The sequence below is a fragment of the Apium graveolens genome, unplaced genomic scaffold (assembly GCF_009905375.1).
Source record: "Apium graveolens cultivar Ventura unplaced genomic scaffold, ASM990537v1 ctg6337, whole genome shotgun sequence".
Lineage (NCBI taxonomy): Eukaryota > Viridiplantae > Streptophyta > Magnoliopsida > Apiales > Apiaceae > Apium > Apium graveolens.
In genome coordinates this window covers 47,639-119,727 of record NW_027419391.1, presented here as the reverse complement: position 1 = coordinate 119,727, position 72,089 = coordinate 47,639, and the positions used below count along the sequence as shown (strand labels likewise).

Genomic DNA, 72,089 nt, shown 5'->3' with positions numbered 1-72,089 from the left:
GATCGAGCTGTTTCTTCAAAATTTCTTCCTTTTTCAAGGACTCAGTTAATTCCTCCTTGGCAATCTTACACTCAATTTTTAGTTTCTCAAACTCAACAAACTGAGACTCAAGCACATTATTCCTCTCACTTAAAAACAAGTTGTTTTCTTTGATTTTAGCATTTTCTTTAGTGAGAGACTTAAGTGTAACACGCAAATGATTTAATTCTGTAGACATGTCATTTATGGCATCATTACACTCAGCTTTAGATAAATGAGCAAGGTTTGTAGTGATTACCTGATTGCTTGAGAAACTTGTCTCTGTTTCATCAGACTTGGCCATTAGGGCTAGATTGACATAGCTGACATCTTCATCTTCATCCAAACCATCAGCTACCCAGTCATTCTCTTGTGTAATAAAAGCCCTTTCCTTTTGTTTGAGTAGATCAAAGTATTTTTGCTTGTAATCTACAGACTCAAACCTTTTCTTACTGGAATCTGACTTTCTACACTCATTTGCAAAATGCCCTGCCAAGCCACATTTGAAACATTTGAATATTGACTTATCCACCATGTTTCTATTTGGCTTGGCTGCTCCAAAGTTCTTTTTGAACTTGAGCTTGGCAAATCTTCTTGAAAGGAATGCTAGGTGCTCATCAATGTCCTCCATGTCATCTTGGCTCAATGATTCTTCACTTTCTGCAGCTAGCCCCTTACCCTTGCTTTCACAGACCTTTGAAGTTGATTCCACAGCTTCCATCTTCACTTTTTTCTCCTTTTCCAGATCAGCAACTAGTGCAATGGATCCTCCTTTATTCTTTCCTCTCTCCATTCTTTCATCCTGCTCTATCTCAAGCTCATAGGTTTTCAGAATGCCATACAGTCTCTCTAAAGTAAACTCCTTATAATCTTGTGAGTTTCTCAATGAGACTGTCATTGGTTTCCATTCCTTTGGAAGAGATCTGAGAAATTTCAGATTGGAGTCTTTAGTCTGATAGACTCTTCCATGCAACTTAAGAGCATTTAGTAGTTTTTGGAATCTACTAAAAATGTCAGTGAGTGACTCACTTTCTTCATTGTGAAAATGCTCATATTGCTGAATTAGGAGCTGTATTTTATTTTCTCTTACTTGCTCAGTACCATCACATATTATCTGTATTGTGTCCCAAACTTCCTTGGCAGTCTTGCAGTTGATGATGTTATCAAACATGTCTGCATCAACACCATTGAACAGAATGTTCATGGCTTTTTTATCTTTCCTGACTTGTTCAATGTCAGGATCAGACCATTCATGCCTTGGCTTTGGAACAGATGGCTCATTTCCTGTTACAGCTCTCATTGGAACATGAGGGCCTCTTTCTATGCAGTCCACATAGGCCTCATCTTGAGAAAGCATATGAAGATGCATCTTTACCTTCCAATGATGGTAATTATCTTTATCAAGAAAAGGAATCTTGACTCCAACATCTTTCTTGTTCATCTCGCTGAATTGTTTTTATCTTTAAACTCTTTGTAGATTAAGAGCTTGCTCTGATACCAATTGTTAGTCCCTTAACAATGTAGCAAGAATTACAGAAGGGGGGTTGAATGGAATTCTTGAACCTTTTTCTTGAAATAAAAATGTTCAACTCGATTATTGATATATTTGTTTTGATTAGCACAATGCGGAATATAAACTTAAATGAATCAAAACACAAATAATTAAAAACAAGAGTCTTTAAAAACTTTCTGGTGGATTTAAACAATTCCACCAGAGATATATAATATATCGAGAGAACTCTGTGTGCAGAAATGCCCACAGCTGCTTACAAATGGAACTGCTAAGAATACAGGAAATGCTAAAGATTATGCTTACAAAGATTTCTCTGTTTTTGTGTTTCTCAGCTATCTCAGTCATTTTTCTATTTGCTACTCTCTTGGTTTATATAATACCAAGGTTACAAAGTCAAAAAGACTGAACAAATATAAAATCTAACAGTCTTAATCTTTGCTGCTTTTCATCCTCTATTACCCAGTTAATGGGCTTCCACAATGTGTTTGTATACAACTCGACGGCTGTGTGTCAGCTTTCACTATTCAACTGATGTTTGAATTCTTGATATGATCATCCGTCGACTTTCAGATCATCCGTCGATGACTTAATTGATCATCCGTCGATTGTTATGTTAAGCATCCGTTGATAGTCATTTGATCATCCGTCGAAGGCTTTGTTAATCATCCGTCGGTAACTATTTTGGCACTTGACTTCATTTCACTTATACAGAATTATAAGACATTACTTATGTACAATTAATCAACCTATTTTGCATATCTAGTTAAAATCAACATGACTTATATGCTACTACAGATTCTATACAAAGGTGCATACATCACTGTGCTACAAACTTATTATTACATAAGCTACTCACTCGATGGATAATAAGTTAATCATCCGCCAGGACTATAATGAGTTATCCGTCGGGACTATAATTCTTATCCGTCGAGTGCTACATTATTTCACTAAGTAAAATCTACTTAGATGTTTTGTTTAGGTAATCATCAAGTACACAACATATTCACAACAACAACACTCGAGGATCATTCGACCTAGCAGCTCTCAAGAACATCAGTATTTCTTGAGAGGATTTTGTAACAGTTTTTATCAGATATATAAAAAGCTGTTATATTTTATTACTTGTTCGAAACATTTATACAATTGTATCCAACCCCCCTTAAACAATTATATCTTTACTGGTCAACAACAAAAAAAGACATATTATATAAATTAAGCGATCTCTATTGGAAATAAATATATTTATTGTTGTGCCCAAATTCATCTTATTTAAAAGTCATATATGTCAATTTCTTCTTTTCATTTTCTTATATATATTCTCCATATATATTTCTCGAAAATTTACTCATGCTATAAAGTAATAAATATTGAATTTTACATGATTCAGGTTAACAATTAGTTTCATGCTTACATTCAGGGACGACCCTAAAAATTTGGGTGCCCTAAACGAGATTCGAAAATGGTATCCCGTGTTCTTTTACTTTAATTTTCTTATAGATTTATGATTAAACTTGTTATACAACTTGTATATTCAACAACAAATTAGAAATATCTTATATTTTATTTCTTGAATTTTAATTTACTAAACATTATAAGTTCGTGAAAATGCATCATGTAGGACAATTCATTACATCACCATTCATTATTCACAGCTGAAATCTATCCATTATTGTACATAACAGTAGATCATTATAAGAAATTAGATATGCGCATAAAGTCAGCTAGTACTTATCTTTTTCCTTCTCTGTGTTTTATATTCACACAATCTTGGTTACTTCCATTATACACACATATATTTTATAGATCAAATCACTTCGAGTAAGTGTGGCACCACAATGCCAACGGTAACAAATTACTTTGAAATTTTGGTCATCATTATAATTATAACATGCTTCCTTCACTTTATTATCCGAGAAAACTTTCTGAGAATGAACTTGGAATATGTTTTTATTATCCAAGTTAGAATCTGTTATGCACTAATAGTTCTAATGCTCTAACTACAAAAGAAAACTTATGAAGATGAAAATTTTCTCCATCTCTAATTTGCTTTATTTGTCACGGCAATGTTATAATAATAAATCGTCATATAAATTTTTGAACAATTGATTTGAAATGCATCAAGTTATAATACTGGATTATTGTAGTTTTGCCTTATTTTCCTATTCAAGTTAGTTTTGTTGTAAAATGTGGGTATTGAGCCCCACATTTTCAAGTCATTTTGAGCCGTTCTTGAGTGGATGACGCTTAAAGTATTATCTCCTCCGTGAGAGCTTTCCGAGGCACTTTGAAACACTCAAAATGGTTAAGGGATGAATGAGATGTGATCATCTAAAGTTGGTCCCTTGAAGGTGGAAATGTTGTAAATAAACTTGTATCCCACATTGAAATGGAAAAGGGGTTTCCATTGCTTTATATAGCATAACACTTTAGTAGTGTCTAAAAGTGTTACTAAGGTGTTGCTCCATCTCCTACGTGCGCGCGCATTGGGGGTGCAAATTGTGGGATTTCGAGGGATATATTTTCGTTATAGGGTTTAGGGTTAACTCACTCAAAATATACAGTCGCCCTCCTAAACACAAACCTTACATCTCTCTCTCTCTCTCTCTCTCTCTCTCTCTTTGTCGGTGATAGTTTCATGCCCGTTCAAGCTCGCTGAAGGTGCTCGTTATCCGTAACGCCGCCGCTACCTCATTTTATCCTAGGAGGCTATCGACTCGCACATACGGTGAGAGGCGAAATAGCTTTAAGGAGACAGTTTCAACTGGACTCGAGGATCTCTCTTATGTTTATATCCTTTCTCTGTTTGATTTCATTTACTCATGCACACACTTGTTTGATTTATATGTATTAATTATAGATTGTATTCAAAATCTTAAAACTATTTTATTTTATACATCTGTGACTGATATATCTGTATCTGCTTGTTTTGTTGAGTAACAGATCGATGGAGAACCAAACTGTGATTAACGCTGGAAATGTGATGGTTGATCCCAACACACAGATCGTTGGATCTGATGGGGTTCACCAGCAGGCGATTAACCCTAACGCACAGATCGTAGGATCTGATGGGGGTCAAACACCTGTTGGACATGTGCCTTCGGGACATGTGCCTATGGGATACACTGTCATTGGACAGTTTAGTGCTCCTCTTGGACATATATCGGCAGGATTCACTCCTCCGATTATACCTGCGGTGCCTACTGGTGTGCATACACCTGTAGTATAGACGCACATACCATCTGTCCCACGTGCGGTGCCCGCTGCACCTGTTATGCCAACTATGCCTGCTACACACGCTGAAAAACCTGAGAAGTTCAACGGAACGAACTTCAAATATTGGCAACAAAAGATGCACTTTTATCTGACCACGTTGCATATAGATTGCTTCCTTAAGGAAGAACCACTGTTGCTCACTGCTGAGAGTAACGTGCAGACTGTGTATGCTGTTGATGCTTGGAAGCACTCCGACTACATCTGTCAGAACTATGTGCTAAATTGTTTGTCTGACTCGTTGTATAACGTGTATAGCATGAAGCCAACAACTAAGGCCTTATGGGAGTCACTTGACCATAAGTATAAAACCGAGGATGTTGGGGCAAAGAAGTGGATTGTTGGCCGCTTTCTTGATTATAAGATGGCAGACTCTAAGACTGTGGTCAGTCAGGTGCAGGAACTGCAGGTGATCATTCATGACATTCATACTGAGGGAATGGTCATAAGCGAGTCTTTCCAAGTCGCTGTTGTTATTGAAAAGTTTCCACCTTGATGGAAAGATTTCAAGAACTACCTTAAGCACAAGCGAAAGGAGATGTCTTTGGAGGATCTTATTGTTAGACTTCGTATTGAAGAAGACAATAGAGGGTCCGAGAAGAAATTTAATGTTGCCACTGAGAAGGCAAACATGGTGGAGCATGCTCAAAGCTCCAAGCCCAAGAAGACTAGTTCTGGTAAAGGGGCAAAGCTGGCACCCAATGGAGGGATTTCGAAGTCGAAATTTCAAGGAAAGTGCTACAATTGTGATAAGGTTGGTCATAGGTCTTCTGACTGCAAGAGGCCCAAGAAGCCCAACAAGAAGAAAGAAGCAAACATGGTTGATAATATCTCCAAGGAGATGGGTGATATAGACCTCTGTGCTACGGTCTCTGAAGTGAACCTGGTCGGTTCTAATCCATGTGAATGGTGGATTGATACTGGTGCTACTAGGCATGTTTGCTCAGACAAGGCAATTTTCTCTAGCCTCAAAGCTTTCGATGCTGGTGAGAAGCTCTACATGGGGAATTCAGCAACTTCTACCATTGAGGGTGAAGGCACGGTGATCCTGAAGATGACCTCTGGGAAGAATATGACATTGAAGAATGTACTTTATGTGCTTGATATTCACAAGAACCTTGTGTCTGGTTCTCTGTTGAATAAGCATGGCTTTCGCGTTGTAAAAGAGTCAAATAAAGTTATCTTGTCTAAGAGTGGTATGTTTGTAGGCAAGGGTTATTTAACCGATGAACTTTTTAAGATCAATGTGATGTCTGTTAAGGACGATAATGAAATGAAGAATTCTTCTGCTTACTTGCTTGAGTCTCCTAATTTATGGCATGCTAGATTAGGACATGTAAATTATGACACTTTACGACGTTTAAGTGCAAAAGAATACATAACAAAACTCACTATTGATTCAAAACATAAGTGTGAGACTTGTGTTGAGGCAAAATTAACGAGATCATCATTTAAACGTGTGGAAAGGAACACCAAAGTGCTAGACCTAATACATAGCGATATATGTGATTTAAAATTCGCTCCTACGAGAGGAGGAAACAAGTATTTTATTACATTCATTGATGATTGTACAAAATACTGCTATGTATATTTGTTGAAAAGCAAAGACGAAGCTATAGATAAATTTAAAATCTGTAAAGAAGAAGTTGAGACACAATAAACTGAGAAAATCAAAATGATACGAAGTGATCGTGGAGGTGAATATGTTGAACCGTTTGGGGAATTATGTTCACAATATGGTATAATCCATGAGGTCACTGCACCTACTCCCCTCAGTCAAATGGTGTGGCTGAGAGGAAGAATCAAACTTTAAAAGAGATGATGAATGCGATGTTGTTAAGCTCTGGGCTTCCACAATCGATGTGGGGAGAAGCCATCTTAAGCACAAATAATATTTTAAATATTACGATGCGCAAGAATAAGGATATAAGTCCTTATGAAATGTGAATAAAAAAGAAACCAAGTTACCAACACCAGAAAGTGTGGGGGTGCCTTGCAAAGGTACTGATCCTTACACCGAAGAAGGTGAAGATAGGTCCTAAGACTGTGGATTGTATCTTCATCAGATATCCTCCATATAGTACTGCATATCGGTTTCTTGTTCATGAATTCAAGATTCCTGATATTCAAAAGAATACCATTATGGAATCAAGAATGCCTCATTCTTTGAGACGATGTTTCCCTGTAATCCAGCATACCAACAACCGACGACGTCTAAACGATCTCATGAGTCTGTAGATGATGATAATGAGAGTGACAAAAGTGAAGACGAAAATGTGGGGGGTAGTGAGAAGGAGCAAAAGACAATGAACAGAGAAATCCTATGGGTTTGATTTTATGACATATTTGCTCGAAGAAGGTGACCCAAAAACTATAAGGAGGCGGTTATCTCACCTGATGGGCCTATGTGGAAAGAGGCCATCAAAAATGAAGTTGATTCAATTATGCAGAATCATACTTGGGAATTTGTAGACTTGCCAACTGGTTGCAAACCATTAGGTAGCAAGTGGGTTTTCAAGAAGAAGTTGAAAACTGATAGCACTATCGATAAGTATAAGGCTAGACTTATAATTAAAGGATACAAGCAACAAAAAGGCCTTGATTATTTTGATACATATTCTCCTGTAACGAGAATAACGTCCATAAGGATGATGTTTGCTATCGCTGCAATACGTAATCTAACTGTACATCAAATGGAAGTGAAAATAACTTTCTTAAATGGAGACATAGATGAGGAAATCCATATGAAACAACATGAAGGGTTTGTCATCCCTCGAAAAGAAAGGAAAGTCTGTAGATTGGTGAAATCATTGTATGGTTTGAAGCAAGCTCCTATGAAATGGCATGAAAAATTTGACGAGGTCGTGTTGGCCAATGGTTTCAAAATCAATGAATGTGATAGCTGTGCCTACTATAAGGATAACGAGAACAACTATGTCAAGGATAATGACAATGGTTATGTCATGATGACATTATACGTAGATGATCTACTTTTTGCCGAAAGCAATGATAAAGTGATCAAATCTACAAAGGACATGTTGAAATTAAGATTCGACATGAAAGACGTGGGACTAGAAAATGTAATTCTAGGAATTCAAATTTCTAGAAAAATTGAGGGTCTCGCATTAAGTCAACCATATTATGTTGACAAGATCTTTGAGAAGTTTCTTAAGGATGACTTTGAGAAAGCTAGGATACCTGTGAATATGACTTTGCACCTATCCAAGAACAAAGGTGTAGCTGTTTCTTAATTAGAATACTCGAGGATAATTGGCAGTCTGATGTACCTCATGAGTTGTACAAGACCAGACATTGCATACTCAATTAGCAAGTTGAGTAGGTTTACGAGTAATCCGGGAGCTGATCATTGGAAAGCGATCATAAGGAACTAAGGTACTTGAGGGGAACTCGAGACTATGGACTGCACTATGGTAGATACCCAGCAGTATTAGAAGGATATACTGACGCAAACTGGATATCTAGCAAGAAAGCACTTAAGTTTACGAGTGGCTATGTGTTTACATTAGTTGGAGCGGCAATATCATGGAAATCCTCGAAACAAACGGTGATAACTCATTCCACGATGCAAGCTGAGTTTGTGGCACTAGATAAATGCGCCGAAGAGGCTGAATATCTATGTCAGTTTCTGGAGGATATTCCAAGATGACCAAAGCCTGTAACTGCAATAGGGATTCACTGTGATAGTCAATCCGCTATTGGCAGAGTACAGAGCACGATGTATAATGGAAAGTCTCGTCATATACGATGACATAGTTCCATTAGACAATTGATCTCAACTGGAATTATCATTATTGACTATATACCGTTAAAAGATAATATCGCGGATCAATTAACCAAAGGGTTATCAAGAGAAGTGGTTGAGAAATCATTGAGAGGGATGGGCCTTAAGCCTATTTTTTAACGGCATCATGGTGGACACCCAACCATTGCTGACTGGAGATCCCGAGAACTTGGTTCAATGGGACAACTAAATCATGATGACCAAATCACTGTGGGGATAACCCCTGGCATGTTCATATGATGAGGAAACAGTGAGACCCGTAAGGTACGAGGTTAAGCTTTGAGCTTTTAATGATCTTTGATGAATACATGGAGTTCAGGAGTGAACACATGGAATTCAGTTGAGTAAATGCAAGTTACTCTATAAGATAAAGATCACCTATGTGGGAGAGAAGTGGGGCCGCTTCAAAGGAGAATTGTAAGGCATAATTCTTTAGAAACTCCTCCAGAACCAAGAAGATGTTCCATGGCCAAAATGGACATACTCATGAGAGCTGAATGAGTCAGAAATGATATAGTGATAAGTATATCATCGTTTACATAAACGGTCGAACATTTTAAGGACAAGCACGTCTGCTGTCTACCAATAAAGTCGGTATGCTTATTCAAGCGAAGGTTCAAGGAGCATTCTCTACCTATCGTATGCTATATCTGATCGAAGAAACTATCACCAAGTCAAACTCCGTGTTTGTCTGTCTGGTGTGTACTACTGAAATATCAATCTCATCCATGTGGGGGATTGTTGGAAAATGTGGGTATTGAGCCCCACATTATCAAGTCATTTTGAGCCGTTCTTAAGTGGGTGACGCTTGGAGTATGTTCTCCTCCGTGAGAGCTTTCCGAGGCACTTTAAAACACTCAAAATGGTTAAGGGATGAATGAGATGTGATCATCTAAAGTTGGTCCCTTGAAGGTGGAAATGTTGTAAATAAACTTGTATCCCACATTGAAATAGAAAAGGGGTTTTCATTGCTTTATATAGCATAACACTTTAGTAGTGTCTAAAAGTGTTACTAAGGTGTTGCTCCATCTCCTACGTGCGCGCGCAAGGGGGTGCAAATTGTGGGATTTCGAGGGATAATCCGAGGCTTGCGAAGTCTTCGGGCTTGCCCGCGTGTGCGACGTGCGGATACGAATGTAGCAGAAAATTGGCTCGAATAATCACGGATTAATTTTGCTAATTTCCACTGGGCTTGGGCTCTTAAATAAATATTCATTATTCGGTATTTATTTTTATAAATACGAATATGAATTGATTTGACAGTTACAATTCGATTCAATTACGAATAATAATTGACTCTCGAATTAAATTTAATTAACGCGTTTAATTAAATAAGAGAAGTAGTGCACACATTTCTCTAAGCCTATATATTTTCGTTATAGGGTTTAGGGTTAACTCACTCAAAATATACAGTCGTCCTCCTAAACACAAATCCTACCTCTCTCTCTCTCTCTCTCTCTCTCTCTCTCTCTCTCTCTCTCTCTCTCTGTGTCGGTGATAGTTTCGTGCCCGTTCAAGCTAGCTGAAGGTGCTCGTTATCCGTAACGCCGCCGCTACCTGGTTTTATCCTGGGAGGCTATCGACTCGCACATACGGTGAGAGGCGAAATAGCTTTAAGGAGACAGTTTCAACTGGACTCGAGGATCTCTCTTATGTTTATATCCTTTCTTTCTCTGTTTGATTTTGTTTACTCACGCACACACTTGTTTGATTTATATGTATTAATCGCAGATTGTATTCACAAGTTTTTAGTTTTAAAATTAGTTCCCCAATATATAATTTAATATATTTGAATTATATGGGTTCCTGGAATATATTTAAATATTAATATATTTCTAATTTATTTTTTATCTTAAATATAAAAATTACACATATATAAATACATACGTTAGCAGTAAATTTTGGTGTACCTCTCTGAGGTGGTGCCCTAGGCAGTCGCCTTGGTCGTCTTACTCAAGGACCGACCCTACTTACATTTATCATAAATGAATAAATCTATATAATGCAAAAGTGTATTAGATTAATATAACAAAATAATCATGACTTTTCTTATATTTAATTTTGACTGATTTTCAGGTTGTTATAGACTACTTTGTAGAGCAGAATGATCCTGATGCGAAACTTTACGAGGATTCCTCATATAGATTCCTACTTGATAATAATTCCTTCAAAAAAAAACTTATTGTTGTAAATTCAAGTTTGAAAGAAATAATTTTTGTTAATGTTTTTATATATCATAACCAACCTTATTTTTTTACAGGTAATGCCGAGGTGCTTCCCGTGATGGACTAAGGTGTTTACTGTATTCTTTTCTTGGCTTTTCTCGAATGTACATTATTTTACTTCGACTATTCTTTTTCAATTGTCATACACCTGGACACCGTACATGACACTTATTTCGTATCAAATCCTTTGACTAACCTAAATACCACATTCGAGTCAATTTAATGATTATAAATAAATGTATAAGAAGAAAAAAGAAACAAGAGTGAGATAAATGTAGAAAAGACACCTAATTGTAAATTTATTTACAAATTGATGTTAAATATAAGAAATTTTATTTTTTTGTTTAGGTGTCTTAATTACAACGCATGTTTATTAATATAGTGTGTTCTCGTACCCATGTCCAATATACAACGTCTCATTGTCCCAAAATTTTAGATTTCCAAGTTGAATAGTTGAGTATTTGGATATGTGTCATGTCCGAAATTTCATACCCAATGCAAGCAACAAATAATTTACATGAATGAAATTATATTTTCTTTTATTAATTATGTAAATGTTAACTATGATTGTACCATGTTGTATTTTCTAAAAATTCACTGTTATCTTATTATACTAGCTTATAGCCGGCGCGACAATTTTTTAAAATTTACTTTTTTTTAATTGTTAAAAATATTGTTATTTCCTATGTTGTGATTTTATTTTGATAGTTTGTTGCAATATTGTTACAATAAATAGAAAATATTAAAAAATTTAAGGATGTTGATTTGAATTACTATTTTGACGATGTATATTATTTAGCTACATATAGTAGAATATTTAATCAAATTCATTCTAAAGTTGTAACATTGTATCACATGTTGGTCTTTGAATATTACTAAAACAATATAATCGTTTCACATTTATCATTTGTTAAACATGTGATCTTAATCTATCTAAGATTGTATTAGGAGATAAGACATTGTATCAAATTTCGGTGTTTGAATAGTAGTACAATAATGTAATCGTTTTCTATTTATGATTGTCTAAATAATTTTTTCAATTGATTTTGGACATCTTTTTTTTCCTAATAAAATCAATGGCTGAGATTGTTTTGGCGGTACATGACCAAAATTTTGGAAAAGAACCCCCTTACTCTTATTATATATAAGGATATGATGTATGTTGGCGGTGGGAGATATGTTGCGGTCTCACGAGATTTCGAGTATATATTTTTTAAAGTACTACATAGACATACCATATTACTTCATGAGTGATGGTTATAATCAGATCCGTTCTTGAAGTTTTGGATGCCCTGTACAAAAGAAAGAAATATGAAGTGATAATCACAATATAAACACAAATAAAATGAGTGAAAACAATTTTAAATAAGATTTAAAAATATTATTCATTTAATAATTTTGCGATATTTTTATCTAAGATATTATACAAATAATTTTAATTTAATAAGTGTATTTTTTTACATGAATTGATAGAATGCATAACAAATATATTATATTTATAAGTGAAAAAACGGTAATGTTTAAAACCTCATTATTTTCTAAATTAAAATAAAATTAATATAATATTTAAAAATAAAATGTATCATCTGTTTTAAGTAAGCATGTCAAATGGATAATTAGGATACATATATGGCCATGTATTCTTAAAATTTGGAGCATTTATCAAGAGTCGGAGTATTATTCATACAAGAAAATAGTATATCTTGAGATTTTAAAAGAAATATTAGAAGAGTATCCCAAGGTGTTAATTGAGTTTGAGAATGGCAACGTGCAGCAAAAGATGTCATAATTCCTTTTATTTTTTACTCGATTGATCAATGAGTCCGCAGGGAGAATAAAACTACATGGGGTTTGAAATAGACGCAAGGCGGCCCTGTTTCTGTGTTGGCGACCACTTTAGCTATGGCTTATCTGGTTTTTCGCTCCCGCCGTCGCACTCCCGGAGGTGCAGGTGATGGTGGAATGGGCGATTGAGGTAGATCAGGGGGAGAAGTATGTTCGAGGTTTTAGATTTATTGCATATTTAAAAGTATTTATGATGATAATATTATAAAGAATCTTTGTATGAGTGTTTATGATGATAATATGTTTGAATAATTCTTGTATTAGTGTTAATGACTGTTATGGTACTAATATTTACTATTATATGTTTATGAATCTTTTTATTTAAGTTATGAATGGGATAATATGTAAGCACCCACAAGATCTGGTAAAAATAAAAATATTTATATGTGACAAACAAGTTAGCATTTGATAGAACTATAGGTTAAATAAAAATTTATAAAATACAATAGTATATCTAAAATAATATATGATTCGTGCCTTTTGACAAGCTATCATGCTAATTTTGTGGATACAATGACACATGTTCATGAAGTATCGAGGTGTACACCATGTGAACCAATAATTGATGACCTCAATATTTGTTTAGTTCGCAATTTTCTCTACATTCATTACTTTTATTCTACTTTTGTTTGCACAAGTTATCATGCTAGCTTTGTTGATAAAAGGATACATGTTTATTACATCTCTTCTATATATAATAGTCCAGCATGACTACAATTTTAATGAGACGTTTTATTCTCGTGAAATGACAGATATGTCAATCTGTTTAATATCATTTAAAAAAATGTTGTTATTGGGAATCGAACAGGAGTATACTTATTCACCAATATATGTTTAAATCACTACACCAAATTATTACTTATATTCTTCACCATACATATAAATTTATATGTTAATATTTTTTAATACTGAAATATTTTATTTAACTTTAAACATAAATTTTATATTATCTGTGAAGTTAATTTTAATAAATTAAATTAAAATATAAGTTCAAACAGAATACATTAACAAATTATTACCTTATTAATAATTTTTATGTTTAAGAATATGTTATAAACCTTTTTTATATAAATTAAAATCTACAAATCCCTATATTTTTTTAAAATTTACTGAAAATAGACACAAATACACATCACGACTATAAAAAGTTGGTGTACTTCAGTTGAATTCGAAATTGTAATTTGACCCAATTTTTTTGAAAAAAAAATATGAAATACTTCAACTTCATTTGAATTCGGAATTTGGCCCTTTTTTGAAAAGTCTTCGTCATTTGCCTATGTGAACCGATTCACTACGTAAAATTTAGCCAATTTAAATTGTGAGTCTGACGAGGACATCTGATCAATAAGGTAGAATATTTTATATCAATAAAATGTGTTTATTTTTTTACAAGATCAATTCAATAACTAATATGTATCAAATTTACTAACTTGAACAAAGATTAGTTATTTTATGGACTTGACATACATGAAATTTGACATGAGATGTCACAAAATCTGCTGACCACCCAAATTCTAAGATGTGTGGTAGCCGGTAAAAGTTATTAACCCAATTGATTTTGATGTAGTCTCTAACCTATCATATCAGATAAAAGGTTCGAGGATTAAAAATAAATAAATAACAATATATTAATCTTTATACTAGAAAATAATCCATGTATGACCTATATCAACACAGCCAACACTGTAATATATTCTAAAATATACACATCTCATTTGCCATACCTATATTGTTAACTATACGCCGGTACCATGAATATAACAACCTGTTAGATATATTTGATAATGTCATGACTAATATGGTTTATGTTTAGTTTTCAGATCTTACTTAAACAAGATAAATCAGTACTTAACTGAAATCTACACTTATACTGAAGTCAGAACTTAAGTGATCAATACTTAAGGTTCAGGAGATATTTATCAGGAGATAATATCAGAACTTAAAGGAAACTTTCAGATAAGGAAGGCGGCTGATTGAAAGGAAAGAAGATCAAGACAAACGTAAAAAGAGATATGCATGAAGAAGGAATTCTATGAAGAATGGAATACTTGGAAAAAAAGATATCTGATTGATATATTTTAGGAAGCAGAATTATATTCCATATCAATTAGCGATTATCTTGTAACTGTGTGATATATAAACACAGACATAGGGTTTACACTATAAGTGTTATCATTATCGAGAATATTATTCATTGTAACCCTAGCAGCTCTCGTGATATTTGTTCATTACTGAAAGAGGACAGTTCCATATTGTAACAGAGTTTATTGCATTGAATAAAGTCTGTAATCTGTTACTTGTGTTATTTGAATTCGATTTGATTGTGCTATACACTGTATTCAACCCCCTTCTACAGTGTGTGTGACCTAACAAGTGGTATCAGAGCCTATCTGTTAACACACAAACAGTTTAAGATCCAAAAACAATCATGTCTGAAGCAGAAACTCCAACCAAGGCCACCAAAACTGAAGAACCAACAAAGACTCAAATACATAGTCGATATGAGGCTATTAGAGTTCCCATACTGAAGCCATCTGAATATCCCATATGGAAGGTGAGGATGACTATATTTTTGGAAGCTACTGATCAAGAATTTCTTAACAGAATCTATAAAGGACCTCACAAGCCAACAAAACTCGCTGTTGTAGTTGCAGGTGAAGCAGCAAAGTCTGGACCAAAGGAGAAGAGTGATTACATTGCTGAAGATATTGCTTCAATTGCTAAGGATGCTGAGGTACGACACTTGCTGCATAGTGCCATTGATATTATAATGTCAAACAGGGTAATTAACCGCAAGACTGCAAAGGAGATATGGGATGCCTTGGATACAAGGTGCCAGGGAACTGATTCGATTAAGAAGAACAGGAAGACAATACCCACTCAAGAGTATGAACACTTTGACTCAAAGCCTAATGAGTCATTGATTGATTTATATGGCAGATTTGTCAAACTCTTGAATGATTTGTCTTTAGTTGATAAGGAGTATGAAATTGAAGATTTAAACCTTAAATTCATGTTAGCTCTTCCTGAAAGTTGGGATTTGAAGGCAACAATTATAAGAGACAACTATAATCTTGAAGAAACAACTCTTGATGAAATTTATGGGATGCTCAAGACTCATGAACTCGAGATGGAACAAAGAAGCAAGAGGAAAGGAGGAAAGTCAAGGATAGTTGCTCTTAAGGGTGAAGAAGAATCCCCCAAGGCAGCTACCTCAAGGAAAGGCAAGGGAAAAGCGGTCATCACAAAGTCTGATACTGAGTCATCAAGTTCTGATAGTGATGATGACTCAGAAACTGAAAGCTTGCCTAAGATGGATGCTGATGAAGAGATGATGAAGCTGTGTGCTCTTATGGTGAAAGGAATCACAAGGATTGCATACAGGGAGTTCAAGAAGGGAAAGAGGTTTTCCAGGAAAGATGCAAGTTCTGATAAGAAGAATTTCAGAAAATCTGAAGGCAAAGGAGGGAAGTCTGACAGAGGAGATTACACAAATGTCAAATGCTACAATTGTGGTGAGAAAGGCCGCATATCTCCTAATTGCAAGAAAGTGAAGAGTGACAAAGGCAATGCTCTTGTCACAAAGAAGAAAAGCTGGACAGACACTTCAGATTCTGAAAGTGAGGAGAACTATGCCTTGATGGCAAATGCTGACAGCAGTCCTGAAGTTGCTGAGTTAAAGGTACCTCAAACTACTTATGTCTTTCATACTGATGATATTAATGAGTTGAGAAGATATCTTAAAACCATGTTCATTAGGTATAGAGATCAAACTTTAACATGTGAAAGATTAACTTTTGAAAATATTGCTTGTAAAAAGAGGAATGATTATTTAGAAAAAGAGTTAGTTATGTTCCATCAAACTCAGAAAGATAGAGATGATGCTTTCTATGTTAGGGTTGAAGTACTTAAAATGAATGAATCTCTAAAAACTGAGTTAGGAAAGGAAAGAGAAATTATCAGGACTTGGCCTAACTCTGGCAGAACAACTCAGAATTTGTTAAGTAGTGGAAACTAGAAAGAGGGCTTAGGTTATGGAGATGATAAAAATGATAAAGGAACTGTAGATATTAAGCCTATAGTTGTTAAACAAAAGCCAAAGTTAAAATCTGTTAAGTTTATAGCTGTAAAGTCTGAAACTGAGAAATCAGAAGTTAAAGAGGAATTAACTTCTGACAAACTAAAATAGGAAAAGACAACTGAAGTAAATGTAGGCTTAATGACAAAGAAGCAGCTTAAGCATAAGCTGAAAGATGTAAAGAATATAAACAAGGTAAAGTCTCCTAGGAAAAATAGGAATGGAAATGAAGGTATAAATAAAAGCAATGATTATAAGCCTGTTCCTAATGCTCTTAGAAAAACATGTCATAATTGTGGAAGTTCTAACCATCTGGCTTCTTTTTGCAGGAAGAATAAGAACATAAACTCCTTACCTTCAAAGTCAGGAGTTAAGAGTCAGTCTGTTAGATATAGGCCACATAATCCTTGTTTTCATTGTGGTAGTTTATGGCATTCCATTTATACTTGTAAGGAATATCATAGTTTGTACTCTGATTATTATCAAATAAAACCTTCTTTAAAGAAAGTTAGCATTGTTCCTTCAAGTGTAAGTTCTGATACAAAGTCTGATAGTATAAATGCTGATAAGAAAAATGTTAACATAAACTCTGATGCTAAATCCGCTGTAAATGTTAACAAACTTAATAAGGCCACAGTATTCAAGCAAGTCTGAGTCCTTAAAACTAATCATTAGTGGTCTTTGTGATTGCAAGACAACAGGAAAAACATCCTAGTTCTGGACAGTGGATGTTCAGGACATATGACTGGAAATAAAGCCCTGCTATCAGACTTTGTAAAGAAGGCTGACCCAAGTGTTTCTTATGGAGATGACAACATTGGAAAAACATTGGGATATGGCAATATCAATCTTGGGAATGTCATCATCAAAGAAGTAGCTCTAGTCTCAGGACTTAAACACAATCTGTTGAGTGTTAGTCAAATCTGTGACAGAGGTTATCATGTGGATTTCTTTGAAGAACACTGTGAAATTGTAAGCAAATCTACAGGCAAAGTTATTCTGAAAGGATACATGCATGGTAACATTTATGAAGCCAAGCTTTTAACAAGTACTGATGGGTCTGCAATCTGTCTGGTGAGTAGAGCATCAATTGAAGAAAGCTGGAATTGGCATAAGAAACTCTCTCATTTAAATTTCAACAATATAAATGAACTGTTCAAGAAAGATCTTGTGAGAGGACTGCCAAAGTCAGTATTTGCTCCTGATGGCCTTTGTTATTCTTGTCAGAAGGCTAAACAAAGAAAATCTTCATTCAAGAGCAAGACTGAATCATCAATTCTTGAGCCTTATCACCAACTACATGTTGATCTATTTGGTCCAGTGAATGTCATGTCTATTGCAAAGAAGAAATATGATATGGTCATAGTGGATGAGTTCACCAGATACACATGGGTGTATTTCTTGCACACAAAAAGTGAAACTGTATCTATCTTGATTGATCATGTCAAGCAACTGGATAAATTGGTCAAAGATTCTGTGAAGATAATAAGAAGTGATAATGGCACTGAGTTCAAGAATTTGACAATGGAAGAGTTCTGCAAAGACCATGGAATCAAGCAGGAATTTTTTGCTCCTGGAACTCCACAGCAAAATGGAGTTGTTGAGAGAAAGAATAGAACTCTTATTGAAGCTGCACGAACTATGCTTGATGAAGCAAAGCTACCAACCTATTTTTGGGCTGAAGCTGTGCAGACTGCTTGTTTTACTCAGAATGCAACACTCATTAACAAGCATAGAAAGACACCATATGAAATGGTGAAGAAAAAGAAGCCAAATCTGAAGTATTTTCATGTATTTGGATGCAATTGGTTTGTTCTTAAGACTCTCCCTGAACAGCTATCCAAATTTGATTTAAAAGCTGATGAAAGAATTTTTGTTGGATATCCACTTTCCACAAAAGCCTTCAGAGTCTATAATTTAAGAACACGGGTTATCATGAAATCTATCAATGTCTCCTTTGATGATAAGAAGATTACTGGACTTGAAGATTTCAATGATCATGATCAGCTGAGATTCCAAAATGAAGACTTAAATTATGATACTGAAAATCCTGACAGTCTAAATCCTGATACTGCAAACTCTGATGGATTAAACTCTGATGTTATTGAAACTGTGGTGACTACGTCAAAGGAAGATGCACCTGTGCAGGGGGAGCATACTGAAAATATAACCACATCTCAAGAAACTTCAGAACATACAACTGGCTCTTCAAGTTCTGATTCATCAAGTTGTGATAAGCCAAGTTCTGATAATTCTGAAAACTTAAATTCTGAAGGATCCAACTCAGAGAGCATAGTTTCAGGGGGAGCATCAGAAAATGTTGATGAAGATAGCATGAATCATGGGGGAACATCCAGTTCTAGAGAAAATCTTCCATCTGCAAGGAAGTGGACTAAATCACATACACCTGACTTAATTATTGGAAATCCTGATGCAGGTGTCAGAACTAGAACATCTACTTCAAGTGAATGTCTCTATAATTTTTTTCTTTCTCAGACTGAACCAAAGAAAGTAGAAGAAGCTCTTCAAGATGCTGATTGGGTGCAAGCAATGCAGGAAGGGTTAAATAAATTTGAAAGAAACAAAGTCTGGACCCTAGTGCCAAGACCAAAGAACAGATCTGTTATTGGTACAAAGTGGGTGTTCAAAAACAAAACTGATAGTGATTGCATAATTACAAGGAATAAATCAAGGTTGGTTGCAAAAGGATATTATCAACAGGAGGGAATTGATTATGATGAAACATTTGCACCAGTTGCTAGATTGGAAGCCATAAGGATATTTTTGGCTTATGCTGCTCACAAAAAGTTTACTGTCTTTCAAATGGATGTGAAAAGTGCTTTTCTCAATGGATAATTGGAAGAGGAAGTATATATTGAACAACCTCCATGCTTTGTAGATCCCAAATATCCTAATCATGTCTACATGCTTGATAAAGCACTTTATGGCCTTAAGCAAGCTCCAAGAGCATGGTATGAGACTTTAGCTCAGTTTCTTCTGGAAAGTGGATTTAACAGAGGAACTATAGACAAAACACTGTTCTACCTCAACCATGGAAAGGACTTACTTTTGGTTCAGATATATGTTGATGATATCATCTTTTGTTCTACAAATGACAGACTTTGTAAGAAGTTTGCCAAACCAATGCAGTCAAGATATCAAATGAGTATGATGGGGAACCTTAGCTATTTTCTGGGCCTTCAAGTCAAGCAAAATGAAGAAGGCACTTTTATTTGTCAAATCAAGTACACCAGAAATTTGCTGAAGAAATTTGGAATGCAAGATTGTTCAAGTGCATCCACTCCCATGACCACTGCAACAAAATTGGATAAGGATACTGGTAAATCAGTAGATATTACTAATTACAGAGGTATGATTGGCTCTCTACTCTATCTAACTGCTAGTAGACCTGATATTACGTATGCTACCTGTCTTTGTGCAAGATTTCAAGCAGATCCAAGAGAACCTCACTTAACACCTGTGAAAAGAATTTTCAAGTATCTTAAGGGAACAGCTGATCTGGGATTATGGTATCCTAGAGAATCAGACTTTAAACTAATAGGTTAGTCAGATGCAGATTTTGCAGGTTGCAAAATTGACAGTAAAAGCACAAGTGGAAGCTGCCAATTTCTTGGAGGCAGATTGGTTTCTTGGTTTAGCAAGACACAAAAGTCAATTTCCACATCAACTGTAGAAGCAGAGTACATTGCTGCAGGAAGCTGTTGTGCATATATTTTTTGGATGAAGAATCAGTTACTGGATTATGGGTTAACATATTTTAAAATCCCTATTTACTGTGATAATCAAAGTGCTATTGCTATGACAGGTAATCCAGTTCAACACTCAATGACAAAGCACATCAGCATTAGGTACCACTTCATAAGGGAACATGTGGATGAAGGTACAGTGGAATTGCATTTTGTTCCAACAGATCAACAACTAGCAGATATCTTCACCAAACCACTGTGTGAAGCTACCTTTACTAGATTGGTGAATGAACTTGGAATGATTTCAGGTTCTTTCTCTAAATCTGCTTAGCTTTTGTTCTGATGCATTAGACTTTATGATCAGTATTTACAAATATTACTATCTTTGTGTATTATGTGCCTAATTGAAAATTGCTTAAGTACTGATTGTTGTCTGATGTAAATTTCTAAACTCTGATAGTGATATGAATATTTCTGTGATTATTCAATCCAATGAGGATAAATATGCTAGATGCTGACCTGGTAGTCTTTAATATACTAACAAATCCCATGTTAGAAGTAATTATTTATGTGGAAATCTATTGACATAAGCAAATTCTGATATTGAGCTTAGTTAAGTTTACTTTGTCTATCTTATTACTAAGTCAACAACTAGAATAATGCTTCTCATCTGATAAGTTCTGATGTTAGTAAATCTGGTGAATGTACTAAGTGCTAATAAGCCTCACTTATCAAAAGAAAAAGAAAAGAAAAAGAATAAATATCAGGTACTCCTTTGAGATCTAGAGTAAAAACTGTGGAAGGGAAGACCCAAGTGCATTGCTGGTATTAAGTAATATGCATCAGAAAAGCAAAAATATATATTTTTCTTGGTGACTTTTCACACTCTATGATTACTGGAGAAATACTGTGATAATTGTATAAATTCTGATAAGCAGTCGTAACTCACTTACACTGAGAAGCCACTGTAAAATGGAATTTCAAAAGTTGCATAAAATGAGCACAAAAGAGTTGAGGTGGACTCATGCATGAACTCATTCTAAAGTAGACTTCAGAATCATGACAGGTTTTGAGCAAAGTTCTTAGTTATGCCTTATTTTTAAGATATATTAAAGTGAATCATACTTTAATCTCTATCTGATATTTAGCTTACTGCACACACATACACTCCATATGAATGATGAAAATTACTGTGGTGATAAATGATGTTTTAGATGGACAGTTTATGTGTCAGATTGCATAAATTCTGAGGACAAGTTATGATGGAAGTTCTGATGATTAAGTTCTGAAGAAATGAAATCAGAATTTGTGTGAAGAGTTGCAGAAATAGGCATTTACTTTTTGAGTTAAGAAATCATGTTCTGATGACTGTTAAGTTCTGATATAAGTCTAAGTTCTGATATTACACTCTGATTCTTTACTTGACTTATTTGTGGTTAAAATCTAAAACAGTCTTATTTAAAATCAGACTATGTTTGGGTGAGATATTAACAGTATATACCATTAGGGTTAATGGTACACGTCCATGCACAGTAATTTTTACTTATTTCATGTGCGCATTAAATCCTGTTTTACACTTCCAATTGCTGTTTTTCTTCTCATCAGTCTAGGGAGACGAGGTAGAATTATTTCTACCTATTATCATTAAATTTTCCTTGCATCTCCTGACATTCCATTGGCTATACAATCCAACACTTCATTCCAGCCAGCACATCTCTCATTTTCTCACAAACTCACTCTCGTCTTATTCTTTTCACCACAAATGGTTGTGTTTGGCTGGTTTTACAATTATGGTACTGAGACAGTACATGTTTTTCTAAATGGAATTCCAACTCCATACCATATCAACAACATCCCTCACAATCTCTGGATTCAATTTCCAGAGATCATTAAACGTGATCTGTTGACAGTTCGAAGAGATCTACATCTCCGTCATCTCCGACAGCAGGAGCGAATCATTCATCTCGCTGTTCTTTTTGTTGAGAGTAGGAAGAAGAAATAGTGTATGCTCCTTGTTTCTCTTCACTGTCAGCTTTGTCTGGCTTCTAAGCTTAGGACAAAAGCTGTTGATGTTAGGATTTGTAGCTTAGGACAATCTTGTAATTTTTTGATGTAATTTAAATTTTATGAAATGAATTTGCTAAATATATTAATGGAATTTTATATTTATGCAAGAATTTGTCTCTGAGTCGTTTGATATTTTGATGCATTTTTACATCCTGATTACCCATATTTTGATGATCGTTTTAGCTCTGATACAAATCAAGTTCTGATACTGACGTGTCAATATTTGTTCCTTGGTTTCTTTATGGTCATACTCTAATTGGTCATATTTTTACAGAATATTGGTCTCACAGTGAAATTAATTAATTAAGTGGGAACAGTTTTAAATTTTAAAATAAAACTGAACTACCTTAATTAATGGGATTACTTGGTAAGTGGAACTGTTTTTCCTTGAAAAACTGCATGTGATAAGTAATGATTACTGTATTCCCGTGCCCATTAATTATCCTTTACCGCTGCATGTCTGACAGGTGTCCAACGGTTACTTTTTCTACCGTGTATAAGTAAAAGAGAGAAAAGATTCTAAAATCTTTTATTTACTTTCACATTTTATCTCTCTCTTTTTACTACTATTCTCTCTCATCTCTGACGCTTTTTCATACAGACATTTTATCAAACACCTTACAGGCAACCTAATTTCTCAATTTTTCTCATGGCACCTAAGAATTTGATTATAGATGGAGCCAAGTTTGTACCCAACAACTATGTTGCAATCTTGAACCATGCTGAAGCTCCATCTGATTTGCACTTTGTGTAAGATCTTCTAGTACACAGTGAGATTGGGTATGCGTTAACCCAACCTCAAGTCATTTCAAGCCAACAAGTTCTGACGTTCTGGCGGACTGGGCATTTTGATAATGTTGGTGCAACTGGTGCTCCAAGCATTATTTTTGAAGTGAATGATGTTGAGCATGTGGTAACTCCTGGAGCAGTTTGTAAAGCTCTACACTAACCAGAAGGCTGCATTTTCTCAACAGCGGAGGAACTTGTTCTACAGCAGCTAATGGCCAATTTGGGGTATGAGAAGAGTTTGGGCAAGCTTGGACAGTTGAAAAGGGCACATATCAGAAAGGAATGGAGTTTTTTCTTCGACTGCATCACTAAGGCATTCTCCAATAAGTGTTCCAACTTTGATGACATTCCAATTATGAGTCAACACATCGGGTATGCTATTATTCACCAAACTCATTTTGATTTTGCAAGAGCTGTGCTAGGTTTTATAGGGGATAGGATGACAGAAGATAGGAATGTAGTATACTTTGCTAGATTCTGTCAGCTTATATATAACTTCTGTTGTGCTGATGAACCCCAACCTAGCACTGACTTAATTTCACCCTTTAAACTTGCAAAATGGGCTTTTAATGACTTGGTAAATGCTGACCTTAAGAAAAAGGGTGGTTAGACCCTTACAGATACCTCAGTCTGTAAAACAGATCCTGGTAAATGCTGATCCTCAAACCTACAGATTTGTTTACCCTGATGTTCAACCCACCAGCACAACCCAGACACCACAACAACCATCAGAACATACCACATATACACCTCAACCTACTCAACCCTCTATCAGAACATATCTCAAACCTTCACAGATATCTCAACCTTCATCATCAGCACATACTGTGAGGCCTTCATCTTCAAAGCCCAAGAGGACAAAGACTATACCTCAGACACCACAGAAGAGAAGGAGGATTGTTCTGAGAGATGAGTCAGACAGTGAGGAACATGTTCCTGTGTCAGAATCTGTTGTCAAAGAAGCTGAGAAGGTCTCTTCTCAGAAGGATACTGGAATTGGGGGCTCTAAGCTTCTCAAAAGGCTTAGAAGGATGTATTCTGCTGAAACTCCCAAGGAATCTCCACCTTCAAAGAGATACAAGAAATAGAGAGCACAAAGGTACAGGGCTGAGTCAGTTTCAGAGGATGAGGAAGCAGCAGCTAAGGAAGGAGATCAGGAATCTCTGATCTCAAAAGAGCCAGAATTTGCTGAAGCTACTGCATCTACACCTCCATTGTCACCAACTCAGGAAACTGCTCAAGATAAAGTATCTACACCACCTGTGTCTCTAGTAAATGAACCAGTATCTACTGCAGACCCAGGCACAAGTGCTGAGATTGATATTCATAACCAAATTATGCCTGAGGTTCTCTATTTAGAAGCTCCACCAGCTCAAATCAATCCATCAACAACAACAATTCCTGATGCTAATGAAATTCCAGAATTGTCTACAACACATTCCCTGCATTTAGATATTGAAGATCAGACTATAGGTGAACATCAGAATATGGCTGTTGATCAGAACTTGGAAGCAGATAAGCACTTAGAGGATGATGTTGATATTGAAGCCTCAATAGCATCTCATACTATTCTTTTATCAGATGATGTTGACTCTGTAAGTTATGATGCTACAAATGCTGATGATACTGGTGATGCTGCTACAAATGCAGATGCTGATGAAGCTGGTCCTTCTGGCCATGCACCTCTATAAGCTCCTTCAAAAGATGAACTAGTTAAAAAGTTTGTTAGAGGAGATGCACCAGTACCTTGGATTGAAACTCCTAGAGGACAGGAGTGGATTAAGGAGTGGAACACAGTTACCTTTGTTCCAAATGAAAGAATTCTTGTTGAGCACTTGGCAAAAGCTGATGAAATGCTAGTTAATGATGATTTCAAGACACAACCGAGAATTACTGCATTGAGTACTAGACACCTTCAAGGTCAACACTCAACAACTCATGCCGAGGTGCATAAAAATCAAGAAGCTTTACTCAAGCAAGAAATGACTATGAAACTTGAAAAGAAAAGTTTTTTCCAACCTACCTTTGACAGAGTTGCTTACATTGAGAAAACCCAAGAGAAGCAACAATCTCAGATTGATGAAATTTTGAAAAATCAAGCTTCTCAGCAATCTCAACTCAATGAAATCCAATCCTCGGTGGAATTGCTTGTCTCTCTTCTTTTACCTGCTGATGCTAAAAACGGGGAGAAAGTAATTAAGTCCAAATGCAAAACTGTTAAGACACTGAAGGGAAATGATGATGAAAATGATGACCAGGGAAACTCTGGAATGGGTGGAGGTCATGGTCAAGGTAGAGGTCTCTCATCAAGAAGAGCTGGAACTACAAGTCATAGAACAAGTTCTGATACTGGGAGAAGAATAACTTCTGATACTGGTAAAAGGATAAGTTCTGATGAACTTTTGGATCTTGATGAAGAAATTTCAAGACAGTTATTTCTGAAAGAAAATCCAGGAATGGACTTTGAGAGTCTAATGGAAGAAGAAGCTAGACTTAAGTCAGAAAAAGTCAACTCCAAATCTGAAGCTTCTGTTGGTAAAAAGAAACTTCCTACGGCTAAAGGCATTGTGATAAAAGAAAGGACAAATCCTGTGGCAACCAAGGCCAAATCATAATTGCAGATAGATAAAAGGTCCAAGGGCAAAGAAAAAGTTGGTGAACCTATAAAGGTTTATGTGCCTCCTATGGATGAAGAAATTCCTGTTGAAGATACTAATCTTACTCTGACTTCAAGGAAGATTTCTAAGACAACCTCTGACATGGCTCAAGTTGTTCAGAGTCAAGATATAGTTAGTTCTGATATAAAAATGAAGCAAGCAACCTCTGACATGGCTCAAGTTGACTTGATATCAGAAGATAAGTCAAAGGAAACCTCTGACATTGCTCATGTTAAATCCTCAAAGTTACTCTTACCAGGTTTCACTAAAGCCAAACAGACTCTACCTTTGAAGACTGCAGCAAGTGGTTTTGAAGCAAGAGTGGTTACTGGAAAGGAAGCAAGAGATAAATCTAGATTGGGAAGTGCTGATGAAAGAAGAGTGCAGAACACAACCAATGATCCAATTTCCTTAGGTGAACCAGGTGTTGGAGCAACTCCTGAAAGATTGAATCAACTAGAATCTGTACAGATGGTCTACCATACCTACTTGAAAGAACACATCTTGTTATATTTCATGACAGATGGTAGGGTTTACCATATAAGGGAAAATGCTATACCACTGAAGTATTTTGAAGAACTAGAACATGTTTTATTCTTACTTCAAGTGAATGACAGAATAACAGAAAGTACTGCAAACTATTTGAAGACTCAAATTTAGAGACATAAAAGGCTTTATTCTGTAAAGTCCGACAGCACATACTGTCCAAAGTACAGAGATCACAAGGGTGATATTGTTGATATGAAGCCTAATACTGCACAGATCAGAACATATCTTGGTATTAAGGGACTTGAATTCAATGTAGAGTCTGACAAAGTCTATGTCACAAGACTGGATCAGGAGTTGAGAAAAGCAAAAATTAATGATCTCAGATATGCTATCTTCCAAACTGGTGAAGATACTGCAGAACTCAAAGATGCTAAAAGGAGGATGATTGATGAACTCAGATATGCTGAGATATGTTTGTTAAATAACTATCTCAAAACAACTCCTGACATCAAAGAGATCAGAAAGTGAAGCCAAGTCAAGATCTACAACTGCTTAAATTCTGATATATATACAGACTGAAGTTGTTATCAGAAGTTAAAGTTGGTAAAGCTTTAAGGACTGTAAGTTGTAGTTATCTAGTCCATTTCTCATGCATTTGTACTTAATGTTTTTTACATCATCAAATATCTGTTAAACTTCTATATTATGCTAATTTACAAGTTGGGGGAGATTGTTAGATATATTTGATAATGTCATGACCAATATGGTTTATGTTTAGTTTTCAGATCTTACTTAAACAGGACAAATCAGTACTTAACTGAAATCAGCACTTATGTTGAAGTTAGAACTTAAGTGATCAGTACTTAAGGTTCAGGAGATATTTATCAGGAGATAATATCAGAACTTAAAGGAAACTTTCAGATAAGGAAGACGGCTGATTGAAAGGAAAGAAGATCAAGACAAACGTAAGAAGAGATATGCATGAAGAAGGAATTCTATGAAGAATGGAATACTTGGAAGAAAAGATACCTGATTGATATATTTTAGGAAGCAGAATTATATTCCATATCAATTAGCGATTATCTTGTAACTGTGTGATATATAAACACAGGCATAGGGTTTACACTATAAGTGTTATCATTATCAAGAATATTATTCATTGTAACCCTAGCAGCTCTCGTGATATTTGTTCATCACTGAGAGAGGACAGTTCCATATTGTAACAGAGTTTATTGCATTGAATAAAGTATGTTTTCTGTTACTTGAGTTATTTGAATTCGATTTGATTGTGCTATACACTGTATTCAACCCCCTTCTACAGTGTGTGTGACCTAACACAACCATGTACCAACACTTTAACACAAGATCACTGACAATTGGACAGAGACATTGTCGATTCCAAATATAACAAATTTCAATAAATTTACACCCATAAATATTGGACCTACGCAAATTACAATTAGTATTGACATATCTTTAACTCAAAGATCACACATATTCAAAATATCTATCATGACCGAAATCATCAAAGCTTAAAAAAATAGTAAACACTACATAATATTCCATCACTCAACAGTTTAAAAAATTATTGAGTATAAATTGCTTCGACTGATATTTTTCGTACACTTCAAATAAATTATGAAGGATTATACATTTTATTTTCTAACAAAACCCGTGCAAACTGGATTTTAAAAATCATATCCTCTGTATGAAATATTGTTAGAAACTGGCCATCATCCGTACCTCGCACAAGTTATTATACTAGTTATGAAATTATAGTTTAACCTCTTCAATCAAGTTAAGAAAAATTAATAACTTTTGATCAACATATCAATTCGTCACACACCACTTTTTAAAAGAACATCGTACAATTTATGGGATGCTTCAGATTTATGAGCAATTCGTAGATATGTAAATGGCTTTATAGTTCCCTTCTTTCCAGGGGCTGTCCCATCTGAACATCCTCATTCGAACCACCAAAATTTGAAATTTCATCATCGCTGTAAGTTTTAGTGGCCACTTACCTACTACATTTAGGGCTTGTCGAAGACATGATAACAATGTAAACAATGAGTTTCGTTTGACGAAAAGGCACAAAAAATTTCGTTTAGGTGTTTAATAGCTGCTCTAATACACCAACACTATTTAACAAGCTATTTCAATATGCTTCACCCACAAGAAGCACCCACTTCAGTTTAACATGCAATATCAACCCAAAACACAACCATAATCAACAACAACCATAACAACTCATCACCACACAAGTGCTATGCAATATGAATAAATATGCAACAAAGAATGTATGAACATGAATAATCGTTACTATATAATGATATTCTCCCGCGTATGATGATCGTATGTTGCTGCTTTAACTCCGATTGTGCTGTTGTTTTATTTTTCTCTTGAAGCGCAAACCATATACTCGTATCTACAAACACATGTTTCTCTGTGTTATTTAAGCCGAGACTTGCTCTCTCTCTGTTTATGTTTTAACAATTATTATTTTTGATTTTGATTTTATTTGTATGAAATATATATTACATATAAAGTATATAGTAACCATAATTGTACAATATTAATACAATTCTTAATTTAATTTAACTAAATAATATGAATTAGCTATATAAATTTATGTATATATACTTGTTTATAATTTATTGTATTACAAATGTATCTATGTATATACATAAGTTTATATATTAGATTACTGTATCTAAAAATAAAAGAAATAAAAAAAAGTTTTTTCACAAAGTGAGAGTTCAAGGCCTTGAAAGAAGCGTACAAGTCCTAGAGAAAATCTGCCCCAGCCCCAAGTGCTAAATTTCTCATGATTCAAGCCCTTAAAATTTTGGTGCAAGCCCTTGAATCTTTCAGCAACTTTCAAATATCTTTGTACTTTTCATGCATGTTCCCATCCACCTTCGAAGTCCACACACAAAAAATATTATACACATCACCTATTACACAAATAAAACAACAAAAATTGCTTGGTCTGCCTCCTAGGAAGTGCTTGTTTAACGTCATTAACTCGACTCCTTTAATAGTGAACTTAAACTTGAGGATTATAGAAAATCCAATTGACTTCTATTGCAATGTCATCACCAACTAAATATGGATTGAGTCTCTGCCAATTCACTTTGAACACATCGAAACCTAATGAAAACCTAATGAAAGTGGAATTATTCCCTTACGATCAACACCCAAACTTGTGTAAAACTTATATGCATGAGGATTATCATTATAAATTGCACAACATGATGAAATATAAAGAAAATAATATGAAACTCAAACAAATTAAAATAAGATGAAAGTGAAACAAATAAAACCTGATTGAAAATAGGATGATGTGAGTATAAAATTGCAGCGAATAGTAATATTTGATGATCACAGCAACTGAGTAATGTACATAAGTGTAACCCCTTCGGTTTTATTGTAAATACAATTTTAGAATATATAGACAATATACAGAGCAATACACAAAATTTTTTAATGGTGTGGTCAGAGGCAGTGGACATAAAGACCAACGTTTTTTTAGGATATGTATTATGACCCTATTATCTTCGACTCTATTGGAAATAAAAATATATAGTAATACAAGATATCTATTCAATGGTGTAATCAAATTCGACTATGCATTTTATCAATGCAGAGACTGTTTACATAAATGGACACGTTTTTCAAAAGCTGTATTATGGTTCGTTGTTCGACAATTTTTCCAAGACAAACGAACTCTTAGAATATCCATTAATGAAATTTCAGTTTTCTGTTTGTTGTTAGCATGGCCGAAGCAAAACAACCGAGGGCCCTGCGCGATATTGTAAAACTGAGCCTACATTTTTATTTTAATATAAATCTAAAAAGTAGATATATTTCGACAAATAAAAAGAACTATCAAAATACGTTTTAAACAAGAAATATATTTCAAAAAATTCACTTAAAATATATGCTTCTCTCGCATAATTTGTAACGATATCATCTAAAACAATTTCGATTTCGAGTTCATTTAAAAGTTACTTTCGATTGCTATGAAATCAAATCTATTTAACTTTGTTATGACATAGTCGATCATAAATATATATACGATACCAAAATTTTGAAGAAATTTGGAGGCTCTGCATTTTCGGGCGCCCTGACTCACCGAAGCACCCTTGTTAGATGAGAAGTGGTTATGAGTTTTTCTTCTGTCGTCTCAAGTCATATGTTCGATCCTCGCTCACCACAAAAATTTATAAGATTACAAGTCATATTTCTTAAAAAAAAAAAAAAAAGATAAAAATAATACAAATTTGGAAAACAAGTAAATTAGAGAAAGGAGAATTGTTAAAAAAAAATAGCAAAGGGAGAACACATTTTGTACAAGTGGGGCGACTGGGTTTATAAAACCACTGCAGCGATCATAAATCGTAGCCGGAGACGGACAAACTAAATACAATCTTCACTTACTCCATCTTCAGATCCATTTCCGCCTGTAAGTCTTTACATCTCAATTGCGTTTTCGAATCATTTCAATTAAACCCTAGATTTCCCCAAAATTTTGATATCTATGTTATGATTAATTGTAAAACACTTGGATCTAATTGAGTTCAATTGTGTATGTATTGAAGGGTGAGATGGCAGGGTCAGGGAGTTCTATGTTATCTTCGTTGCTATTGTTCACTGTCATTCTCTCCCTTCAGCAAATGTATAGGGGAAAATTGGCTTCTACTGAGTTGTTTACAATTTTTGGGGGATTCATTAGCTCTCTCCTCTTTCTTATGTTGCTCACCGTAAGTCTTTGGTTTCGTAATTTACCTGATTTGTCGTGTTTTTTGTTGATAATTTACAGGTTTATATGTCATGTGGTATTTGCGTTGGGGTAATTTGGTAGGAGGTATTGTGATTCTGTAGTTTGACTTTGGTAGAAAGGCGGTAGAGATGGGAGTGTTGTGTTTCTTGATCCAAGTGTGGTTGGTTAATGTTGTGCAATGTGTAATTTAAGCTCATGTATGTTATTAATTACTGATTTGTTTAATTAAAGTACTAATGCGGTACCTGGATTCTATGGTTTCGAGTGTTACGTGATGGATCCTTGACACTTGGACATGGAACTTTTTTATTTTGGATATTTTGACTAAAATTTGGAGGGTTTCACCAACCGAAACACCGCATATGAGATGAACTTGGGATGTAAAAAGAAGAGAATACACTGCTTTGATATTGCTGTAATAACGTACATTGATAATAGAAGTACAATATACTGAATTGAAGACAGAATATTAATAATTTGTAAGATTTTGTAAAATCGTGTTTAATTTAGATACACTCTTGGTAACACTTTTTTCTTTACTTATGGGTTGGGCACGGAGAAAAAGATAACCAAAGGGGATAATAGGTCCCATTAAGATTAAAAATAAAAATTTCCCATTTATAGGAATGTAAGGAATTGCAATGTATTAAAAGATTACGATGTGTCAGTGTATCCATATGCCAAAATAGAAAAGATTCCCCATGTGGCCAAATTTCTAAATTTTGGATTGGGGTGCCTAAATCCGAGAAGCATAACTAAGATATGTTTTTTCGTGTACTCTGCATTTGAACCACACTGACTGCAAGACAAGCAGGTATAGGGTAATTAAAAGAATTGATTGTGATTAATCAGAATTAGGCAGTGTTATAAAAATCGCCGATTTTGGCGATTAATCTGCCGATTTATCGGCTATCGGCAGCTTTGATTCTTCAAAAATGGTCAGAAAATCGGGTTAAACTCCGGTGAAAATTGGGTCAAACTCCGGTCAAAACGGCCGATTTATACTACTAGAATGAACGATAGGATGATTATAATGATTTATCAGAATGGCAATTGTGATTTGTGGTAGTAGGAAGGCGGTGAACTTGGGGATTGAGGAAGACGGAACGGCGCGTGCACCTCGATTCACAAGTCCAAGGGATAATATGCTAATGTTGTAAACACAGATATACAAGTCAAATGGGCTATATTTGTTTAAGCCCATGGGCTATTTTATACAAAGCCCAATCTTATGTTGCTCTCATATATAAACTATATTTATAAAATTTAAGTAAAATATAAATATAAATTAACCGATTATTACTCTGATTAATCATTCCGATTAATCCCCGATATACCAATTAATCGCTAATCGGTACCTCTATCGATTAGTCCCTATTTCCAATTTTTAAAACCATGGAATTAGGTAGTCTCATACTACAACTGTACAACTTAAATGAAAATATGAAGTTCTCTCAATAAAGAAAATTGGCAGTTATATGTTATTTTCTATGTACGTAGTTTTTCTCCATGAGGTATGATATCTATAATCCTATCCATACATCCTAGATGATCCATGAAAACATAATTCTGACGAGGAACAGGATTGAAGAATTTTTTGTATATGTTATTAATTGGTTATGTGTATGTAGTCTATAAAGAATTAAAAATAATTTTATGTCTTATATGTGGGGCTAGTAGTTTCTTAATTATGTAGGTTATTTTAAAGAAGCCAAAGTGTTAATGGACCTTAATCCATTGGTGTTGTTATTGGATTTTTTACTCCTATATAAGTCATGTAATCCCCCATATATTACGAAGCTTTGATTATACATTTTTGTTGGGAATAATATTGATAAATTATTCTTGGGAATTGTATAAATTATTGCTTATAGCTGTTTAATATCTTGTCCTGCATCAAATTCTTAAAGGTACAATTTGATGTCATGTGGTACCCTCTGATTTGGTATTGTTTTTGCAGTTCATCGGAAATTATCAGGAGTCCAGTGGCGTCAAGACTGGATGGGGTGCTGGTGAGATAATCAATTTTTTGCGTATGGGGATTTATGAAATTTTAATACTTAAAAGAAATGTGGAGTATCCAATTTTACACCTCTTACAGGGTTCAATTGTGTAGAAAGTGCAGATGGAGCCTAAATGAAAACTGATTCGTTTAAGACATTGCATATCCTGCACTTTAACATTGTTCTTCACATGGACGTTTTAAATAATGGTTTTATATAACTAATGGATTTCTGCATGCCGGGATTCTTATTTAGTTACCACTGTTTCTAGTTTAGATAATGTATGTGATAGGTGTGATAGGCGCCTGAGTTCTGGATCGAGTTACGGGACCTTTTACAGTGAAGTCTTGGTCGATTCTTTCCCTTAAGGGGGTGTTATTCTTATTCTTCCTACCTCTCCCTATGTTTGCTTAATTGCAAAGAATAGGAAAATAGTGAGAGCTCAGTTAGAGAGAGCTCACTGATCTCATTTGATATTTGATAAGGAATATTTTTCTCCCTTTTCTTATTTCTCAATGAACCTTTAAATACTTACAAGAAAAAAGCTAATAATCAGCAGCTACTAGCAATAATTCTGCTTCTAACAAATAGCCTGAAAATCTGCATCAATTAGCAATAAATCTGCTACTTTTATGAAGCTAGAAATCTGTAATTACCCAACTAAAAATTTGCAATCAAACAGAATCTTCTCCCATAATTCTAGCTTGCTTGTTTTGACAGCGTCTCTTGTAATAATGACGAAAAGGAACCACCTGGACACTTTGTTGTTGACCAGGTGTATTACTTGTAACATTACTTGTAACATTACTCCTTTCCTCCAAAAAGCGTTTGACCTCAAGCGCGAATGTTGGATATTGTTTCTCAATAAGTTGAGTTGATTCCCATGACGCTTCAGAAGGAGATAAGCCATCCCAATGAATTAGAATATGATACTCTCCTGCAATAATCTTTTTGTCGAGTACAGCTTTTGGGCTTGGAAGAACTTCCCCTTGGTGAATATCTGGATACGTAGGTGATGTCTCATCAATAGATCCTTGAATTTTTTTTAAACAGGAGACATGAAAAACTGGGTGTATTTTGACTGCTTGAGGAAGTTGAAGACGATAAGCTACAGTCCCAATTTTTGCTTGTATGGTAAATGGGCCATAATATCGAGGAGAGAGTTTTTTGTTCCTGTTAGACGCTAGAGATAGTTGCCGATAAGGTTGTAACTTCAGCAACACCAGATCACCGACTTCAAAGTGCACTTCTATGTGAGATTTATCATAGTTATTCTTCATGATATCTTGGGCTTGCAATAGTCTATCACGAATTCCCGATACAATCTGGTCTCGAGTTTTGAGTTCCTGCTCCACAGTCTCCACTCGACTTAGCCCAGAACAATAATTTAGAAGGCGAGGTGGTGCTCTCCCATAAACGACTTCAAAAAGAGTTGTTTTCAGAGAAGAATGATAGCTAGTATTATAGCAATACTCAGCCCAAGAAATCCATTGCGTCCACTTGCGGGGCTGATCACTGGTAAAACAGCGTAAGTAGACTTCAATGGTGCGATTAACGACTTCTGTTTGCCCGTCACTCTGTGGGTGATAGGCTGAACTAAAAGTTAACTTTGTTCCACTCAATTTGAAGAGTTCTGTCCAAAAGGAGCTTGTAGAAATGACATCTCTATCACTCACAATTGTTTCTGGCAGGCCATGCAACTTGAATATATGATCGAAAAACATTTTTGCCACTGAGATTGCAGAATATGGGTGAGACATGGGAATAAAGTGCGCATACTTTGAAAAGCGATCCACCACGACTAGCAAAACAGATTTCCCAAATGAAGGAGGCAAGGCATCAATGAAATCCATTGAAATATCAGCCCATACTTGCAAGGGAACTTGCAAAGGTTGTAGCAAACTAGCTGGTTGTAAATGCTCAGATCTGTTCTTTTGACAAATTGCACAACACCTGATGAAATCTTGGATATTTTTCTTCATTCCAGACCAATAAAAGTCAGATGCTATGCGAAATAGAGTCTTTTGGTATCCTTCGTGGCCTTGGTTATGCAGCGCTGAAATAACAACTTGGATGAGAGGGGAATTAGAATCCAAATATGCTCTCTTTTTGTAGAATATCAGTCCATTAGTATATGACCATTGTGGTGGCAATTTTCCCAACTTGATATTGTTGATAATGGACTGCAATGGTTGGGTAGTTTCTACCTCCTCCATCAAGGCTTTGAAAAGTTCTAGTTATGGCCCAGAAATTGCTGCAATCAGTTCGACATTGTCATCTCTTCGCGACAAGGCATCTGCCACTCGATTCTCCCTGCCTGCCTTATACTCCACTTGAAAATCGTAACTCAAGAGTTTGCTTATCCAGTGTTGTTGAGGGGATGTACTGATTCGTTGATCAAGTAGATACTTGAGACTGAAATGATATGTACGGATTATGAATTTTCTTCCCCATAAATAAGGTCTCCAATGCCGAATAGCTTGTGAAAGCGCAATGAGTTCCTTTTCATAAGCCGGGAGCTTGATGTGTCGTTGAGCCATTGGTTTGCTGTAAAAGGCAACGGGTCTGCCTTCTTGTTGTAACACCGCCCCCATTCCATAATCAGAAGCATCACATTCAGCAGAAAAGTCGTTTTCAAAATTGGGTAATGCCAATACCGGGGTCGTTGTCATGGCACGCTTTAAGTGTTCAAATGCAGCCATTGATTCTCTAGTCCAAGTGAAGGAGTTCTTCCGCAACATATTGGTTAAAGGTGCTGCAATCAAGCCATAATTATGTACGAACTTTCTGTAGTAACCGGTTAGGCCGAGGAATCCTCTAAGAGCTCGAATAGTTGTTGGTTTAGGCCATTGAGTCATAGCCTCAATCTTTTCAGCATCTGCCATCACTCCCTCTGCTGATATAATATGGCCATGATAAGAGATCTTAGATTGAGCCAATGAGCATTTAGATTCCTTTAAAAACAACTCATTTTGTTGTAAGACAGAAAAAACCATTCGTAAATGGTTTAAATGGTCAGCCCATGTGCGGCTATAGACGAGTATGTCGTCGAAGAAACAAGAACAAACTTACGAAGATAAGGCTGGAATACTTCATTCATTAAAGCTTGGAATGTAGAGGGCGCGTTGGTAAGTCCAAATGGCAACACCAGAAACTCAAAATGCCCATGATGCGTCCGAAATGCTGTTTCTCCACATCAGGTAGGTGCATGCGAACTTGGTGGTATCCAGATTTTAAATCCGGATTTTAAATCCAGCTTTGAGAAGTATGTTGAGCCGTATAATTCTTCAAGAAGTTCATCAATGACTGGGATTGGGAATTTATCCTTAATTGTTTGAGCATTCAAGGCACGATAATCAACACAAAATCGCCACGCATTGTCCGCCTTCTTAACAAGCAAAACTGGAGATGAATAAGGAGAATTGCTTGGTCTGATTATTCCCTGTTTTAGCATCTCTTCGCACTGCACTTCAATTTCATCTTTATGCATATGTGGGTAGCGGTAAGGTCTCACAACTACTGGGCCTGATCCGGGTTCCAGTGATATTCTGTGATCACATGCACGAGGAGGGGGTAGACCAACTAGTGTCTTAAATATGCCATGAAATTCTGAGCACAATTGCTTCAAATTCAGCTCTCGTTCCGCTTCTAATTTCATATTTAAGAGAGATGGTTCTGACTTTTGAGCGGGATCCATAAGACCATGCAACTCTACTTGTTTACCGTTCCAATTAAATTTCATCTTCATTGTTGCTTGAGCCAATTGACACCTAATACAGCACCAAACCCACATAAAGGAAGTAAAAATAAATCAAAAGAAATTTTTTGATTACCCACTTGTATTGGAAGCTCTCTGCAAAATTCCGGGCTATTCAATTTCTCTCCATTTGCTACCATGACTCGAAGGTTTTCCTTGGGTTCAACTTTGATTTGAAGCTGATGCATTAGAGATTCGTTCACAAAACTATGAGTAGATCCTGAATCAATGAGGACCACCAAGGGGTGCCCATTTATGCTTCCCTCTACGTGCATCGTCTGATTGTTCAGTGTTCCTGAAATTGCGTGGAATGAGATTTTTGGGTCAGTTTCTGGTACACCTTCCTCGTCAAAACCTTCTAACCAAAACAACCGTTTACACTTGTGTCCAACTTCATATTGTTCATCACAGTTAAAACACAATCCCTTAGACCTGCGTTCCTCCATTTCTACTCGCGAGAGCCTTTTAATAAAAGGAGTTTTAGGACCTCCTGCACCAGAAAAAGTGACATGACTTTTACGAGGTTGGGCAACATCTTCCTTCCCCTTTCCAGTACGCCGCTCATAAAGTCGGGCCAGGCTCATGGTTGTGGTCAAATCTGGTGGGTTGTGAAGCTCAACTTCAACTGCTATGGCTTCCCTCAACCCGCTAATGAATATCTCTTTCTCCTGTTCAGTGGTCAGAGATGTGGTTTGCGCAGAAAGTCTTTCAAATTACCTCTGATATGCCTCAACTGTTTCTGTCTGTTTTAATTTAGATAGCTCTCCCAGTTTACTGCTTCTGATTGGAGGCCCAAACCTCAAGTGACATTGGTTCTTGAAATCATCCCAAGATATATTCGGTCGATCTCTTTTTAGCTTCAGATACCACAATTGTGCATCTCCTTCAAGGTGGAACGAAGCCAGCACTACCTTGTCCTCTTCTATAGTCCTCTGATGGTGAAAAAAGTTATCGCAGCAGCTTAGCCACACCAACGGATCAACAGTGCCATCATAACGAGGAAAATCTAGTTTTGTATATCTAGGCACGAAGTTGTTTCCATCTGTGTTGGTCTTGTCAGATTGATTTCTGGGTTCTCGAGGTGTTCATTGGGAGCTTCCTCCAGTTGATTCTCGGTCATGTCCACGAGAATGCACGATCTTCGCAAGTTGTTCCAGTTGAGCAGTCACGTGCTGATGTCTTGCTTGGTTGGTTGCTTGCTCTGATTTGTAGACATTAAGGAATTCCTCAAATTGTTGTTGCAAAGTGCGTTGTTCCCCCATAACTACTGGCTCTGATACCTAAGTTCTGGATCGAGTTACGGGACCTTTTACAGTGAAGTCTTGGTCGATTCTTTCCCTTAAGGGGGTGTTATTCTTATTCTTCTTACCTCTCCCTATGTTTGCTTAATTGCAAAGAATAGGAAAATACTGAGAGCTCAGTTAGAGAGAGCTCACTGATCTCATTTGATATTTGATAAGGAATATTTTTCTCCCTTTTCTTATTTCTCAATGAACCTTTAAATACTTACAAGGAAAAAGCTAATAATCAGCAGCTACTAGCAATAGTTCTGCTTCTAACAAATAGCCTGAAAATCTGCATCAATTAGCAATAAATCTGCTACTTATATGAAGCTAGAAATCTGTAATTAGCCCAACTAAAAATCTGCAATCAAACAGAATCTTCTCCCATAATTCTAGCTTGCTTGTTTTGACTGCGTCTCTTGTAATAATGACGAAAAGGAACCACCTGGACACTTTGTTGTTGACCAGGTGTATTACTTGTAACAGTATGCCTTAAAAGATCTACAACAGCATTCATAGTTCTGCAACAATGTTTCCTGCAAAAGTTGACCAGTACTAGGAATATATTAGATGCAACTATTTAAGTACACCTGCTGGATCATAAGGCTTGATATAACATTTCCAGTTAAAAAGCTTTATTAAGATACGAGTTGTCTTATAATTAGTGGTAATTCTAGTAGGTGTGTGTATACATTTATTTTTGTTTTGTGATTTTGATAATCATTTATCAGCGTAATTACTAGTTTGGTATATTGCCCAGGGTCCTTGCACTTGTAACTTGGTGTGAAGTGTAAACATTTTGTGGGCTTACAGTTATACATTTTATTGTGTCTCTGTTTCATATACTTTGATTCCTAAGATATTATTACTTGAATACTTGTGTGACAATGGAACTGTGACCTTTTCTTTGCTTGGAGGCGAAGAGGTAGGAGCTATAGGACTTTAACAGCTAATAATTGATTTAAAGAGCTAGTTAAAATGTTTCTTTATCAATTGCTATTCTAACCATTATTAATTAATGAATTTTGATTGGCTGCAGTTATTCTTTCAGAGTTAGTTGCTCTCATTGCTGCTGGCACTGTCCATCGAGTTTGTATCACTACTTGGTAATACTTATCTTCATTATGTGAATTTTTACTAGTCTGTTAGTGTTTTGTGAAAATCCATAGAGTTTGTGTCGCTACTTGATAATGCTTATCTTCATTATGTGAACTTTGACTAATTTGTTTTTATTTAGAACATATGTCACATATTAAGATGGATTGAAAAGTTTGTAACTAAATTCTTTTGCAAGCTTTATATGCTCCTGCCAGGGATTATAATGAATAGTTATCCCAATTTGAAGTTGTCCTGAAAACTATGTTTAGGCCATGATAATTAACTTTTAAGGAGAATTTTTAGTACTTGGATAATGCCAGCCAATAATGGCTTTACCTAAAGGAAATACTTATTCCTTGCTGTTTACTTGCAACTAATTAACACGAACACCAGGTTTCTTAATGAAGATCTAATAAAACAAGATGTTGGTGGTGGCTACTTTATCACCAACCAGTTATATGAATTGTCTGTGAACATGGCATTGTGCTGGCCAACTGGGTAGGTTAATTAATAAACACGAGGATGTGTATGTGTGTCCCTTCTTCTAGCGGTGATGCAGTGTTATAATCTGTGCATTTGTATTTCTCTATCGACTGTGTTATGCAGTGTATATTACTATATTGGTGGCTCATCAGGGTTAGGAAATGGCAAAATTTTCAAAATCCTGATGTTCGTTAATGCTATTTTCAAATTTTAGTTGCAGAGAGGCATGGCTCTCTTGTTGTATACAAGTTGAAGGATGGGCCAGAAATCTAGGATCATGATTAGAACAGTAATGTTTCATGAAGATCTTGTCTAAATTAATTATGCAGAAGTAAACTTATAATATATGTAATTAGTTTGCCTACAACTAAAAGTATATTTATATTTCGTAGGGCCTTTCAAAGTTTAAAGTCTGTATTTGACCGATACTGGGGAACAAATTTTGTTAAATTATTTGTTAATTAGAGCAAGTCCAACGCTCTAGCTATCTTATGTCCTAAGCTAAAATTTAAGGAACTTGATGTGAAATAGTGCTCCAACAGTCTCCTAAACCACTCCTAAAAATTATAAAAATTATAAGACACATCTTCCATCCCTTATGTTTAAGGAAGCATAAGAGCAACTCCAAGAGTTGCTTGGAGGTTCCTTATGAAAACAAATATTATTTGGGCTCTTAAGTTATATAATTTGGGCCTGCTCCAACAACCCTCCTCAAAGTTTCTATTTCTGTTTTATTATTCTGTTTTTTAATAACGGTCTACTGCATTGGCCAAAGGAAACTATGTAGCTGCTGCACCGATAGTATATATACTAGTATTAAATTAGTTTAACATACATTAGAGCCTCCTCAATAATGAGGAAAGCTTTGAAGATTTTAAATATGCAGGGAGTGTTTAGGAGTGTGTTGGAGTTGAGTTTTGTATAAATTTTGTCAAAAAATGACTTAAGAGGAGGAATAGAGAGACACTTGGAGTTGCTCTTAGTGTTTCCTTATTTTGTTTTCATTAATAAAATATTCATTTCTCTCCTAATCTATATTTCTTTTTTCGTAACTTTTTGTTAGTGGATTTTGAATTTTATAATATATTTATAAGGATCAAGCATAAGGAGCATTGTTGGAGATACACCTAGTTATTTACATCGTAAACAACTAAGAGCCAATTTTTATATAATTTAATTAAGGAGTGAGTTAAGACAATGTTGGACTTGCTCTTATGTGTTAATAGTTGGACAAGAGTGTGAAGAATTATCTGTTTTATCCATTAAAATATTTCCAGAAAGGCAAAAAGTTGGATAGATATGATAGTAGTTAATTGCCTGTAAATTTGATAATTACAAGGAATATTCTTTCGTAATTTTGAGGAATATATATCTTAGGGATGCAATCATCTTATTTAAATCAGATTAGATTATATATACTGATGAATATTTGATGATGAACCGGGTGATATATTGTTTTACTACTAAAACTCTCGTAGATGGATCCTGCCCTTCGTTCTACCCCCTCTTCACCTGTCCTACGACAGCTGATGTATTTCTGTTTTGTAAAAAATAAATTTTGGCTCAGCAGTATTTTCGGTCTTTAGCCATAACCAAAATGTGACTCAACTTGACTAATCTTAGTTTTGGATTAGCAAAAAAAATGACATTTATAATTTGACTTGGCACCCTGATACACTCTATGCCAATTTATGGGCGGTGTTTTTGGGATGCTAATAGTGGCATCACTTGTAGCTTCTTTGTATGAGTAACCTAAATGTGAGTTTGTGATTGTGCATGTTATCTTATATAGAAAAGCCCTATTTAAGAAAATTAAAAGAAACTCCTGTTATAAAGACTAACATCTTTGGATGTTGGTGCAGCTTCTTGTTCTCCGCAGGGCTACTGTATGAGGTTAACAAGCTTTCAGGGATGTCAGTGGGCAAAGCAGAATCTAAAGCAAGAAGGTCCTGAACTTACTGTTGTGCGGGCTAGGATTTGATTTCCTTTAGTTAATAGTGGTTTGTTTTTGCCCGGAAGTTACTTTTTATGAGATCTATATACAAAGCAAAGATTTAGATTGGTAGAGGATGATCATTACAAATGAATGAGGTTGCTATGTCAATGCCCTCTGCCCCATCTTAAAAGTTGATTAATCTGCTAGACAAGCAGTGTTGTTTTACTCCTTTTATTTTAGATTGGGATATGTCCAAAGTATTATCCTTATTATTAGTAAACTTATTTACGATGATGAATTTGATAGCGTACTTGCTAGTCATTACTGATATGATTCAAACCATTTTCGTAGATCTGCACATCAATGAAAGCTACCAAGGCTGTGTGTATCGAAGTCTGTTTCAGTTAGAACTTGCAAGACTTAAGAAAGGTAAATAGAATAAGAAATTCTGTTTCAATTAGAACTTGCAAGACTCAAAAAGAATAAGAAATTCTGTTTCAATTAGAACTTGCAAGACTCAAAAAAGTGAATTTTTTTTAAAAAAAGCCAAAATAGAAAACGCTAGAAGGAGGGGTCGAACCTCCGACCTTGTGGTTAACAGCCACACGCTCTAACCAACTGAGCTATTCCAGCTGATGTTTTTAAATTATGAGAATTAAATTTAAACATATACTTGTATTTGTATGAATCCTACACCTATCATGTTGAAAAGAGAGAAGATTTATGTACAAGGGATCTCCTTGTAATGAAAAAGATGGTATACTATTTGTTATAAAAAAATTCTCCAGTTTTATATATATCTAACGTTGCGTAGCTGAGTATCTTTTTTTTAGAATAATTTTAAAGAAACCAAATTGGTAATTAAAATGATTTCAAATAACACTTTTCATGATTTCATTGGATACAAATCAATTAATAATAGTGAACTAGCCTGCATTATATAAATTCTCCCAATAATATCCTCCTAGATTGCAAATCATGAGTATCACATCATTTGATGCCAAATTTCGATTTGATATCTCTAGGACTACTATTCTTATATTTGTATTCTTCCGTATGCGGTAACGAACACTTTTTAGTTTAACTTGTCATTTGATCGATTAAAATTCAAAATTTCAAATATATACGCAATTTCTAGGACGGGTATTTTTCTATTTTTATTTTTATATTTTAAAAAGATCAACTCTTCATAGTTTGAACTTTGAAGTCGTGATCGTGTAGCAGTTAGCACTATCAATTTATGTCATGTTATTGTGGTCTACTGGGAAAGTCATCACCGAAATTAAATGACAGTACTCACACTATATCTTCATGGACACTCTTTGGAGCCTCAAACCTATTGTTAGCACAGACAAGTAGGGGTGGTAATATCAATTATGACCGGAAACCCGACCGAACTCGACCCAACACGAAATTCAATTAACTGAAACAAAACTTGAAAGGGGTCACAAAATGGTCTGGTCAATCCGAAAGTGACTACTGTTACATATTAAGAGAAAAGTATAACAGATGCAATAAAATTGTTGGTTATATTTTTTGGTTGCATGAGAAAGAAATTTTACAGTCATTTTCATTGTTTATCATTCCAGGTGACTTCAATCTTCTAGTCATTTCTAAATCACAGCTCTGATGGCATTAGACATTAGTCAAGAATGTAATTGCATCTGCGTAGTGAGTGATTTCGGTGTAAAATCAAGACTTGTTTATTTTTACAAAGTTTGAACCAAAACACTTGTAGGTGGAGAACTAACCTACTCCATCTCATCAACTCCATCAATGTACCTTTGAAGTACTCATGCTACTAGAATTTTACTAGTAATCTAGTATATATACACAATCAAGATTTAGCACCCCTATCATAACCACTCAAAGATCAAATCTTCTCATAGGACCCTAAACAAAATCAATATTCTTCTATTACAATGGCATTGCGTTCAAGCTCAATTTCTCTTCCCTATAAGCGCTTCATATCCCTCTTTTTCCTAGCCATAACAATCACCTCTGCAACCTCAGCTCGAATCCTCGAAGCAGAAACAACGGTTGAAACCGAATCAACTATACCTCCTGTGGCTGCTTCCTCTACCCCAGCTGCTGCAACTGGCGGAGCAGCTATAAGCCATGATCATCCACTTACATTCTTCATGCACGACATACTAGGCGGAACTAACCCTTCTGCTCGAGCAGTAACTGGCATTGTCAACAACCCTGCTCTCAATGGTCAAGTACCTTTCGCAAAACCTAATGTTGCAAATTTTCCTCTTAACAATGGTGTTCCATCAACTAGTAGTACCAATGGTCTTCTGGACAACAATAACATCCCCTTCCTCACCGGCCTTGGCAGAAGCACATCTAATGTGATTCAAAACAACAATGGAGGATCCGGATTCTTCAATGGTGGCCAAATACAGGCAAGCGGTAGCTAGCTCAATAGGAGCGTGGTTATTGATCCCACTGAACTTGCAATAGCATAAACTTTAACACTAGAAAATCTTAAAACCTCGAATAGTTAGCTAAGGTCACATTCAGGGTCATTATTCTCTTTACCAAAAAAACTATTTAGATTAATTTTTGTTACTTAAATTAATTAATTCATTAAACATCTTTAGTGTTCGGCCCTGACTAATTAATTCTTCTGGCTACGTAAAATTTAATTACAGGGAGCTGGAGCAGACCTGAGGAAGCTAATGTTCGGAACAATCACTGCTATTGATGATGAACTAACCGAGGGACATGAACTAGGATCAGGATTAGTTGGAAAGGCACAAGGGTTTTATGTAACAAGTTCGGGAGACGGAAACAGTCAAACAATGGCTTTCACTGTTATGTTTGAGAGCGGCGGCTATAAGGATAGTTTATGTTTGTTTGGTGTTCACAGAAGTGCAGTTTCGCAGTCTCAAATTGCGGTAATGGGAGGTACTGGCAAGTTTTTGAATGCTAAGGGATATGCCACAATCAAGAATGTTGCAGATGCTAACCCGCAAATTAACAATGGAATCACAGATGGATTGGAAACTGTGTTGGAGATTACTCTGTATCTTGCTTACTAGTGTGTTTGTATTAGTTCATTTTCTATGTGTGTAACTTCTGTTCTTGTACTTTAAAATTTGAATACATGCATGCTTGCTTTCTAGTTGATGTTCCTCTTTCCATGTATTTCCAATTTTTTCCTTAAAAAAAGTCGTCTATAATATAAATTTTTTCTTAACAACTAATTTAACTACTTTCTCCGCTAATTAGAGAGTCAATAGTTACCCATCACGGATACCTCAATTGGTTGAAATCGGGATTTAGAACTTTATCAATTTGAAGTGGAATTTAAATAGATGTAATGTTGGCGTTCTCCAAAAATTAGTAAAGATGCGTATAAACTGTTCTGAAAACCTGATTATTAGAAAATATCATTGATATAAATCTTAAATACATAAATTACGCTATTTTTTTTAAGAAAATAAATTGCACTTAAAATGATACTATAATGAATGTTATCGTGACCACCACATATTTTAAGTTTATTGCTATAGTTAAAAAAAAAAAGGTTTATTGCTAACTCGACAAATATTAATAATATTACCCATTTCTTATATTTTATAAAATCTCGTATTCTCAATTTTGATTTACATTTCCATCAACGATCGGAGCAACCCAGAGTGACCCACTACTGAAGAGTACCGAACACTATTGTAAGATTCAGCTTTTTAAACTTATTTCCCTTAGTTTATGTTTCTATCTTGGAGACTTCAGTTTAATCCATACCATAATAACTAATGTACATTTAAACAGAGCAAGCAACTCTTTTCTCTTCTACGTGTTTGAGGAAATGTCTGAACGAGTGACCCAACGTTTGTTGTTTCTCTTTGTTTAAAAGATTGATTAAGCTTTAATTAGCCAAAAAAAAGATTAATTAAGCTTTCCTTGTAAATGGGGTTCAGAATGTGTTTGTAATTATAATACTAATTGTTATATATCTGTAAATCATATAACGACATATGTGATTTATACATACATGTTAAACAGGAGTTCTAATTATTACATTTTGTGTTATTTGACTGGTGTAATGTAACTTTTTAAGCTCAATTAAGGTCCAAATCATTATTTGATTTTTAAGTCTTGATGGCAGAATACGTTAATTACATAAGCACTTAAAATGTAAATGTTTTAGAAAGCTGAAAAATGTTTCTATGCGACGATTTTATAGACGCTACCTCTTAGGTTTATTAGAAAATTAGTGATACTGTATAGTGATCCTGAAGTTCATTTCTCAGTACCAAAACTGCAGTCTAACTTAATCTAGTCTCTGTTATTTAGTATGATGAAAATTGTTATGATTTATGATCGTCTTATCAAATTTAATAAGTCAAGTGATTTACTCTTACTCCTTTATTTATGTTGCAGATACTTGGTATTCGTTTTCCAGATAGAAACTATGATCATAAAAGGCTGTTGTCTTAAGAAATCATGCTTCAAATCGTTGGTGCTGGCCAGATTTTATAGCTCAAATAAGACAGTTTTAGGACCATCTGATCCAACAAAAAAGATATGCAAACTTATGATGTCTTGTCCAAAATTAGGTCTTGCTGCTGCACTCGACAAAAGTGGGGTAAGGATTTCCCAAGATGTAGTTGAAAAGGTTCTAGCTAGATTTGAGAATGCTGGAATGCTAGCGCATCAATTCTTTGAGTGGGCTGGCAAGCAACATGACTATGAACACAGTGTCAGAGCTTACCATACCATCATAGAGTCTATGGCGAAAATAAGACAGTATCAGATAATGTGGGATCTCGTGAATAGTATGGGTACCAAGGAAATGCTAAATATCGAAACGTTTTGTATAATCATGAGAAGGTATGCCAGGTGCCAGAAGGTGGAGGAGACAGTTTATGCTTTCAATGTTATGGAAAAATATAAAATTCAACCAAATCTAGCTGCTTTTAATGGTTTGCTAAGTGCTTTATGCAAGTCTAAAAATGTAAGAAAGGCTCAAGAGATCTTTGATAACATGAAAGAACGATTTGATCCTGATTCTAAAACCTACAGCATATTACTTGATGGGTGGGGAAGGGATCCTAATCTTCCCAAGGCTAGGATGATATATAGAGAAATGGTCAAAGTGGGTTGTGAAGTTGATATTGTAACGCACAGTATCATGGTTGACATCCTTTGCAAGGGTGGAAGGGTAGATGAAGCCATCAAAATTGTCAAGGACATGGACTCTAAAGGATGTAGGCCAACATCATTCATCTATAGTGTTTTAATTCATACTTATGGGATAGAAAATCGGATTGAAGATGCTATTGAAACGTTTTTTCAAATGGAAAAGAATGGCATCATTCCTGATGTGGCTGTATACAATGCATTTATCGGTGCTTTTTGTAAGGTAAGCAAGATGCAGAATGTGTACATGATTTTGGATGAAATGGAATACAAGGGGGTGATCCCGAATTCAAGGACTTTCAATATTATATTAAGCAACTTGATTGAGCGTGAAGAAACTGATGAAGCTTATAAGGTCTTCCTTAGAATGACTAAGATTTGTGATCCAGATTCAGATACATACACGTTGATGATAAAGATGTTCTGTGACAGAGATGAGCTTGAAAGGGCTCAAAAAGTGTGGAGGTACATGAAAAAGAAACAATTTCTTCCAAGCATGCACACATTCTGTGCACTTATTGATGGATTTTGTGATAAGGCTGATGCCGAGCGGGCCTGTGTCTTAATGGAAGAGATGATAGAAAAAGGAATCCGACCCTCACGGATGACATTCAAGAAACTAAGGCAACTGCTTATAAAGGAACAGAGAGAAGATGTTCTTAAATTTCTTCAAAACAAACTGGATCTTCTAGTTAAAGAACCTTTATGTGATTGAAATCCTAGATTGAAGAATTACTTGCGTAATCCAGTTATGTTATATTTGAGATTACCGTAGAAACCAATTAATTTGATTTAAAAAAATCATTTTACAACCATGTTTTCATCTTTTGTGAATTATAGATTTATGTTAAACATCAAGTGTAGCTTAGCTTGGGTGATAAATGGATCAAAACAAAGATAATGTACACATTTAACTGTTAGATGGTTGAAAGATTAACAGTTATTAAAAATGGCTACTTATGTGTTATGAACTTAAAATGGATCTGCCCTGGCTAGCTCTGTTACACACAGTAGAAAAACAATTCCCTAAAAACAGCCACAGTTGCCTCAACAACTTGAGGGTTAAACAGGCCAAAATCTGGAGTGGTGGAGGCAGTTTTGACTTTGGGTAATATTATCCTTGTCAATCACGATTCATTATGAAAAGTTAGGTCCCTCAGATTAGCAATCTCAGCGCTGGTGTTGGCCACAGACGGAGGAGGTGTTGCAGTGGAGTGAACCACGCATTTCCTGGGTATCCATCTCAGTTTCAATGTGTTTACACTTCAGCTTTGTATATATCGAGTAATGGAAAAAAGCAAGTTGCAGATCTGTTGGGGAAGATTGTCCACCGAACTTTGGTTGGATAAAGAAACGCAAACCTATTTGCCAGAAAAAGATGCAAAAAACATCCAGCCATTCTTTTGTGGACAATCTCCCGGACTCTTTATTACCATGCTTTGTGGCATCAAATAGATCATGATCCACATTTGTCATCCAACATAATGTTGATGTACTCTTCTGTCTCATCTACATACTCTGTCAGCAACCACCCGAATATAGAAAATGTCATTTAAACAAGGGAACTAATCATGATAACCAAAAAAAGCACAACTCACAAAGTTGTTATCGAGAATTGAGACGCATACAAGTATAAGATCATATATTTAAGAAGTTGTTTGACACACTGTATAGTTTACCAAGTATCCCATCAATTTCCACAAAAAAATTATTTCAGAGAAATGTTATTGATTAACTATTTTTGATAAAATATAACCTTTGAATTTATTAGTAAATATTAAGAAATATTATTCAAAAAATAGCTTTTGTAAACATCTTTTAATTATGATGGGATCCACTTATGATAATGACAAACGGAAAACATTCAACTGAGCAACAACATCGTTTCTCTCCCGTTTAAAACATGATTTTATGACGTCTATATCTATCCAACAAACTATAAGAGAATTCTGTGACGTAGAAACTAGATGATTTCATGATGTCTATGTCTATCCAATAAAGATTTCTGTGATAGAAATGATTTAGTGAAGAGGCAACTACTACTTGAAAGTAGCAGTCATGAGCTAACACTACATGTATGCATGTAGCATGTATGTATATGGTAGTTGAAAATCAACATAATAACAAACACGCACAATGTACATTACATGCAAAATGATTTAATCAAGCTGTGTGAGGGGCTCGGCAAAGCAGGTGGAAGCAAGGCTCAAGAGACGGGATCCTAAAATGACAGAGTTGATGAAAGGCTAGAGAGCATTTGAAAGATCATGGATATTCTTAACATCTCATTATATATTTTCTTTTTGTTAAGTTTAACATCTCAAATTTTCTATCAGACAATTGAGTCCTTTTTTTGGTAGATTTTTGCGCTTCTGGTGATCAGAATTTAAACATACATATGCAACTACTAATTTATTATACTGAAAATGAAAATAAAACCAAATTAGGGGGCAGTAAAAAATGAATGCACCAGGAGGTAATCTATCTATTATATAATAGAGCAAATAGGGGGTTGATTGAGACAATTTATTCAATTAAAATTACTGAATTACCCCTCAAATATATGTATAAATAAATATCAAATATAATACCATATATTATTTACATCTAACTCATTAAGTATTATTAATTTTATATTTATTATTACTTCATTATTGACTCTTAATAGCTTAGATTTTTAATGAGATCCCAACACATACTTATCTCATTTAGAACTATAGTGTAACTCATTGTCACACATTTAACATTTAAATACATTACACACATATAAATAGATATATTAAAAAGAATAAAAACTTATTCACATCTGAGTACGGTCGTTATTGAAGACTAAAAACAAAATTTTAAAATAGTGTTTAAACAATATTTGTATTTATAATTTGATATATCGACATATCATTTGATTCGAAACAAACAGACATGTGTTTTGAAAATTTCAATTAACTAAGACAGTGATAATCGTGAGTAATGCAAACCCAACCTAAGAAGTTAAAACAACTAACACAAATAAACATATTTTTTTATTAAATACTGCAAATCGAACATAAGAAATAATCGTGAAACAACTAACACAAATAAATATATTTTTTTATTAATCAACGTAATCTTAACCGCTATTATAGATACTGCAAATCGAATATAAGAAATAATCGTGAGTAATGCAAACGCCACCTAAGAAGTTAAAACAACCAACACAAATAAACATATTTTTTTATTAATCAACGTAATCTTAGCCGCTATGATAGATACTGCAAATCGAACATAAGAATCTAAGAAGTTAAAACAACTAACACAAATAAACATATTTTTTTATTAATCAACATAATCTTAGCCGCTATTATAGATACTGCAAATCGAACATAAGAAGGGAAGATAACTAATACGCAATTGAGAACATACTCGTGCATTGCACGGGTCATAAAGCTAGTTCCAGGATAATGCTTCACAGAAATATTTGATTCAGCAAAGTATCAAAATATGTCCCAGAATACTTTGTAAAGATAAAAACGAAGAGATTATAAATAAAATCCTAATATACTCGGCAATATCCAAAAACCAGGGGAATTAACTCTGTTTAGCAACATCCAGATGAACATTATTTCGGAAATTATAAAACCTACACTACTATATTTTGATAAGATTGCTAGCTTATAGAGCTCTAAATCAACATATGAGCGGCAGCACTTTACTTTGGTGGAGGGAAGAAGATGGCATCTGCAGTCCTTTTAGAACGGAACTGCTGCTCCACATCCGAACCCACATTGAAAGACGCCTGAAGAACTCGAGGAGACAACGCCTTCCACGCGCCTATGCTTCCAGCTAGATGGGTGAAAACCGGACTGCAATTATATCACACGTCATTAGAATTAGAATAACAACTAGGTAAATGTTATTATAAAAGGCTGTCAACTAGGACTAGGCAATTAGAGCCAATAACGCAAGGATAGTGAAAGTCTACAAGCAACTGTAGTAGTGTATTGCTATTTAGATTATGCTTACTTTGGAGTGGATATGATAGAAAACCATTCCAAGCCTTCAGGATCAGCAATCTTTGAAACCACAAAAAACCTAGGCACAATGAACAGGTTACCAGCCTTGACAGTTGTTTCCAGAACGCGTTTCCCATCAACACCAACAACCTGTGCCCGGCCACTGCCCCGAACAATGTAAGTTACCTGATATGCCGAGTCGCATGAAAAACCTGGAGAGCACATTGCACTTCCATCTAGCCTGACAAGATCGGCTCCAAGTCCAACCTCACCAACCAAAGGCAAATTCTTGGTGTTCAAAACCACAACCCTTCCACCATTTTTGATATCAACATCCAGTGGAGCTTCTAGACAGTTCAACACCAATCCATCTCGGTGTTTTTCACTTGGCTCAGTGATCTTGAAACCTGCATCAAGCTTAACAATTCCATTACCTGATTGGTTTCCCACGAGGGTCTTCACAACACTTTCCTCCAAATCCCATGCCCTGCCTACAAACTCAGTTGAAAAGCCAGTGAAGATTCCATTAGAGCCCGTCAAGTAAAAGTTAGTAAAAGAACCAGTTTTATGGGCTTTTGAAGTATCTCCCAAGAAAAGAACTACGAGCTGAGTGTCCTCTTTATTGTACCACCAAGTCACAACACCAAATGGGAGAGCAATAGAATCCCCTGTTTTGATAGGAAGAACCTTCTCTTCTTTCTCAGGAAGAACAATTCCAGCAACTCCACTCCCTAATTAAGAATATAAGAAACTCTGTAAGCATTTAATATCTGTAACTAAACCAGAATTTTAAGAATAGATATTAAGTTCGAAATCAGTTTTACTCAGAAAGTTTATTTATCTAATATACTTGTAGACGTGATCATACAATATATGAGGTCATAGTTTATACTATATAGAACAGTACCTAAGAGGTGACAAATAGACAACAGAGAGGTTAACAAATTGAATGATTATGATATAATAAGTGAGAAATCGATCAAATAATTGTTGCATAGGAAAAGATGCAATAATACACTCTTAAGCTTTGACGCAGACTCATATTAGTCAGCAGAAAAAGAATGTACGGGTAATCATGCAAAACACAGCAATTAGACTTTGGCTTCACTGTAAGCACATCAATAAAACACCTTCAACTGGCCAGAATAGAGCCTACCATGAATATCTTAGAACATAAACTTCTCAGTTCTCAATCAATCAATCCATTGCATTTCGTTATAAATAACCAAAAAGCATACACAACAATTTTTTCAGGGATACAAATCTAAACATAATTTTTTTTGAAAAGGCAAAACCACAAGCCATCAAAAAGGAGGTCTAATAAACAGAAAGAGTGCCACATCAAAATCTGAGATCATAATTATAAATTGGAAACCAATGATATATTACACACAAGCGACTTTACAAGAAGTTCAAATAATTTATTCATTGATAGCCCCGGTGGAAGCTGGAAAGCATCCTTTTCCTTCCCCATCATCCAGCCACATCACATATACTTACAAATATAACACGCACAGACATATAGAACAGAACCCAAAAAACAAGATCAAACATTAAAATACTGTAATAAAACCCTATTCAATAAAATCATCATAAACCTTAAACCCTCGAGAAAAAAACTACCAATTACAACATATACATAAAAAAAACAAACCCATCATCGCAAAACTATAATCAAGAGGGAGAGGGGGAGAGAGAGAGAGAGAAAGAGTTAGAGAGAGAGAGAGCGAGAGAGAGGGGGAGAGAGAGAGGGAGATAGGGGAGAGGGAGGGAGGGAGAGGGAGAGAGAGAGAGAGAGGGAGGGAGAGAGAGAGAGAGGGAGAGATTATACCTTGAAGAACATAAGCAACCTTAGCAGAATCAGAATAACAGGGGAGAGCAAACCCATTCTTGTTCAAAGAAAGCTTAGCAGCCCCAATATTGCCTTGTTTAAGCATGGGGAGATCATCAGGACACCAGGCAGAGTAGCTTCCACCATCACCTCCATAAACATTCTTTGACAGTTTGGGTGTCAAATCATTCTCCATATCCTCTCTTTTTCAAAAACAAATAATAAAAATAAATAAAATAGATCAAAACAAGAAAATGCAGTATGTGAGGAGTGAGGGGGATTAGGGGGTTATGTATATATAGGTGTGTAACGTATGTATAGATAGACGATACACGAGACTGATAGTGTTTTAAACTAATCCTACTTGGGAGTATAAATTTTATCTTATATTGTCCTCGTTAGATTTATTTTAGATACCCGTGTTTTATTCCAACTATAATAATTCAATATAAATTCCAAATTTAAGACTGAATCATTACTCACTACTACCGGTACGTTTCATGTTTTGATTTTTTACACTATTTATGATAAGCGAATGATTAATAATTTACGTTTTAATATTTAATATTAATATAAAATTAAAAATATTAACAATAAATGTATGTATTGACAAATGTGTTAAAGTCAAATAGAAAATATTTTTAGAAATGAATGGAGTAATATTTTGTTTAAAAAGATACATTTGTTTTACCTACCTACTGCCTAACCTGTACTCTCTGTTATTTTGACAAATGCCTAACTTGTAGTTAAACAGTTACAAATAACTTTCAGCATTCGATAAAAGTTTAAATATGTAACCGCTTAAATTTATTTTTATATTACTTATACTACATTATTAAAAAAAGTGCTTAGTATAGCTTTTTTTTGAATCTGATTTTTAATAAATGGAAGTTAATATATCTATTTTTATATAAACAGAAATGTATTTTAACTAAAAGTCGAATTAAGAGCGGTTCTAAATTTATATAAGATATTGAAAAATAATAAGATAATATTTATCCTGAATTATAGGTTAAGCTAGTAGATAAGTTATACCTGGATGATTGGATAAACATGTTAAAGTTAAAACTTCTTTTGAAAAAAGATAATATAGATAACCCTTTTTTATCTGGATTCTGAAGTGGTTGATTCTGTAACTAGACTTTATATATTTGTTTTGAATATTAGCTTGTTGAAAAAGTTAATTACTCGTAAATTTAATTATGTCAAAAATACTCGGCATATTATTTATATTTTATTTAAATAATCAAATCCAGGATTCTTATGTTTAGTACCCTATATATTCCTTTTTTTACGGTGATTTTCTATCTTTGATATATTGCACTGTATATTACTTTTATTTGAATAATTTTCTTTAATGACAGTAGTTAACTCTCGGACTCACGTTTGTATTCGGGACTTGGCTGGGGTTTCGGCCTTTTTAAGACGTGAAACTGTAATTTCATGTATTAATATCAATATCAATATCAATATGTTCCTAATGTTTACTAGTACTAGATTTTTAGAATTACACCAAATACCCTTTCTTCCTTTATTTTTTAGCTTTCAAATCATGTCTGTTTTTGTCATAAAATTTTTTGCTGGACTATCCATATTTACTCATGGGTGGATCCAAATACAAGTTTAGTATGTAAACTACTTGGATCATCCATAACTTCAGGTTAACCCGATTTTATAAAGCAAACAACATCACGTAATTTTAGTAACTTCTATTAACCTCTAAACCACAATCACGTAAATTTGAAAATTTGAATTTGAGCAACTGCCCAAATCCAAATCGATCTCACCAATAATATTTCAAATCTTCATTTTTTTCTCAATTATGGAAACCATATTACCAACTGATTAATTGAAGATTTTTTTCAAACCGCCTTTCTGCATTAGTTCCGGTTTAACCGGAGATTCAGGCAATTCTCCGTCTCAAACCGGTGCTATAATCAGATGAATCAAATATATTCAAGTTGCGCTGCTGCTATAATTTTTAATTATTTTGTATTGTAAAATCGGAAGCAACTGTCGACCAGGATCGTGTTCTTCTTCTTCCGCTCAAACAGGTATGTCCTTAACCAGTTGTATAATTCTTATGCAGCATAATAGTTTTTTTAAGATTTAAAAAATTGAACAAGTAAGGAGAATCATTGACAGGGGACAATTAACAGGATTTAAATATAAACATGAACAGAGACCACTGTAGACGCCCTTTATATGTCAACGAGATCGCCTTTGCTTGCCAACTAGAAGGAAGATCTCAACATTTCATACTTATCGCATTTAGCTTTGCTGATTACAAAAACCTATTTTTTTTTGCTCTCTTACATGTTTTTGGACCTTCTGCAATTCAAAATAAATTATTTTTTTATTTTCCCATCCGTCCATTAATAAGTACACAAAGAAAAATCTCTCAAATTTAATTCAGTTTGTTGATTTATAGAATTACATATGTGGCTACCAATTATATTTGGGTATTTTATAATATAATTGTCTGGCATGTTATCTGTTTTGCCTAATCAATCATGATTTTTGAAAGATACATGGCATTTTTGCATAGCCGACGTGCTACCAATTATAATTGTGATTCTAATTTGGTATAATTTAATGTTTAGTGGATGTCAATTAACAAAGAAAAAAGTATAATATTCCGAGGTACAAACGTGATGACTTACTAGCTGCCGGAAAGTTTGATGTCTCACCAACTTCAAAATGGAAATTAAAGAGAAGAATACCCTGCGCCGCTTTAGTTGACGCTATATAATAATTGATGAAGCACACCGGATTAAAAATGAGAATTCATTTCTTTCAAAAACCATGAGGCTCTTTAGCACTAATTATCGCTAATTATCGCCTTCTCATCACCGGAACTCCAATTCAGGTACTTTCATTAGTTTACATTATTCTTTTATGTCGTGATATTGGACTGGTTTTTATATTTTTATCATGGATGTGACTTTTGAATGTCTGCCCTAGTACTAAAGGGTGATAATTTGTAGTTGGATTAAAGTTACCGCCCAAATTTTGGAGTTGTAAGAAATTTGACATCATATATGTTATAATGTGAATCTTCTAGACATCTCATTTTAGAAGTTTGATATCCTTTTGTAAGAATTAATTGTATGCAACTACTATCATTTGCTGTAGATAAATTATGATATGCTATTCTGGTTTTTTTTACTGTATCTTTTATGGTGCATAATAATCTCCACGAACTCTGATCCCTATTGAACTTTCTCCTACATGATATTTTCAGCTCTGCGGCAACTTTTGATGAATGGTTTGCAATATCTGGTGAAAATAACCAGGAGGAGGTTGTCCAAGAACTTCACAAGGTAAATTTGATTCCCTACTTATTTCTTACCAGTCTTTGATTTCATGTTTTCATCAATTACATGATTTACTTTATTTTTTCTATACAGGTCCTCGGACCTTTCCTTTTGCGAAGGTTAAAATCTGTGTGGAGAAAGGTTTACCCCCAAAAAGGAAACTATACTCAAGGTTAGGATATCCCAACTGCAAAAGCAGTATTACAAGGCTTTACTGCAGAATGATCTAGAGGGTGTAAATGCTTTATTGCAGTTCTTACAACATCAAATTGATGGAACATTATTAGGTCATTACACATGACAGTCACAGGTATAACTTATAGACCAGCTGAAAATGTAGTGTGCATATGAGATATGTCGAACCGTTAAATTACTCAGATTTTCCGTCTAGATTAAACCTTTTTTTTATTTTATAGCTATGTCATTAATATTAGTTTTTTTATGTTTTAAGATATACAACTACTTGACAAGAAATTAAGTGTTCCTAATTGCTTTTTATGAAAGATGTATATACCTTTTGCGATAATAAGAGTTGTTCATCTAGCTTATACTAACATTATTTTTTCTTTTGAAAAATGGATACTCTTCATTACTTCCTCAACCTCAACGTATGCTAGAGGTAACAACTAAAAGGGTTTTCTTAGGTGCTAAACAAATTAAAACCGAAACTAATAATTCAAAAGGTAAAGGAGTACACGTTCATCTACTATGTTAGAAATCGTGTAATTTAGTTATAATTAATTTAATTAGTAATTTGGTAGAGTTTGGTATTAATCAGAGTGTCCCTAGTCCTGCAACAAGTTTATAATTCTTTTAGTTAAGAATAAGGTAATTTGGTAGAGTTTGGTACTAATCAGAGCGTGATCTACATTCTCTGATTAAAGTTCAATTAGCTACAACCCACGAGCATTTGTTTCATGTCTTAATTATTAAATTCATTCTTTATAATTTACACAATCTCATTTGACTGATAACTTATTTTTTAGGTAGCAAGAATTATCAAATGATATACTCCAAGTGTGTTTTTATTTTTGCGACTTCAAAAATCTCAATAAGAGACTTTTGAAATCATGTAATTTAGTTATAATTATTTTTAGTTAGGAATCAGGTAATTTGGTAGAGTTTGGTATTAATCAGAGTGTCCCTAATCCTGCAACAAATTTATAATTTCTTTCAGTTAGAAATCAGGTAATTTGGTAGAACTTGGTATTAATCAGAGCGTGATCTACATTTTTTGATTAAAGTTCAATTAACTACAAGCTTACAACCCCACGAGCATTTGGTTCGTGTCTTACTTATTAAGATTCATTCTTAATAATTTAGACAATCTCATTTGACCGATAACTTACCTTTTAAGTAGCAAGAATTGTCAAAAGATATACTTCAAGTGTGTTTCTTTTCCATGACTTCAAAAGTGTCAATTTTTTTCATTAATTTTTGTTTTTAAAACTCACTGTTTGCATGTGAGCTTCTTTTTTTTTTACTGCAGCTCCATGTACCTTCCATTACTATGTGTAGCAGCAAGCTGCATTCTCCTAATGACCAATTTCATCAGTTGTCATGTACTTGGCTCTGTACTGTGGCCATCAATCATCATTATAGAGTAATTATCTCGGAATGAGCATGTGTAATCAAGCTTGCTATGTGAGTAGTTTGTAGATATCTTTTTAATGGATCAACAAGTTCCCTTACTATGTAGCAGTTTTATCTTTTTGATTTTAAGTAGATATCTCACCCTATAAGTTCAGTTGGCTATAAGAAATGATGTTTGTTTTGGTACCACCTGAGTTTAAGCTAATAAGTTGTTTGACTTTGAACTCTCTTTGTAATAGGTGGGCAAAGAAACCTTAGTGAAATTTGTTCAATTTGCTGCATATCTTTTTGTATTTCTAAAATAGTTTCATCTATTTTTATTTTGCTTGGTAGTTTCATTTTGCTTTGTTTCCTCATTTTCATTTCATGATTTTGCTTTTCATCTTAGTAGAGGAACAAGCTTCTCAAATTGTACAGAAAGCAGCTAAATAATTACCAGTCACGGGTAATCAAGATTTTAGAGAATATAGTTATCCCAGCTTGTGCTAGAAAATTATGAGTTTCAGGGTTTTACCGATAATGTCATGTAGGTGGATCTAATCTATTCATAAGTTATTTTTAATCTCTTTATCTTTGCTACACTATTACTTTGGAGTACAAATTAGTGTGGTTCAGTGGATTTATTTAACTGTTAGTATTCGGAATATGGTATTTTCTTACTGCTAATCATATTTTGCAAACGACTTGATCATGCTGCGAAAGTAGAAGTTTGGGAACTTAAAATGTCGTTATATAATGTTCAGTAAAATAAACCAGTTGATCAATGGAAAGTCACTGAACTAAATGATGAACTCATGAAGCGGAGATTGCCAATTATGGGGTTTAAGGATGATTTGATAAAGTGTTTGACGGTGAGGTCATGGATAAAAATGAATCGAAACCTGTCATGGAAGTTGAAACTACCATGGAGTCAGATGTTCAGGAAACAACTTCAAATCTAAGTGTTTAAGATGGACTAACAACAAACAAGGTTGGATATGATCTTTTTCGTATTAGTTGTGGGATTGATGGTGAGTTGTGGCAGCTTCTTGCCCATCATGACTATGCCTTGGCTAGGAATTTAGAGCAAGTTACAACTTGCAACAAAGAAAACATTTAAAGTTTGTTAACGAAAAGAAACTATGCAATTACTTTTAATCTGTTACTCATGTGAAACACTGTGGCAATATACAAGTCTAAGCTGAAGGTGAGAGGACTTGGATCAGCAAGTCCCATAGACTTATTTCCATGGTATTTTAATCAAAAAGTTTAGCTCATGAATTACTGTTTTTACGAAGACACAAGTGGTTGATATCTATTACAAAGCCAAGTCTTTCATCATTACATTTAACGAACAACGCGGAAATTGATATTGTTAGCATAAATAACTGATGCTTGAATACTTGATGCTAGAATAAGTGTCTGTTTGAGAAATTTTAAAATTCGTAATTTATCACTTAAAATAAATAAGTGATTTGTAAGTGATAAGTAGATAATTTATGATGCACTGGATGATTATAATATTTGTAATTTTATTATTTTATTATAGTATAAAAATAAATTATAAAAGATAATAATTATATATTATTGAGATTAATTAATTTAAAATATTTACGTAATATTTTGTATGTATTATATTATTGAAAGATTAAAAATTTAGATAGATAAAATGTTAAAAAGTCCTACTGCAATCTAAAGTACGTTTCGTTGCACGGGTGGAAAGCCTATAGAAAAGTGTGAGTCTTGAATAACAATGGTTTATAACAATGGTTTATGTGGATGATTTGGTATTATTTTTTATTTTAATTTTTTCTTGATTTATTAATTATTTTGTTATATTATTATTTAATTTATTAAAAATTAATTTTAGAAGTGTTTTATTCCCCGGTAAGAAAGAAGTTGCGTGCGATTAGAGATTATGTTAGATAATAATTCATAGTGTTTATAGTTATATTAGATACATGATTTAATTTTTTAAGCAAATCATATTTATTTAAATTTTGTTTTGGAAAGTGTTAACAAACTTTTTAGGATTATGTTAACCAACCGAACAAACGAAACCATGTTTTGCTTATAACAGTATAGTATAGATAAGTGTTTGGATAATATTATTTAAAAGTCGAAATTTGTTTATCTAAATAAACTAAAATAAATAATTTTTAAATATAATAATCTTAATTCATGAATTTTGAATTTAAATAATACTTATAAATATATATTTTAAAATTAAAGTTAATAAAAAACGAAAAATTAAAATAAGTTGAGAAAAATTACGTCATTGATCACATTCAGCTTATCAGCTTATATTATAAGTTACAAATTTAACTTACAAGCATTATACCTGTATTACACATACTCTGTGATTATATTTGATTGTATTTGTTAAAATTATTTTTTAATAATTAATTTTTACATAATATAACCAATTTATTAATTAAAATATTTAGATTAATTTTAATAAATATTCATATTCTAATATTATACACTTATACATATCATATTTGAATAATATTTAAGTAATCGTGCAATACATACACACACATATCTTATATTTGTATATTTACATGTTTATGATATTTGTCTCTTAGAGTTTTCAATAAGAACGTTAGTCTTGAATAAATAAATAAATAAATAAATTTATTTATAAGAAATTTTTAAAGGTTAAATCAATTGATAAGAGCTCTTGGAAGTAATGAGCATGTTATACTCGACGTTTCGGCATACCATTAATCCATTGAGCAATAGTTAAATTCATTTAAAGGATAATAAAAAGTTACCGAAAAATGATTAAAAAATACCATTAATGGTTGGTATGTGGATAAATAAAAAATAGATGATAATGAGAATAAATGGATGTAAATAATTAAGAAGTGATAAAGTGGATATAGGAAATGAAGAAGAGAGAGAATGAGTGGAGGATAAATAAAAATGAAGAAGAGAGAGAATGAATTTAGGGTAATATAATAATTGGAAAAGAGAGAATAAGTGGAGTAATGGAGTGGAAAAATAAATGTGAAAATGACATTAATGACCTTTACTATAATGAAAATTAACTTTGTTAAGGATTAACTAAGGGTATAGTTGGTAATTTGGAGGGATGGATTACTTCAAGAATTAGATATATATTGATAAACTGGATCAACAAATACTTATCGATAAGTACTTACCGGCTTAATAAGCCTCTTAAACATAAGATATACTAACATCGATATTTTTTTTGGAAAAATGACTCTTTAAGAAAACAAGGAGTTAAAAGAAACTTCAATAGCATCGTGTATTCTACTACATTCCAAATATTGTATGATTATATATACTACAATTACGCAATGAAATATTTTTGGAATATAAGTTTTAACAAACAAATGTTGCATTAATTTCTCTATATTTTTTACAACAACATACATTTTTATTTTTTTAAAATACTTTTAAACTTACGAAAAAATATTATTAACATATTTTTGTATATTGCAAGAGATTCCCGTATGCGGAGCACGGGCAAAATTACTAGTTATCATTAGGGTTGTTTGAGAGTATCAAAACTCAACTTAACTTACGAAATCGACTGTAACATACAGTAATTTGAAATATTTCAACCCGAACTTTAATTGAATCAAAAGTTATTAAAATTAAAATATATGGGTTGTGTTAAAGTTTCGCGTATAACCTATCCATTTTAAACCCATCCTCACCCCTGTTTGTATTAAGTTTAGTGCAAAGTTTATATTTACCCAAACTTAATAGTATCCGGTTATATCACTATTAAGTTTCGCGTATTCGGTTGGCTCAGTTGCTTAAAGAGAGAATAATTATCCTTTTGATCACATGTTCAAATTTCACGGGAGGAGAATTTATGATTATGTCTTCTGACCAGAGCATGTCGCTTAAATGTGGTTTATCTTAATTCACGTGATTTGCAGGCTATTGCGTAAACCCGTATGATTTACTCAGTGCTCACCCAAATGGTAGCGGTTGCGGGTTACCTACGATAATAAAAAGTCTTATATAGAATACATTATACTTAATTTTTCTTTTTATCAGGTTCTTTTTTTCTCAAAATTTTGTCTTGTGAATCATGAAGGGAATAGCGTAAATAACAACGATAATATCAATGATAATAAGATCATTATAAGAATTTTTATTTTACATTGTTAATTTTTCTCTTAATTGTTGCAGTTGTGTTAGATATATTTGATAATGTCTTGACTAATATGATTTGTGTTTAGTTTTCAGATCTTACTTAACAGGGCAAATCAGTACTTAACTGGAAATCAGTACTTATACTGAAGTAAGAACTTAAGTTGTCAGAACTTAAGTTATCAGGAGATATTTATCAAGAAATAATATCAGGACTTTATGAGACTTTCAGATAAAGAAGGCGGCTGATTGAAAGGAAAGAAGATCAAGACAAACACAAGAAGAGATATGCATGAAGAAGGAATTCTATGAAGAATAGAATACTTGGAAGAAAAGATAACTAGTTGATATATTTTAGGAAGCAGAATTATATTCCATATCAATTAGAATTTATCTTGTAACTGTGTAGTATATTAACACAGACATAGGGTTTACACTATATGTGTTATCATAATCAAAGTTATTATTCATTGTAACCCTAGCAGCTCTCGTGATAATTTGTTCATCACTGGGAGAGGACAGTTCCATATGGTAACATAGTTTATTGTGTTGAATAAAATATGTTTTCGGTTACTTGTGTTCTTATATTCGATTTGATTGTGATAAACACTGTATTCAACCCCCTTCTACAGTGTGTGAGACCTAACAAGTGGTATCAGAGCAGATCTGTTAAAACACAAACAATTTAAGATCCAAAAACAATCATGTCTGAAGATGAACAAACTCCAACCAAGCCCACCAAAACTGAAGAACCTCCAAAGACTCAAATCCATAATCGATGTGAGACTATTAGAGTTCCCATACTGAAACCATCTGAATATCCCATGTGGAAGGTGAGGATGTCTATGTTTCTGGAAGCTACGGATCCAGAATACCTTGACATAATCAATGAAGGACCACACAAGCCAACCAAACTCTCTGTTGTAGTTGCAGGTGAACCAACAAAGTATGTACCAAAGGAGAAGAGTGATTACACTGCTGAAGATATCTCATCGATTGCTAAGGATGCTAAGGTACGACACTTGCTGCATAGTGCCATTGATAATGTCATGTCAAACAGGGTAATTAACTGCAATACTGCAAAGGAGATATGGGATGCCTTGGAGACAAGATGCCAGGGAACTGATTCAATTAAGAAGAACAGGAAGACTATACTCACTCAAGAGTATGAGCACTTTGACTCAAAACCTGATGAGTCATTGACTGGTTTATATGACAGATTTGTCAAATTCTTGAATGATTTATCACTAGTTGACAAGGAATATGATCTTGAAGATTCAAACCTTAAATTCCTGTTAGCTCTTCCTGAAAGTTGGGATTTGAAGGCCACCACTATAAGAGACAACTATAATCTTGAAGAAACAACTCTTGATGAAATTTATGGGATGATCAAGACTCATGAACTTGAGATGGAACAAAGAAGCAAGAGGAATGGAAGAAAGTCAAGGACAGTTGCTCTAAAGGCTGAGGAGGAATCCCCCAAAGCAGCTGCCTCAAGAAAAGGCAAAGGAAAAGCTCTCATCACAAAGTCTGATACTGAGTCATCAAGTTCTGATAGTGATGATGACTCAGAAACTGAAAGCTTACCTGAGATAGATGCTGATGAAGAGATGATGAAGCTGTGTGCTCTTATGGTGAAAGGAATCACAAGGATTGCATACAAGAAATTCAGAAAGGGAAAGAAGTTTTCCAGGAAAGGTGCAAGTTCTGATAAGAAGGGTTTCAGAAAATCTGAAGGCAAAGGAGGAAAGTCTGACAGAGGAGATTACTCAAATGTCAAGTGCTACAACTGTGGTGAGAAAGGCCACATATCTCCTGATTACAAGAAAGTGAAGAGTGACAAAGGCAATGCTCTTGTCACAAAGAAGAAAAGCTGGGCAGACACTTCAGATTCTGAAAGTGAGGTGAACTATGCCTTGATGGCAAATGCTGATAGCAGTTCTGATAATTTTGAGTTAAAGGTACCTCAAACTACTTATGCCTTCCATACTGATGATATTACTGAGTTGAGAAGATATCTTAAAACCATGTTCATTAGTTATAAAGATCAAACTTTAACATGTGAAAGATTAACTTCTGAAAATCTTGCTTTTAAGAAAAGAAATGATTTCTTAGAAAAAGAGTTAGTTATGTTCCATCAAACTCAGAAGGATAGAGATGATGCTCTTTATGTTAGGGATGGAGTGCTAAAAATGAATGAATCTCTAAAAACTGAGTTAGAAAAGGAAAGAGAGATAATCAGGACTTGGACTAACTCTGGCAGAACAACTCAAAATTTGCTAAGTAGTGAAAATTGGAAAGAGGGCTTAGGTTATGGAGAGGATAAGAATGATAAAGGAACTGTAGAAATTAAGCCTGTTGTTAAGCAAAAGCCAAAGTTAAAACCTGTTAAGTTTGTAACTGAAAAGTCTGATAATGATAAATCAGAAGTTAGAGAGGGATTAACTTCTGACAAACTAAAACAGGAAAAGATAGCTGAAGTAAACATAGGCTTAATGACTAAGAAGCAGCTTAAGCATAAGCTGAAAGATGTTAAGAATGTAAACAAGGTAAAATCACCTAGGAAAAATAGGAATGGAAAGGAAGGTGTGAATAAAAGCAATGATTATAAACCTGTTCTTAATGCTCCTAGGAAAATATGTCATAACTGTGGAAGTTCTAACCATCTGGCTTCTTTTTGCAGGAAGAATAAGAACATTAACTCCTTACCTTCAAAATCAGGAGTTAAGAGTCAGCCCGTTAGATATAAACCACAAAATCCTTGTTTTCATTGTGGTAGTTTATGGCATTCCATTTATACTTGTAAGGAATATCATAGTTTGTACTATGATTATTATCAAATAAAACCTTCTTTGAAGAAAGTTTCCATTGTTCCTTCTAGTGTAAATTCTGAGACAAAGTCTGATAGTGTAAATTCTGATAAGAAAAATGTTAACATAAACTCTAATGCTAAATCCGCTGCAAATGTTAACAAACTTGATAAGGCCAAAGGATCCAAGCAAGTCTGGGTCCTTAAAACTAATCATTAGTGGTCTTTGTGATTGCAGGGCAACAGGAAAAATATTCTAGTTCTGGACAGTGGATGTTCAGGACATATGACTGAAAATAAGGCCCTGCTATCAGACTTTGTGGAGAAAGCTGGCCCAAGTATTTCTTATGGAGATGGCAACATTGGAAAAATATTGGGATATGGCAATATCAATCTTGGGAATGTCATCATTAAAGAAGTAGCTCTGGTCTCAGGACTTAAACACAATCTGCTGAGTATAAGTCAAATATGTGACAGAGGTTATCATGTTGATTTCTTTGAAGAACACTGTGAAGTTGTGAGTAAATCTAAAGGCAAAGTTATTCTGAAAGGATACAGGCGTGGTAACATTTATGAAGCTAAGCTTTCAACAAGTACTGATGGTTCTGCAATCTGTCTGATGAGTAGAGCATTAATTGAAGAAAGCTGGAATTGGCACAAGAAACTCTCTCATTTAAATTTCAACAATATAAATGAACTGGTCAAGAAAGAACTTGTGAGAGGACTGCCAAAGTCAGTATTTACTCCTGATGGCCTTTGTGATTCTTGTCAGAAGGCCAAACAAAGAAAATCTTCATTCAAGAGCAAGACTGAATCATCAATTCTTGAGCCTTATCATCTACTACATGTTGATCTATTTGGTCCAGTAAATGTCATGTCTATTGCAAAGAAGAAATATGCATTGGTCATAGTGGATGAGTTCACTGGTTACATATGGGTGTATTTCTTGCACACAAAAAGTGAAACTGCATCTATCTTGATTGATCATGTCAAACATCTGGATAAATTGGTCAAAGATTATGTGAAAACCTTAAGGAGTGATAATGGCACTGAGTTCAAGAATTTGATCATGGAAGAGTTCTGAAAAAACCATGGAATAAAGCAGGAATTTTATGCTCCTGGAACTCCACAGTAAAATGGAGTTGTTGAAAGGAAGAATAGAACTCTCATTGAAGCTGCACGTACAATGCTTGAAGAAGCAAAGCTTCCAAACTATTTCTGGGCTGAAGCTGTGTAGACTGCCTGTTTTACTCAAAATGTAACACTCATTAACAAGCAAGGAAAAACACCATATGAGATGGTGAAGAAAAAGAAGCCAAATCTGAAGTACTTTCATGTATTTGGATGCAAGTGTTTTGTTCTCAAGACTCATCCTGAACAGCTATCCAAGTTTGATCTAAAAGCTGATGAAGGAATCTTTGTTGGATATCCACTTTCCACAAAAGCCTTCAGAGTCTATAATTTGAGAACAAAAGTGGTCATGGAATCTATCAATGTCTCCTTTGATGACAAGAAGATTACTGGTCTTGAAGATTTTATTGACCATGATCAGCTGAGATTTGAAAATGAAGACTCAAATTCTGATACTGAAAATCCTGACAGTCTAAGTCCTAATACTGTAAATTCTGATGGATTAAACTCTGATGTTATTGAAACTGTGGTGACTACGCCAAAGGAAGATGCACCTGTGCAGGGGGAGCATACTCAAGATCTTACCACATCTCAAGAAACATCAGAACATACGTCTGGATCTTCAAGTTCTGATTCGTCAAGTTCTGATAAGCCAAGTTCTGATAGTGCTAAAAATATAAATTCTGAAGAATACAACTCAGAGAGCATAGTTTCAGGGGGAGCATCAGAAAATGAAAATGAAAATCTTGCTTTTAAAAAAAGAAATGATTTCTTAGAAAAAGAGTTAGTTATGTTCCATCAAACTCAGAAAGATAGAGATGATGCCTTTTATGTTAGGGATGAAGTACTTAAAATAAATGAATATCTAAATATTGAGTTAGAAAATGAAAGAGAGATTATCAGGACTTGGACTAACTCTGGCAGAACAACTCAGAATTTGTTAAGTAGTGGAAACTGGAAAGAAGACTTAGGTTATGGATATGATAAGAATGATAAGGGAACTGTGGAAATTGAGCCTATAGTTGTTAAACAAAAGCCAAAGGTAAATCATGTTAAGTTTGTAGCTGTAAAGTCTGATATTGATAAATCAGAAGTTAAAGAGAAATTAACTTCTGACAAACCAAAACAGGATAAGTCAACTGAAGTTAACATAGGCTTAATGATAAAGAAGCAGCTTAAGTATAAGCTGAAAGATGTTAAGAATGTAAACAAGGTAAAGCTCCCTAGGAAAAATAGGAATGGAAAGGAAGGTGTGAATAAAAGTAATGATTATAAGCCTGTTCCTAATGCTCCTAGAAAGAAATGTTATAAATGTGGAAATTCTAACCATCTGGCTTCTTTTTGCAGGAAAAATAAGAACATAAACTCCTTACCTTCAAAGTCAGGAGTTAAGAGTCAGTCTGTTAGATATAGGCCACAAAATCCTTGTTTTCATTGTGGTAGTTTATGGCATTCCATTTATACTTGTAAGGAATATCATAGTTTGTACTATGATTGTTATCAAATAAAACCTTATTTAAAGAAAGTTAGTATTATTCCTTCTAGTATAAGTTCTAATGCAAAGTCTGATAGTGTAAATGCTGATAAGAAAAATATTAACATAAACTCTAATGCTAAATCCGCTGCAAATGTTAACAAACTTAATAAGGCCAAAGGATCCAAGCAAGTCTGGGTCCTTAAAACTAACCATTAGTGGTCTTTGTGATTGCAGGGCAATAGAAAAACATCTTAGTTCTGGACAGTGGATATTCAGGACATATGACTGGAAATAAAGCCCTGCTATCAGACTTTGTGGAGAAAGCTGACCCAAGTGTTTCTTATGGAGATGGCAACATGGGAAAAACTTTGGGATATGGAAATATCAATCTGGGGAATGTCATCATTAAAAAAGTAGCTCTAGTCTCAGGATTTAAACACAATTTGCTGAGTGTTAGTCAATCTGTGACAGAGGTTATCATGTGGATTTCTTTGAAGAACACTGTGAAGTTGTAAGCAAATCTACAGGCAAAGTTGTTCTGAAAGGATACAGGCATGGTAACATTTATGAAGCCAAGCTTTCAACAAGTACTGATGGTTCTGCAATCAGTCTTTTAAGTAGAGCATCAATTGAAGAAAGCTGGAATTGGCACAAGAAACTCTCTCATTTAAATTTCAACAATATAAATGAACTAGTCAAGAAAGATCTTGTGAGAGGTTTGCCAAAATCAGTATTTACTTCTGATGGCCTTTGTGATTCCTGTCAAAAGGCAAAACAAAGAAAATCTTCATTCAAGAGCAAAACTGAATCTTCAATTCTTGAGCCTTATCACCTACTACATATTGATCTATTTGGTCCAGTGAATGTCATGTCTATTGCAAAGAAGAAATATGTTATGGTCATTGTGGATGAGTTCACCAGATACACATGGGTGTATGTCTTGCACACAAAAAGTGAAACTGCATCTATCTTGATTGATCATGTCAAACAACTGGATAAAGTGGTTAAAGACTCTGTGAAAATCATAAGAAGTGATAATGGCACTGAGTTCAAGAATTTGATTATGGAAGAGTTCTGCAAAGACCAATAAATCAAGCAGGAATTCTCTGCTCCTGGAACTCCACAGCAAAATGGAGTTGTTGAAAGAAAGAATAGAACTCTCATTGAAGCTGCACAAACTATGCTTGATGAGGCAAAGTTACCAACCTATTTTTGGGCTGAAGCTGTGCAGACTGCTTGTTTTACTCAAAATGCAACACTCATTAACAAGCATGGAAAAACACCATATGAGATGGTGAAGAAAAAGAAGCCAAATCTGAAGTATTTTCATGTATTTGGATGCAAGTGTTTTGTTTTTAAGACTCATCCTGAACATATATCCAAATTTGATCTGAAAACTGATGAAGAAATTTTTGTTGGATATCCATTTTCCACAAAAGCCTTCAGAGTCTACAATTTAAGAACAAGGGTTGTCATGGATTCTATCAATGTCTCTTTTGATGATAAGAAGATTACAGGACTTGAAGATTTCAATGATCATGATCAGCTGAGATTTGAGAATGAAATTTTAAATTCTGATATTGTAAATCCAGACAGTCTAAATCCTGACAGTCTAAATCCTGATACTGCAAACTCTGATGGATTAAACTCTGATGTTATTGAAACTGTGGTGACTACGCCAAAGGAAGATGCACCTGTGCAGGGGGAGCATACTGAAGATACAACCACATCTCAAGAAGCATCAGAACCTACAACTGGCTCTTCAAGTTTTGATTCATCAAGTTCTGATGGGTCAAGTTCTGATAATTCTGGGAACTCCAATTTCGAAGGATCCAACTCAGAGAGCATAATTTCATGGGGAACATTAGAAAAGGTTGATGAAGACATCATGGATCATGGGGGAGCATCCAGTTCTAGAAAAAACATTCCATCTGCAAGGAAGTGGACTAAAGCATATACACCTGACTTAATTATTGGAAATCCTGATGCATGTGTCAGAACTAGAACAACTACATCAAATGAATGTCTCTATCATTCTTTTCTTTCTCAGACTGAACCACAGAAAGTGGAAGAAGCTCTTTAAGATGCTGATTGGGTGCAAGCAATGCAGGAAAAGTTAAATGAATTTGAAAGAAATAAAGTCTGGACCATAGCACAAAGACCAAAGAACAGATCTGTTGTTGGTACAAAGTGGGTGTTCAGAAACAAAACTGATAGTGATGGCATAATTGCAAGGAATAAAGCAAGGCTGGTTGCAAAATGATATTCTCAACAGGAGGGAATTGATTATGATAAAACATTTGCACCAGTTGCTAGATTGGAAGCCATAAGGATATTTTTGGCTTATGCTGCTCAAAAAAGGTTTACAATCTTTCAAATGGATGTAAAAAGTATTTTTCTTAATGGAGAATTGGAAGAAAAAGTATATGTTGAACAACCTTCAGGTTTTGTAGATTCAAAATTTCCTAATCATGTCTACAGACTTGACAAAGCACTTTATGGCCTTAAGCAAGCTCCAAGAGCATGGTATGAGACATTAGCTCAGTTTCTTCTGGAAAGTGGATTTAACAGAGGGACTATTTACAAAACACTGTTTTATCTCAACCATGGAAAGGACTTACTTTTGGTGCAGATATATGTTGATGATATCATTTTTGGTTCTACAAATGACAGACTTTGTAAAAGGTTTGCCAAGCTAATGCAGTCAAGATATCAAATGAGTATGATGGGAGAACTTAGCTATTTTCTGGGCCTTCAAGTCAAGCAGAATGAAGAAGGAACTTTTATTTATCAATCTAAGTACACCAGAAATTTGTTGAAGAAATTTGGAATGCAAGATTGTTCAAGTGCATCCACTCTTATGGTCACTGCAACAAAATTGGATAAGGATACTGGTACATCAGTAGATATTACTGATTACAGAGGTATGATTGGCTCACTACTCTATCTAACTGCAAGTAGACCTGATATAATGTATGTTATCTGTCTTTGTGCAAGATTTGAAGCAGATCCAAGAGAACCTCACTTAACAGTTGTGAAAAGAATTTTTCAGTACCTTAAGGGTACAGCTGATCTGGGATTGTGGTATCCTAGAGAATTAGACTTTAAGCTAATAGGTTACTCAGATGCAGATTTTGCAGGATGCAGAATTGACAGGAAAAGCACAAGTGGAAGCTGCCAATTTCTTGGAGGCAGATTAGTTTCTTGGTTTAGCAAGAAACAGAAGTCAATTTCCACATCAACTGTAGAAGCAGAGTACATAGCTACAGGAAGCTTTTATGCACAGATTCTTTGGATGAAGAATCAGTTGCTGGATTATGGGTTAACATATTCTAAAATCCCTATTTACTGTGATAATCAAAGTGCTATTGCTATGACAGGTAATCAAGTTCAACACTCAATGACAAAGCACATCAGCATTAGGTACCACTTCATAAGGGAACATGTGGATGAAGGTACAGTGGAATTGTATTTTGTTCCAACAGATCAACAACTAGCAGATATCTTCACAAAACCACTATGTGAAGCAACCTTTACAAGATTGGTAAATGAACTTGGAATGGTTTCAGGTTCTTTTTCTAAATCTGCTTAGTTTATGTTCTGATACATCAGACTTTATGATCAGTATTTACAGATATTACTATCTTTGTGAATTCTGTGCCTAAATTGAAAATTTGCTTAAATGTTGATTGTTGTCTGATGTGAATTTCTAAACTTTGATAGTGATATGAATATTTCTGTGACTATTCAATCCAATGAGGATAATTGTGCTAGATATTGAACTAGTAGTCTTTAATATACTAAAGATCCCATGTCTGAAGTAATTGTTTATGTGGAAATCTTTTAACACAAGCAAATTTTAATATTGAGCTTAGTTGAAGTTTACTTTGTGTATCTTATTACTAAGTCAAAAACTAGAATAGTGCTTCTTATCTGTTAAGTTCTGATGTTAGTAAATATGATAGATGTACTAAGTGCTGATAAGCCTCACTTATCAAAAGAAAAGAAAAAAAATAAAAATCAGGTACTCCTTTGAGATCTAGAATAAAAAATGTGGAAGGGAAGACCCAAGTGCATTGCTGTATTAAGTAATAGGCATTAGAAAAGCAAAATAAAGTTTTCTTGGTGATTTTTCACATTCTCTGATTACTGGAGAAATACTCTGATAATAGCATAAATTCTGATAAGCAGTTGTGACTCACTTACACTGAGAAGCCACTGTAAAAATGAATTTTAAAAGATGCATAAAATGAGCACAAAACAGTTAAGGTAGACTCATGCATGAACTCATTCTATAGTAGACTTCAAAATAATGACATATTTTAATCAAAGTTCTTAGTTATGCCTTAGTTCTAAGATGTACTGAAGTGAATCAGACTTTACTCTTTGTCTGATATTTAGCTTAATGCACACACATACACTCCATATGAATGATGAAAATTACTGTGGTGATAAATGTTATTTTGGATGAACAGTTTAAGTGTTAGTTACATAAATTCTGAGGACAAGTTCTGATGATTAAGTTCTGATGTACCCATATCAGTATTTGTGTGAAGAATTACAGGAATAAACATTCACTTTTTGAGTTAAGAAGCCATATTCTGATGACTTTTAAATTCTGGTAATAATCAAGTTCTGATGCTGACGTGGCAGTATTTATTTACTTGGTTTATTTTTGGTCATTACCTCAACGGTCATATATTTTTTTTGAATATTGGTTTATGTGAGATAAAGCAGTAATAATCATTTATTTAGTGGGAACAATTTTTTTTTTAAAACTGAACGTGCAAAGTCATAATTGCTTATTTACCGTGCCCGTTAACTTTTGCCTTAACTGCTACATGTTTGACAGGTGTAATGGTCTATTCCACT

General features: G+C 34.5%; 4 protein-coding genes and 1 non-coding gene across 5 annotated transcripts; 3 read left to right on the top strand and 2 right to left on the bottom strand.

The window, feature by feature from the left end:
- The first annotated feature begins 30,770 nt into the window (after positions 1–30,770).
- On the top strand, positions 30,771–42,104 carry LOC141703209 (uncharacterized). Its single transcript, XM_074506790.1, has 5 exons — positions 30,771–30,928; positions 31,065–31,226; positions 33,207–33,258; positions 39,329–39,395; positions 41,733–42,104. Exons 2-5 carry the CDS (start codon positions 31,071–31,073, stop codon positions 41,821–41,823), a joined length of 366 nt encoding a protein of 121 aa, XP_074362891.1. The 5' UTR covers positions 30,771–30,928; positions 31,065–31,070; the 3' UTR covers positions 41,824–42,104.
- A 261-nt stretch (positions 42,105–42,365) lies between these two features.
- On the bottom strand, positions 42,366–42,439 carry TRNAN-GUU (transfer RNA asparagine (anticodon GUU)). The gene has a single exon. It is a non-coding gene; the product is annotated as a tRNA-Asn (tRNA).
- A 1,238-nt stretch (positions 42,440–43,677) lies between these two features.
- Positions 43,678–44,947, top strand: LOC141703215 (dirigent protein 10-like). Its single transcript, XM_074506798.1, has 2 exons — positions 43,678–44,214; positions 44,464–44,947. Exons 1-2 carry the CDS (start codon positions 43,729–43,731, stop codon positions 44,851–44,853), a joined length of 876 nt encoding a protein of 291 aa, XP_074362899.1. The 5' UTR covers positions 43,678–43,728; the 3' UTR covers positions 44,854–44,947.
- Positions 44,948–45,348: 401 nt separating this feature from the next.
- Positions 45,349–47,766, top strand: LOC141703211 (pentatricopeptide repeat-containing protein At1g77360, mitochondrial). The gene is made up of 2 exons (XM_074506792.1): positions 45,349–45,486; positions 46,199–47,766. The coding sequence occupies exon 2, from the start codon at positions 46,230–46,232 to the stop codon at positions 47,670–47,672; it is 1,443 nt and encodes a 480-aa protein (XP_074362893.1). The 5' UTR covers positions 45,349–45,486; positions 46,199–46,229; the 3' UTR covers positions 47,673–47,766.
- Positions 47,767–50,470: 2,704 nt separating this feature from the next.
- LOC141703216 (11S globulin seed storage protein Ana o 2.0101-like) lies at positions 50,471–53,114 on the bottom strand. The gene is made up of 3 exons (XM_074506799.1): positions 52,778–53,114; positions 50,957–51,677; positions 50,471–50,796 (listed from the first exon to the last, which is right to left on the bottom strand). The coding sequence occupies exons 1-3, from the start codon at positions 52,971–52,973 to the stop codon at positions 50,643–50,645; spliced, it is 1,071 nt and encodes a 356-aa protein (XP_074362900.1). The 5' UTR covers positions 52,974–53,114; the 3' UTR covers positions 50,471–50,642.
- Between the last annotated feature and the right edge of the window lie 18,975 nt (positions 53,115–72,089).

What these genes read in the sequence shown, in the direction of transcription:
- LOC141703209 (XM_074506790.1), top strand. Translation starts at nt 31,071, where the DNA reads ATGGCAGGGTCAGGGAGTTCTATGTTATCTTCGTTGCTATTGTTCACT. An exon ending in TCTTTCTTATGTTGCTCACC is followed by an intron (nt 31,227 to 33,206) that starts GTAAGTCTTTGG and finishes TTGTTTTTGCAG; the next exon opens with TTCATCGGAAATTATCAGGA. An exon ending in CGAGTTTGTATCACTACTTG is followed by an intron (nt 39,396 to 41,732) that starts GTAATACTTATC and finishes ATGTTGGTGCAG; the next exon opens with CTTCTTGTTCTCCGCAGGGC.
- LOC141703215 (XM_074506798.1), top strand. Translation starts at nt 43,729, where the DNA reads ATGGCATTGCGTTCAAGCTCAATTTCTCTTCCCTATAAGCGCTTCATA. An exon ending in TCAATGGTGGCCAAATACAG is followed by an intron (nt 44,215 to 44,463) that starts GCAAGCGGTAGC and finishes ATTTAATTACAG; the next exon opens with GGAGCTGGAGCAGACCTGAG.
- LOC141703211 (XM_074506792.1), top strand. Translation starts at nt 46,230, where the DNA reads ATGATCATAAAAGGCTGTTGTCTTAAGAAATCATGCTTCAAATCGTTG.
- LOC141703216 (XM_074506799.1), bottom strand. Translation starts at nt 52,973, where the DNA reads ATGGAGAATGATTTGACACCCAAACTGTCAAAGAATGTTTATGGAGGT. An exon ending in GGTTGCTTATGTTCTTCAAG is followed by an intron (nt 51,678 to 52,777) that starts GTATAATCTCTC and finishes ATTCTTAATTAG; the next exon opens with GGAGTGGAGTTGCTGGAATT. An exon ending in TCTATCATATCCACTCCAAA is followed by an intron (nt 50,797 to 50,956) that starts GTAAGCATAATC and finishes ATATAATTGCAG; the next exon opens with TCCGGTTTTCACCCATCTAG.